Source organism: Salvelinus alpinus, chromosome 23, assembly GCF_045679555.1.
Source record: "Salvelinus alpinus chromosome 23, SLU_Salpinus.1, whole genome shotgun sequence".
NCBI lineage: Eukaryota > Metazoa > Chordata > Actinopteri > Salmoniformes > Salmonidae > Salvelinus > Salvelinus alpinus.
In genome coordinates this window covers 25,419,726-25,491,814 of record NC_092108.1, presented here as the reverse complement: position 1 = coordinate 25,491,814, position 72,089 = coordinate 25,419,726, and the positions used below count along the sequence as shown (strand labels likewise).

Below are 72,089 nucleotides of genomic sequence, written 5' to 3'. Positions count from 1 at the left end.
ATGGCAACCTAAATAGGATCCCCAATCAGAGACAACGATAAACAGCTGTCTCTGATTGGGAACCAATTCAGGCCACCATAGACCTACAATATGCCTAGACTAACAAAAAACCCTAGACAATACAAAAACTAAACAAACCACCCTTGTCACACCCTGACCTAACCAAATAATAAAGAAAACAAAGATAACTAAGGTCAGGGCGTGACAGTACCCCACCCAAAAGGTGCGGACTCCCGGCCGCAAACTTCAACCTATATGGGAGGGTCTGGGTGGGCATCTAACTTCGGTGGCGGCTTTGGTTCTGGACGCCGCCCCCCTTCTTTACACTGAGTCCGCTCTCGTAGCACTGACCCGTGGATCATCGCCGGAGGCTCTGGACTGCGGATCCTCGCCATAGGCCCCGGGCTGGGGACCCTCGCTGCGTGGATCATCGCCGGATGTTCTGGACTGGAGACCATCGCTGGAGACCCCGGACTGGGGACAGTCGCTGGAGAACCCGGGCTGAGGACAGTCGCTGAAGACCCCGGGCTGGGGACCGTCGCTGGAGGCTCCGGACTGGAGATCGTCTCTGGAAGCTCCGGACTGTGGCCCGCCGTTGGAGGTTCCGGACTGTGAACTGTCGCCGGACGCTCTGGACCGGGTACTGTCGCCGGACGCTCTGGACTGGGTACTGTCGCCGGACGCTCTGGATTGGGTACTGTCGCCGGACGCTCTGGACTGGGTACTGTCGCCGGACGCTCTGGACTGCCGAGGCGCACTGTAGGCCTGGAGCGTGGTGCCGGAACTGGTGGTACCGGGCTGAGGACACGCACCTCAGGGCGAGTGCGAGGAGCAGGAACAGGGTGTACTGGACCCTGGAGGCGCACTGGAGGCCAGGTGCGTGGTGCCGGAACTGGTGGTACCGGGCTGGGGACACACACCTCAGGGCGAGTGTGAGGAGCAGGAACAGGGCGTACTGGACCCTGGAGGCGCACTGGAGGCCAGGTGCGTGGTGCCGGAACTGGTGGTACCGGGCTGGGGACACGCACCTCAGGGCGAGTGCGAGGAGCAGGAACAGGGCATACTGGACCCTGGAGGCGCACTGGAGGCCTGGTGTGTGGTGCCGGAACTGGTGGTACCGGGCTGGGGACACGCACCTCAGGGTGAGTGCGGGGAGGAGGAACAGGACGTACTGGACTCTGGAGCCGCACTGGAAGCCTGGTACGTGGTGTCGGCACTGGTGGTACTGGGCTGGTGACACACACTTCAGGGCGAGTGCGGGAAACATGCACAGGACGTATGGACTGTGGAGGTGTACTGGAGGTCTGGAGTGTAGAGCTGACACAACCCGTCCTGGCTGGATGCCCATTCTAGCCCGGCCAATGCGAGGAGCTGGAATAGAGCGCACCAGGCTAGAATAGCGCACTGGAGACACTGTGCGCTCCACCGCATAACACGGTGCATGACCAGTAACACGCTCCCCACGGTAAGCACGAGGAGTTGGCTCAGGTCTCCACCCTAACTCAGCCAATCTCCTCGTGTGCCCCCCCCCAAAATAAATTATTGGGGCTGCCTCTCGGGCTTCCGTGCTAGCCGTGTACCCTCATATCCTCGCCGTTCCTCAATTCTCCGGTATTTCTCCTTGTAGTATCGCCGTTCCGCTTTAGCTGCCTCTATCTCCTCCTTAGGACGGCGATACTCCCCCGGCTGCGTCCAGGGTCTTGCGCCATCCAGTATTTCCTCCCAGGTCCATTTCCCCATTAAGCGCTGTTCCTCCTTATCACGCTACTTGGTCCTTGTTTGGTGGGTTATTCTGTCACGTTCGTCATACGAATGAGACCAAGGCGCAGCGTGATTATAATACATTCTTCTTTTATATACGAAGAACACGAAGAACACTAAACAAACCATCAAAATAACAAAATGAACGTGAAGCTATAAATATTGAGTGCTGACATGCAACTACACATAGACAATAACCCACAAAACCTAAATGGAAAATGGCAACCTAAATAGGATCCCCAATCAGAGACAACGATAAACAGCTGTCTCTGATTGGGAACCAATTCAGGCCACCATAGACCTACAATATGCCTAGACTAACAAAAACCCCATGACATACAAAAACCCCTAGACAATAGAAAAACTAAACAAACCACCCTTGTCACACCCTGACATAACCAAATAATAAAGAAAACAAAGATAACTAAGGTCAGGGCGTGACACCCTTATGTTTCTGCCTTTTACCAAACACAAATGACAGAAATGGAGAGCGAAAGACATTCCAAGCCTAATTGAAAGTCCGTACATAACAGAGTTTATGTGAATGCAGCATCACAATACAGCGTTGAAGGTCAAAACTTTCGCTTTTAGAAATGATAGCAAGAATGTCTGTCTTCATCAAAGTTCCCATTTAATGAGTCGTGGCTAGGCATCCATACTTAAGAACTTTTGAATTGGCAAGGCCAGTCAGTCAATGCTGTAGCTTTTACATGCAGCTACCGCTTTCATAATGTACAGATTATACACAGGTACATTCTAAGTACATCAGAATAATCAGCCAACGTGATTGTCAATCAAGGTCAACAGCTACCCGTAAGCTGGTTTACTGGGCTGGTTTACTAAAAGGAGCTGTTTTTTTTAGCACAAACAGTCATCATAACGAAGAAACGATGTGTACTTTTTAATTTCCCAACCAAACATTTAGGTGCCCTCAAAAATGTGTTAACGCCTGACCTTTGCTCATTCACGTTAATGAATGTGTAATATTGGGTGTTACTATGTAAGACCACAACATATTGGAATGAGATTATGCAAATGTATGTTTTACAAAGTGCCTCATGAGATTTATCAGTGCTGAACAAAATTGCAGAGAAGAACGTGTCTAGTATTTCACATAGTACTGAAAATATTACACATAGTACAGAAAATTTGCTTTTTTTAGACTCACTCAAAAGGTGTAGCTATTTCAGAGGGAACAAGCACCAACCCCTCTCACAGCTATTCTAATCAAAAATATTTGTGAGGTTTTGAGAACTATGTGTCTGAGCATTACTCTTCCTAGTTCCTAACTTTATTACGAGTCAGGGGACACGATCAAAGAGACCTCATGAGGAGCCGAGCCCAATCATGGCACTCACAGGTGGGAAAACAACCTGCCGGCTAAGCCCCTCCTTCTCCCCTCGCCCCTCGCCCCTCCACCCTTCCCTTCATCACCATCCTCTTGATGCCTGTAATGTAATGACCACAAAGGGCTGAAACATGCACATGCATCGGTGGGGTGAGTCAGTCACTGAGCTGAGGGTCAATAAGATGAGAGTGGGTACAGGGAGATACTCATAGCAGGTGGAGGAGGGGACAACTCTGATAAACTTGTGTTGTTTAACTGCTGCTGCTCAGACTTCAAGCTGTACAGCTCCAGCCTTTTTTGGAAGACCGGGAGGAATGTCAAGTGGTGCGGTTCCAAGTGTTTTCAGATTAAGGAGATGGGAGGCAAGCGAGAATGGAGAGGTAGGAAACATTGCACTGAATAGGAAGGAATAAAGCAGCAGATGAAGAAAACAAATCATTTCTGAGTTCCATTGAGAAACAACAGGGCAATGAACTTGGCATTAGATAGATGCTAAGCATTCAATACCCCTCCAGAGCAGAGATCTCTCTTTTTCGCTCCTTCTCTCCCTCCCTCCCTCTCTCACACACTCACATGCATACACACCCACGTACACACTTGCTCATCCCAATTCTTCTCCTAGACTAATTACTTTAGGTGGAAAAAGCTCTCCTTAGGGAGGCAAATTTCACTGTGTCTGACGAGAAGAAATTAGATGTCTAATGGAATGGAATAGTTGTGCAAATTGAATAAATGAGACATACTTTTTTTTATCTAGGTGCCCACCTAAATTAGATTTTAATTTAGACCGCATTCACAGGTAATGGAGTGCAGTCGACTTCGTTTGGCGCCTCTATCTCTCCCCGTTGCTCGTGGCTTTTTGATTTATGCAGGTCGCCTATGGTATCCATTATCAACTCCACTGCCCACCATTTTGAGCTCACTAGCTGTAATACGGTGATGGCATGACAGCTGAGTGTCGCTTCTGAATGTGAATATAACTACAGGAGCTGGATAACAGATGATGTCTGACAAAGAAAAAGCATTAGCATCTGTCTATTATTCTAACCCAAGCTTGGGGGTTGTGACAAAGTGGTCACAGAAAGATAGTTATGGTCACAGAATATGTAAAGGAATTTAGCTTTAGCTTGACATTGAGATTGAGCTTTGCATGTCATCTCTATCATTGCTCAAATGTCCCCTGAGGAACACTCTTGGTGCACTCTGTAATGTATGGCAGTGAGACAGAGACAGTTTAGCTGTGAGCATGTCTTCTTTCTTTATATTTTTGGGGAGGATTCAACTGGAGAATGTCTGATGTTGACTCCTTTTGTCTGATGCTTAAAGTTGTCTGTGATGTGATTCGAACACGCAACTTAGGCGTTCGAGTTATATGCCCACCCATCCTCCCCGACCAACCTCCCTCCTCTCGTTTTTTGGCTTAAGTTATCTGAATTATACCATTGCCAAACGTCACATATAGTATAATACTAATTTGAGTGTCACATATTTAGGTTTACTATGTTCCGTCTAGTCTTTGAGGGCAGGCTGGTCCAAGACACTGCCACCATAGCCCCAATATTGGTTAGTGGTTCTTGAGAGTTTAGAGTTGTACTGTAGCTCTGGTCCTTTTTGTTGGAGTGTGTGAGTGGGGGGTTCGAAGGAAAGACAGATGTCAAAAGTTTGAGAGAATCCCAAATGACCAAGCTGAACTTTGTTAGGCTCTCACAAAATCCTCCCCAAGTCTAAATAAAGGCCATCCATTACATCCAGTACAATAATGTACTATGTGCTAATTTATTGTAATTCAACACAAAAGTGACAATGTATAAACCCTTCAGAGATCGAAAAAACACAACAGAAAACTAGAGAAAACTGACTGAAAAAAGCCTTGATATGGTCTGATTAGGATGCTGGTGGTGTGGTGTACAGCGTTCTGATGTAAAACAGAAATGAAGCTTTCATATCATCCATATGGGAATTCTCTCTCTGGGCTGTCAGGAGCTTCCTCTGGCGATCTAAGCCAGCCAGAGAGAAAAAGCAGAGATGTGTTGAAAGGCTTGCAACAAGAATAGTAACTTATCACCCACCCCAGGCCCCCTGGCACTTGGCTACAGCCAGGGCTTAGGCACAGCCAGTCAGTCTTTCCCCTCCCGGCCCATCTTCCCCTCTGTCTCCCGCTTTACTTCTCCCAACTTCAGCTGCCACAATAAGACTTACTTTATCTGGACTTCCGTGGAAATACATATTTAGTGCATGTGTGCACAGAATTTCATCACTACCTAGCAATTCCACATCAGCTACACATGCCGAAGTGATAAGACTCCAATGCTTGACATACTGTATGTGTATGACTGTCTATGGTGCAGTTGTGGTAGGCTTACTCCATGGCCTTGAAGCGCATTCTAGAATGTGTTATGACCTTGGACTTGGCCGCGGGAGGAATTTTTTGTTTTCCATTTAAGCTTGCCGTTAAAACGATTCTGATTCAAAAGAGTCTGAGGTGTTATAAGTGTGGATGATTATGATTTGGGTGTTTCATTTGACTGGTTTAACTGCAAATTATTCAGATGTGTGTTTAATTGGGGTTCCTGCACATTTTCCCTCTTTATAGGAATCTAAGCTACAATAGAGAATGTGGTGGGCGGCTAGCTGGTGAGAGAAGGAGAATGTTAAACAGCAAGACAGGTTAGAACTATGTGCAGCTGCATCAATATCACTGCTGATCAGATGCTTGCCATACTGTATAAACGTTGGCGTTAGGCCGTGAGTGGCAGAATGGGAGTATATTAGAGAAAAGGGGTAATGTGTTGTATTATATGCTTACGTTTACCTTGAATAATTCACAGCACATAGTTTATCTCTAAACCACGATTAATAGAGTGGTACAGTATGTGGGAGATAATATTTAAAGATGAATCCTGCAGAAATAATTTGTTTATATGAATTCAACTCGTAAATATAGACCATCTGTCATAGTCTGATTCTCTAAAAAGTTTTGCTTCCTGTTGAAAAGTAGTTGACAGTACACAGTGTTGGAGGCTGGAGTTGGGGGTTTGAAAACGAAGAGACAACAATTACTTTTTACTTTCACAGTTCATTTCAAACCCATACAATTTGCTGAGATGAAGGACATTCGATAAGCTGACATTTTCTGAGCCACAATGGTTACACAATAAATTCTATGCTAATCTGAGAATAGATGGACAAAGGACAAAATAAAAATTGCATTACAAACACTGATACAGCATGGAGTGTGTTGAATGGCGAATTACCTGCAATAAACAAAAGCGTCAGAGAGTCTGAGGAGGGAGGGAGAGATAAAGCGAGAGAGAGGGAAAAATGTAAATGTGCCAGCAGCCTGCAGATTTGTTGTGTGAAATAGCCATTATCTGAACAGGCAGCAAGGTTTTACAGCTAGCGTGTGGTGAGGAATGCTAACGTGTGGCCTGGCGTGTAATTAACAGATAAAACTGTTGGTTCATTAAATGCATATGCAGTGTAGTGTTCTCAGTGAAAGTATCGATTGGCAGGCAGGCGGGCCACCTCCACGTCCTCCCCGCTACACAGGACTGTGTGACACTACATCCATCACAACATCCTACCTCCACCATATTTATAGAATTTTAATTAGCTCAGCACTCAAGCCAACAACATCATTAGCTTTTCTCATTTTTTATTGCCAGCAAACAGCCAGCCACGCATGGTAATAACAGTTTGCAGTGAGAGAAGCAGTGGGAGACCTTACATGGGGAAGGGAGGGGGAGAGATAGCAGGAGAAATAGATGAACGTTTAAAATGACAAAGAAAAATGAAGCAGTTGAAGAAAATAAGTCTAACATGTGGCAGTAGACACACAGACAGTAATGTCACCTTGGAATACTTTTCAAAATGATTAACTAAGCAGAACTTATCGTTCTTCAGAGATTAAAATGTCTGATAATGGTCAATATTTTGAGCGCTGTGTGAATCACCATGTGGGAGGACATACTGACTAGACAAGATAACCTACTGAGACTCAAACCACGTGAACTAAAGCCCAGCACAGCTGGACAAAAACAAGGCTGACATCCGGCTGGCCCCAAAGAGGAATATGACCTAATGTGACACCACCATGTTAAAAACAATATTCAGACCATTTGCCTTGATCTGCAACATAGCCCACACTGACCTTTTAGGTTTCTCCAGCAATGCACAAGTTTTAATTCAATAACAAAAATAACAAATCACTTTCAATGAATGTGAATTGACCAAAGTCCAGTTTTTCAAAGGTACTCAAAAGTATGAGCCCGTCAGACCAGACCAATGACAGATCCACGGTTATGAATAGGAGTGCTCAGCTCAGATACCATTATGTTCGTGTTGCTTTGTTACATATTTTCTCTCCTTTTAATCAGACCTGAACAGAATTGAGAGGTCGATGAAGAGAGTGCACATCCCTATTCATCCCCTCACAAAGTTGTCATTTGTCTGGTGTTGTGGACTGGAGGGCCTAAAAGGCAATTCTGACCTTGCCTTTCCTCTCTGTCTGCCCAACCAGCCCTGTTCTAGCCAGGAGGTTGCAGGGAGGACAAAACCACTGTATTGGACCAATAGAAACTGAATGCAGACTATCATCCTACATTATACCAATAAACACTATATCGGACCAACAGAAACTGTATTAGACCAATAAAACATGTATTAGACCAATCAAAACTGTATTAGACCAATAGAAACTGTATTAGACCAATAGAAACTGTATTAGACCAATATAAACTGTATTAGACCAATATAAACTGTATTTGACCAATATAAACTGTATTAGACCAATATAAACTGTATGCAGACTATCATCCTGCATTATACTAGTACACTCTATATAGACCACCAGCAAGAGGTCTCAAAGGTCGAGGAAACAAGCAGCTGCTGTAGAAATCTACTGAATACTTCAAAAAGAAAGGAGGACCAAGGCACTCTTCATATAATTAATTAAAATGCCTTTATTAGTATGGCATGTTCAATAGAAACAAAGTTGTTTAAAAACCGACGCGTTTCGGCTGCATGGCCTTCGTCAGGGAGTACAGAAAAAGGAGAATACAATGTCCTCTTTTGAAAGGCTTTTCCAATTAGCCCTAATTAGAAGAGGGAGTGGTTACCAAATTGGACACACCTAGTAAGCAATAATATACACATGAAAAGGTGAAATACTGTAGCTATGTTATCATGAGCATACAACTCCAAGCTAGAAGCATCAGAACACCCAGAGAGGCAGTTCCAACCCTAACCATGACTGGGAGAAGTGTCCAGAACAAGAAAGCAATATATTCCACAGTACTCCAGACCACAGCAAAACATGAACAACAGTCCAAACATAGCTAGAGGGCAATTGAGCAAAATGTCCACTAGATGACAGCAAATGGACCCATCACGACCCTACAGGAAGGGTGAGAAATCCATATCTTCATTTAAACCAGGGTACTTAGTGGCCTGTAGTTTGTAAATCCAAAAACTTTCCCTTTGGTTTAACTGTTTAAGACGGTCCCCTTTTCTAATAGAGGCCGGAACATGATCAATACCCATAGCTTGTAGGGAGGCAGGGTTACCATGGTGTAAGGACTTGTAGTGCCTTGCCATGGGGTAGTCTTCATTGCCTACCCGTATGGCGTACTTGTGTTCCGCCAAGCGATCTTGAAGGCGTCTCTTTGTCCGTCCAATGTAGAACACCTTGCACTGTGGACATTCCAGTCTATAGATGTTAAATAAATGTTACCAGTGCAACCATTGCAGTAATATTGCACAGAAAAAGTATTTTGTTGACACAGCTTCTAAAATGGAGTATTACCTCAAGCATTTTATTAACTGCAAAACCACTCATGTCATCTATAGACTGGAATGTCCACAGTGCAAGGTGTTCTACATTGGACGGACAAAGAGACGCCTTCAAGATCGCTTGGCGGAACACAAGTACGCCATACGGGTAGGCAATGAAGACTACCCCATGGCAAGGCACTACAAGTCCTTACACCATGGTAACCCTGCCTCCCTACAAGCTATGGGTATTGATCATGTTCCAGCCTCTATTAGAAAAGGGGACCGTCTTAAACAGTTAAACCAAAGGGAAAGTTTTTGGATTTACAAACTACAGGCCACTAAGTACCCTGGTTTAAATGAAGATATGGATTTCTCACCCTTCCTGTAGGGTCGTGATGGGTCCATTTGCTGTCATCTAGTGGACATTTTGCTCAATTGCCCTCTAGCTATGTTTGGACTGTTGTTCATGTTTTGCTGTGGTCTGGAGTACTGTGGAATATATTGCTTTCTTGTTCTGGACACTTCTCCCAGTCATGGTTAGGGTTGGAACTGCCTCTCTGGGTGTTCTGATGCTTGGAGTTGTATGCTCATGATAACATAGCTACAGTATTTCACCTTTTCATGTGTATATTATTGCTTACTAGGTGTGTCCAATTTGGTAACCACTCCCTCTTCTAATTAGGGCTAATTGGAAAAGCCTTTCAAAAGAGGACATTGTATTCTCCTTTTTCTGTACTCCCTGACGAAGGCCATGCAGCCGAAACGCGTCGGTTTTTAAACAACTTTGTTTCTATTGAACATGCCATACTAATAAAGGCATTTTAATTAATTATATGAAGAGTGCCTTGGTCCTCCTTTCTTTTTGATGACCAATTTACACCTTTTACCAAAGAGCACCTTCTATCTACCAAAATATACTATAGTGTACCTTAGTAGCGCTTCCCTTCCTCCTCTTTCTACTGAATACTTGTTCCTTTTGAGGCTAGACAACACTTTTGTCAAAGTATTGTACAAACATACTCTTTCAGATATTTTTAATTGCATGCCAATGTTTGAGACTTATACAGTAGCAACATCATAATGGGTATCAGAGACACTTTGTTAAGTGTTTAAATTGTTACCATGATGTATTGTAATTAAGATTCCAATTAAGATTATTGGACTTTAAATAGGTAAAGATGTATAATTTCCCCATCTTTTAAGTAGACACACTGTACTCAGCGTTTGGTGCAATGCTGATCTTGAATGAGTCATTTGAAGATGAAGGGCTCTTTATCTGGAGAACAACAAAATCTGTTCTGGCCACTTGATACTGACAGGGGCCATGATGACTTCTCAGGTGACACGGTATAGAGACATGAAAGACATTATAGAGAAGCTCCTAAATGTGCGTCATGGAGACAGCAGTCTTCAATTACACAATGTACAATCACAACATTTTCCTTTTGTCAACCCACATACATGTTCACGCGCACACGGACACGCACACGCACACACAGTAATTTGAGAGTGACCTGGTCCCTATTAATGTGGATGCTCTACTGGCTGCCTGTGGACTCAAACCCATTTGGCCTGTTCTGCTGTTGCTTGGAGACTGAATGATTTAACCCATTAGTTATAACAAACCTTTTTTTAAAGCAATACCATAACCAAGCATTCAGAAAGCTCTGTACAACTACATAGTCGGTGAGGGGCTACTCCTTCAATGTATGTTTGATTTTTAAGTGTTGGTACAGCTTTTGGTGTACGTAATTTAGGATGGGATTATTTTCTTCCAGATAGCTCTTTCAGAAGTGCATCTGATTTGCACAGCAGCATGTGTGCCATTTGACATTTGAGTAATGATCGGTCTGACAAGTCATTCAAGAATCCTGACCTCACTTTTGTTATTTTAAGCTACTTTTGTCATACTGCAATCTGTTTCGTTAAACCACCTATAGGAACCTTAATAGAGTTGCTAGCACTGGGAGAATGTCCAGAGGTGGGCATGGGGTGTTACTACTACTAGTCATGTTAGATGTTAGAGGTGATTGGGGTCGACGACAAAGAATCTTATCAGCGGGGCCGCCATGTGTGTCAGACGGGAGGCAGTTTGTGCTGCGGGGCCCTGTAAGTAATTAATGCATTCCTTCGTTCAGAGCGTCAGGGAATCATTTCTCTGGACAGTGGCCCATGAAAGGTCATCCACACCGCCCGCCACTGGCCGGTCGTTGGTCATTCCGGGATGGAGGGCCAGAGTCGCTCAAGTGGCACGATGCTCATCCAGTCAATACAACTCAATCATTGATGCACATATTAAATGAGGCACGGGCACATCACGGCCGACGTGGTTAGGAATTATAGTGTTGTTGGAGCGTGTCATCAGCTCCAGGAATAACTGGGCTACAAGTAAGTAATGCTTTGTTTCCACAAAGTGAAGGTCTCGGAACAGGTCCTTACTGTGATACTGGGTAGAATGTTGAGATGCAATGATATCTTGGCGAGTTTGTGGATTCAACTCACATGGTCATCTCATTTCCAAGGCACTCTGTATGTTTTCATGTCTAGAGAGATGATTAGATCAGTAAAGTGTAAAGTGGCCTCACATTGTCTGAAAGCTTCCTTCGCTGCTTCCTAGGAATTAATGAAAAATAGAACAATCTAAGTATTGAGAACAATGAAAATCATTGATGGTGCTGCTTGCGCTGACCTCTGGGTAAAAAGAATGAAAGGTTAGCGAGATGGTATGACCGCCAACTGTACCTCCATCGATTTCCTCTCCAGCATCATCTCTCTTCCTGCCACTCACTAGAGATGGAGTGATTGCTAGAGTTGTCGGGAGATCAATCAATAGAAGGAGAAGAGAGCAGACTGAAGGAGGTGGAGTTGGTTTGGGTGGGTGGGAGGGTGGGTGGGAGTCAGAGAGAAGCTGAGCGGTGGAGCAGCATCAATTCAAGAGTGGAGATAATGTGTAGTTCTTAGCCATTGCTATTAGTGAAATGCTGTCTACATATGCATTACAGGTTCTCTGGAATATAGTTACATTTGACATTTTAGTCATTTAGCAGACACTTATCCTGAGCGACTTATAGTTAGTGCATTCATCTTAAAATAGCTAGGTGGGACTACCACATATCACAATCATAGCTACTTTGATAAAAAATATACTTGCTATCAGCAAAGTCAGAGCTAGTAAGGGGGGGGAAGTCAAGTGCGAGTGTTTGTTCACGCAAGTGTTGGTTCAACTTGTGCCAGGGCTTCAGGTGCAGACAGTGTGACTGGAAATATAGAGTGCAAAAAAAGAAGAAAATGGCTATGTCCGAATACCCATACTTGGTTCTGTTTTTTTTGTGTTGTTTCCCTGGGTTACCGCTGGAGGGCACCCGTACCTTGTTGCCTAGTTTCTAGGTTACCCTGATTATTTCTTATTGGTTTCACCTGTGTCTAATTATCTCCTCTGTTCACCTGGTTGCCTGGTTATTTAGGTTCCTCAGTTGGCCTGTATCGTTGCTTTGGTCTCATGTTTTGTTAGTATGTTCTTGCCCTGTTTCTTTTGAGACGCTAAGTGAAAGTTCTGGATTCACCCCTACCTCTGCTTGCTGTGTTTCTCTGCGACTGGGTTCGAGTTCGTACTAGCATTATTGTCACAGTAGACCAAAGCCAACAATGGACTCAGCAGAGATCTCTCAGTCGTCCGAGGAACATTCCGAACTCCTCCATTTACGGTCGGCTCTCACCCACCATGGAAAGGTGATTGGTCGCCATGAGGCGCTGCTGCAGACATTGTCGGAGGATTTAAGAACTCTTGTGTCTGCTCTGCAGACGGGAGCAACGGCTGCTGCACCTGTGACTAATACTCTACTCCCTACCAGCTCAGTGTCTTCCTCCCTTCAGGAGCCTCATCTCCCGGCACCGGAGCACAATGAGGGGCATCCTGGGGGGTGTCGTGGGTTCCTGCTCCAATGCTCGCTGGTCTTCGAGCTGCAGGCATCAACGTTTCCCACTGAGCGTTCCAGAGTGGCATATGTCATCTCCTTGCCCTCAAGACGGGCCTTGGCCTGGGACACGGCCATATGGGAGCAGCAATCAGACATCTGTTTTAATTGGCAAAGCTTCACCCAGGAGATGAAGAGGGTTTTGATCACCCCATTGTGGCAGGAACGCTGCTCAAAGACTCATTGCGCTTCGGCAGGGCAGCTGGAGCATAGCTGATTACGCCATTGACTTTCGGACACTCGCAGCTGAGAACAGTTGGAATACAGAGGCACTTCACTCAGTCTTTCTGAAAGGACTCAGTGAGGTTCTCAAGGATGAACTGGCTTCCCGGGACAACCCTGACACTCTGGAGGAGCTTATCGTTCTGGCCATCCGGATTGACAACCGGCTTCGGGAACGTCGTCGTGAGAGGACGGAGGGGTTCCGAGTTGTTTCCAGTGTTTCGGGCTCCGCTGACGGAGTGCTTGTTCTGTACCCCGTCAGAGTTCTCAATTCGGCTCTGGTTCTCCTTCATATCCTTCAGAAGAGTTGATGCAATTGGGTGGCACCAGACTTTCCCGCTCTGGAGAGTAGGCGCAGGATTAACGAGCAACGTTTTCTTTACTGTGGACAGTCTGGACATCTCCTGCCCCGAGCTGATGGGAAACGGGATGACTCGTCAGTAGACGGTAGAATACTGGCAAGTCAGATACAGTCTCCAACTGCCGACACGGTACGCACCTTGCTTCCGGCCAACCTGCAGTGGGACAATGGGCAGTTGGACATTCCTGCTTTCATAGACTCTGGGGCTACTGGCTGTTTTCTGGATCACACACTAGCTCACCAACAGGGGCTGCCCCTCACTAAGCTGGTCATTCCGTTGTCGGTCACAGCGCTGGATGGTCAACCCCTAGGTTCTGGGAAGGTGAAGCAACTCACCATCCCTATTCAGCTACGAGTTCTGGATTATCATTTGGAGTTTATCCAGTTTATCCAGTGCGCATCAGACAGGGAGATGAGTGGAAGACAGTGTTCAACAGCCCAAATAGACATATGAGTACCGTGTCATGCCGTTTGGACTTACAAATGCCCCAGCCGTTTTCCAGGCACTGGTTAACTTATTTGTGATAGGGGGCAGCATTTTCACTTTTGGATGAATTGCATGCCCATAGTGAACTGCCTCCTACTCTGTCCCAGATGCTAATATATGCATATTATTATTACTATTGGATATAAAACACTCTGAAGTTTCTAAAACTGTTTGAATGGTGTATGTGAGTATAACAGAACTCATATGGCAGGCAAAAACCTGAGAAAAAATCTAAACAGGAAGTGAGAATTCTGAGGCTGGTCGATGTTCAACTAATCGCCTATTCAATTCCCTGTAAGATATGGATCTGTTTGCACTTCCTACGCCTTCCATTAGATGTCAACAGTCTGTAGAACGTGGAATGAAGCCTCTACTGTGATGTTGAGCCGGATGGGAGGTGTTTCAGTCATTGGTCTGGCAGAATGGCAGTTCCTGGTCATGCGCATTCCAAACGATATCGACTTGCTTTCCATAACTTCTAGAGACACAAAGGAATTCTCCGGTTGGAACGTTATTGGATAGTTATGATAACAACATCCTGAAGATTGATTCTCTACTTAGTTTGACCAGTTTATTCAACCTGTTATATAACTTTTTGAAGTTTTCGTCCGAGTTCGCCTGCATCTGCGCGAGCGTTTGGACATGTGCACTAAACATGCTAGCAAAAGTAGCTACTTAGACATAAGTAATGGACATTATCGAACAAAACAACGATTTATTGTGGAATTAGGATTCCTGGGAGTGCATTCTGATGAAGATCATCAAAGGTAAGGGAATATTTAGGATGTAATTTCGTATTTCTGTTGACTCCAACATGGAGGAGAAATGTTGTTATTTTTGAGCGCCGTCTCAGATTATTGCATGGTGTGCTTTTTACGTAAAGTTTTTTTTTAAATCTGACACAGCGGTTGCATTAAGAACAAGTGTATCTTTAATTCTATGTAAAACATGTATCTTTCATCAAAGTTTATGATGAGTATTTCTGTTATTTGACGTGGCTCTCTGCAATTTCTCCGGATATTTTGTAGGCATTTCTGAACATGGCGCCAATGTAAACCGAGATTTGTGAATATAAATATGCAAATTATCGAACAAAACATAAATGTATTGTGTAACGTGATGTCCTATGAGTGTCATCTGATGAAGATCATCAAAGGTTAGTGATTAATTTTATCTCTATTTCTGCTTTTTGTGACTACTATCTTTTGCTGGGAAAATGGCTGTGTTCTTCTGTGGCTATGTACTGAGCTAACATAATTGTTTGGTGTGCTTTCCCCGTAAATCCTTTTTGAAATCAGACATGTTGGCTGGATTCACAACATGTGTAGCTTTAATTTGGTGTCTTTCATGTGTGATTTCATGAAATATAGATTTTTATAGTAATATATTTGAATTTGGTGAACTACATTTTTTCTGGCTTTTGGCCAAGTGGGACGCTACCGTCCCACATATCCCAGAGAAGTTAATGATGTGCTGCGCAACTTCCTTCACCAGTTCGTGTTTGTGTACCTGAATAACATCCTCATCTTCTCCAGGTCCATGGTTGAACACATCCAACAAGTTCTCCAGGTTCTTCAAAGACTCCTCTCTCACCACTTGTTCGTGAAGGCCGAGAAGTGTGAGTTTGACGTTCCTCAGATCTCCTTCCTGGGGTACATCGTATCTCAGGGCTGTGTGCGTAGAAGCGGTGGTCAACTGGCCGCGGCCCAGCACAGTCAAAAAAGTTCAGCGTTTTTGGGGTTTTGCTAATATCTAGTGGAGATTTGTGAGACTTTAGTTCTGTGGCAGCGCCATTCACAGCGCACACCAAAGGCTTGGCTGGGCATGCAAGCTGGACCCCTGCTGTTGAGAAGGCGTTCCAGGACCAGAAACGTTGGTTTCCTTCTGCACCCATTCTAGTGAATGCGGATCCTTCTCTTCCCTTCGTGGTAGAGGTGGATGCCTCTGACATTGGCGTGGGTGCGGTTCTGTCTCAGCGCTCGGCTAAAGACCAAAAGATTCAACCCTGTGCCTTCTTCTCCAGGCATCTCACTCCAGCAGAGAGGAACTATGATGTCGGCAATTGGAAGCTTCTTGCGGTCAAACTGGCTTTGGAGGAGTGGCGGCACAAGAAAGTGGCCTATATCCAGGAGGCTAAACGCCTCAGTCCCCGACAGGCTCGTTGGGCTCTTTCTTCACTCGGTTCAGATTCACGTTATCTTATCATCTGAAGTCTAAGAAGGTGAAGCCGGATGCCCTTTCTCGCCAGTTCCCCAGCTCCAGTGAGGATCGGAAACTTGGATCCATCATCCCCAGGTCGCACCGGTGTCCTGGGGTATAGAGACTGTAGTGAGGGAGTAGGGTAGGGAGGCAGTTCCTGACGGCTGCCCATCTAACTTTTTGTTCCTCTTGGAGCGCGGTCCAAGATACTTCAGTGGTCTCACTCATCACATCTCACCTCTCATCCAGGAGGGCAGCGAATGCTAGAGTTTCTGAGGAGGAGGTTTTGGTGGAGGCGGACACTCTGACCTTTGTGGCTGCCTTTCCGACATGCGCCCGGAACAAGACTACTCGTCAGCAGCCTCTGGGGCTTCTTCCTACGCAGCCTACACCTTCTCGACCCTGGTCTCATCTCTCTATGGATTTCATCACGGGTCTTCCATCTTCAGAGGGCCACAATGTCATCCTGGACTGCTTTTTCAAGGCGGCACATTTCATTCCGCTGCCTAAGCTTCCATCTGCCCGTGAGACTGCCCATCATGTTTTCCGCCTTCATGGACTTCCTCTGGACATTGTCTCTGACCAGGGTCCACAGTTTTCCTCCAGAGACTGGAGGGTGTTCTGTACTCTTCTGGGGTCATCAGCCAGTTTGTCCTCGGGCTATCACCCTCAGTCCAACGGTCAAACGGAATGGGTGAACCAGGATCTGGAGACCACGTTACAGTGCTGTATGTCCGCCAACCCTGCCACTTGGAGTCAGCATCTTCCCTGGGTGGAGTACACACACAACACTCTCCAGTGTTCCTCCACCAGCCTGTCACCATTCCAGGTTTTGTACAGTTACCAGCCTCCTCTGTTTCCAGATCAGGAGATTGAAGTGGTGGTTCCGTCCGCTCAACGTCTCATCTCTCGTTGCTGTCGGACCTGGAAGAAGGCTTGGTCAGCGCTCCTGAGGTCCTCAGCTCGGGTTCAACGACAGGCCAACTGTCATTGCTATTCGAGTTCCTTCCTGCATCCAGGCCAGATTGTCTGGTTGTCTACTAGGGATCTGCCTCTGCATGTGGAATCAAGGAAGTTTGCACCCCGGCATGTTTGGCCATTCAAGGTTCTACGGCGCATTAATCCATTGGCCTATCGCCTTCGTCTTCCCCGGTCCATGAGGGTTCATCCCACCTTCCACATCTCCAGACTCCAAGCCTGTGGTGTTCAAGCCTGTGGTGTTCAGTCCTCTTGTTCCGGCAACTCGGCCTCCACCTCCGCCTCACATGATAGCGGGACAGCCAGCCTACACTGTGCGACGAATCCTCTCCAGTTGCCAGTTCCGGCGTGGGACTCAGTATCTTGTGGACTGGGAAGGCTACAGTCCTGAGGAGCGAGCCTGGGTTCCGGCTCGAGACAATCTGAATCTCGGACTCATTCAGGATTTCCGTTGCCGTTCAGCTACCCCTGGTGGGGGGGGGAGGGGGGGGGAGGGGGGTCTTAGGTTAGGTTACCACTGGAGGGCACCCTTAACTTGTTTTCTAGATTCCAGGTTACCCTGATTATTTCTTATTGGTTTCACCTGTGTCACAATACTTGCGTCCTAAATAGTAGGATGTTTGAGTCTGCGTAAAAATAAAGTTTAATACTATGCAACATAAAAAAAATCTAGTATACTTTAAATGCCCGGATGTCATACTATTTTCGGCTTTGACAACAGCTGATCAATTAGATATGGGGATGCACTACCAAATCGACGAATAGCGGGAAAGAACATCATCGCGTATTACGCATTCTCAGTATGTGAAAATATGTTTTATAGTATGTGAATTTTCAAAAATCGAGTATGCTTTAAATGCAATGATGTATAGTCATTTCGGCTTTCATCTAGTAGAATTCGATTCACACTATTCCACAATGCATTGGAAGAGGTGGGCTGCAAGTGATTGGCTACTTGAAGAAAACCAGGGCCTAACAACAAAACTAGGCTACTTAATTGGGAAGAGCCGAATAGCGACGCTTCTGTGGTGGTATTCAAATGTAGACTAGTTTTTGTTACATCGTTGAAAACAGAAGTGTTTTCTTTATTTTGGGATAAGGGGATTTCAGTTCTCTCATTGAAACATGTTGTCTTGCCCTTCATCAGAGCTTTTAAACTAAATACTAAGCCATCTTTTGAGTTCTGAATGTTTCGGCATAGGGGACTTGAGGTGTGGTTGCGTTATTGATGTCATGTTAATAAGGACTTTTGATTTGAACATATGGATTGTTTTAGTTTTGTAGGCTAGGCTAACTGTTGAATTATTTAATTTATGGATCAAGCCTTAGCAGTCAATCTGATCTTGTTCCCAATGATCAGTGCTTTAGTTTATTATGCTACTCTCCAGTGGTTCTGAATTTTCGATGTACCCGAATGTCCACGTTTTTCTGTGCAATAGCCTTTTGATTTGAACATTTTGGTGTGTGTACTAGGCAATTTGATTTAATTTATATACACTACATGGCCAAAAGTATATGGACACTTGCTCGTCGAATATCTAATTCTAAAATCATGGACATTAATATGGAGTTGGTCCCCTCCTTTGCTGCTATAACAGCCTCCACTCTTCTGGGAAGGCTTTCCACTAGATGTCGGAACATTGCTGCGGGGACTTACTTCCATTCAGCCACGAGCATTAGTGAGGTTGGGCACTGATGTTGGGCGATTAGGCCTGGATCGCAGTCGGCGTTCCAATTCATCCCAATGTGTTCGATGGGGTTGAGATCAGGGCTCTGTGCAGGCCAGTCAAGTTCTTCCACACCTCTCTCAACAAACCATTTCTGTATGGACCTAGCTTTGTGCATGGGGGCATTATCATGCTGAAACAGGAAAGGGCCTTCTCCAAACTTTTCCCCCAAAGTTGAAAGCACAGAATCATCTAGAACGTAATTGTATGCTGTAGCGTTAACATTTCCCTTCACTGGAACTAAAGGGCCTAGCCCGAACCATAAAAAACAGCCCCAGAACCTTATACCTCCTCCACCAAACTTTACAATTGGCACTACGCATTCAGGCAGGTAGCGTTCTCCTGACATCTGCCAAACCCAGATTTGTCCGTCGGACTGCCAGATGGTGAAGCGTGATTCATCACTCCAGAAAATGTGTTTTCACTGCTCCAGAGTCCAATGGCGGCAAGCTTTACACCACTCCAGACGGCGCTTGGCAGTGTGCATGGTGATCTTAGGCTTGTGTGTGGCTGCTCGGCCATGGAAATCCTCCTGATGAACAGTTCTTGTGCTGACGACGTAGCTTCGAAAGGGAGTTTGGAACTCGGTAGTGAGTGTTGCAACTGAGGACAGACGATTTTTACATGATACTCGCTTCAGCACTCAGCGGTCCGTTCTGTGAGCTTGCGTGCCCTACCATTTCGCGGCTGAGCCGTTGTTGCGCCCAGGCGTTTCCACTTCACAATACCAGCACTTACAGTTGACCGGGGCAGCTCTAGCAGGGCTAAAATTTGACAAACTAGAAAGGTGGCATCCTATGACGGTGCCACATTGAAAGTCACTGAGCTCTTCAGTACCGACCATTGTACTGACAATGTTTGTCTGTGGAGATTGCATGGCTGTGTGCTCGATTTTATACACCTGTCAGCAACCCACTCATTTAAAGGGGTGTCCACATACTTTGGTTTCACTAATAAATATGTTGAAATGGAACCAAATTATCTGTTTTTGTCTTCAGTACTTTTGAAATAGGAAACATGAGCTACATGGGCTACGATATACAGTTGAAGTCAAAAGTTTACATACACCTTAGCCAAATACATTTGAACTCAGTTTTTCACAATTCCTGACATTTAATCCTATTAAAAATTCCCTGTCTTAGGTCAGTTAAGATCACCACTTCATTTTAAGAATGTGGAATGTCAGAATAATAGCTGAGAGAATGATTTATTTCAGCTCTTATTTCTTTCATCACATTCCCAGTGGGTCAGAAGTTTACATACACTCAATTAGTACTTGGTAGCATTGTCTTTAAATTGTTTAACTTGGGTCAAACGTTTCGGGAAGCCTTCCCCAAGCTTCCCACAATAAGTTGGGTGAATTTTGGCCAATTCCTCTTGACAGAGCTGGTGTAACTGAGTCAGGTTTGTAGGCCTCCTTGCTCGCACATGCTTTTTCAGTTCTGCCCACATATTTTCTATAGGATTGAGGTCAGGGAATTGTGATGGCCACTCCAATACCTTGACTTTGTTGTCCTTAAGTAATTTTGCAAGTATGCTTGGGGTCATTGTCCATTTGGAAGACCCATTTGCGACCAAGCTTTAACTCCTGACTGAGGTCTTGAGATGTTGCTTCAATACATCCACATAATTTTCCTCTTCATGATGCCATCTATTTTGTGAAGTGCACCAAACCCTCCTGCAGCAAAGCAACCCTACCAAATGATGCTGCCACCCCCGTGCTTCACGGTTGGGATGGTGTTCTTTGGCTTGCAGCAAGCCTCCCCCATTTTCCTCCAACATCATTATGGACAAACAGTTCTATTTTTGTTTCATCAGACCAGAGAACATTTCTTCAAAAAGTACGATCTTTGTCCCCATGTGCAGTTGCAAACCGTAGTCTGGCTTTTTATGGCGGTTTTGGAGCAGTGGCTTCTTCCTTGCTGAGGGGCCTCTCAGGTTATGTCGATATAGGACTCGCTTTACTGTGGATATAGATACTTTTGTACCTGTTTCCTCCAGCATTTTCACAAGGTCCTTTGCTGTTGTTCTGGGATTGATTTGCACTTTTCGCACCAAAGTACGTTCATCTCTAGGAGACAGAACGTGTCTCCTTCCTGGGCAGTATGACGGCTGCGTGGTCCCATGGTATTTATACTTGAATACTATTGTTTGTACAGATGAACGTGGTACCTTCAGGCGTTTGGAAATTGCTCCCAAGGATGAACCAGACTTATGGAGGTCTACAATTTTTTTTCTGAGGTCTTGGCTGATTTCTTTTGATTTTCCCATGATGTCAAGCAAAGAGGCACTGAGTTTGAAGGTAGGCCATGAAATACATCCATAGGTACACCTTGAATTGACTCAAATTATGTCAATTAGCCTATCAGAAGCTTCTAAAGCCATGACATAATTTTTGGGAGAAAAAAAAATCCAAGCTGTTTAAAACTTCTTATGGCTGCAATCCCGTTAACGGGATCGATATGATAACGGCCAGTGAAAGTGCATGGCGCCAAATTCAAACAACATAAATCTCATAATTAAAATTCCTCAAACATAGATGTATTTAATACCATTTTAAAGGTAATATTGTTGTTAATCCCATCAAAGTGTCCGATTTCAAATAGGCTTTTCAGCGAAAGCACCACAAACGATTATGTTAGGTCACCACCAACTCACAGAAAAATTCTGCCATTTTTCCAGCCAAAGAGAGGAGTCACAAAAAGCACAAATAGAGATAAAATGAAACACTAACCTTTGATGATCTTCATCAGATGACACTCATAGGACTTCATGTTACACAATACATATATGTTTTGTTCGATTAAGTTCATATTTATATCCAAAAATCTCCGTTTACATTGGCGCCATGTTCAGAAATGCCTCGAAAATATCCAGAGAAATTGCAGAGAGCCACGTCAAATAACAGAAATACTCATCATAAACTTTGATGAAAGATACATGTTTTACATAGAATTAAAGATACACTTGTTCTTAATGCAACCGCTGTGTCAGATTTCAAAAACTTTACGGCAAAACACAATATTCAATCATCTGAAAACAGCGTTCAGCCACAAAAGCAAGCCATACAGTTACCCGCCAAATTGTGCAGTCAACAAAACTCATAAAAAGCATTATAAATCTTCACTTACCTTTGCTGATCTTCGTCGGAATGCACTCCCAGGACTCCCACTTCCACAAGAAATGTTCGTTTTTTCGGTAATGTCCATAATTTAAGTCCAAATAGCTATTTTTGTAGCGTGTTTGGTAAACAAATCAAATGTCAGGGAAGCGCGTTCACTAAAACCTGACGAAATGTCCAATAGTTCCGTAACAGTCCGTAGAAACATGTCAAACGATGTATTGAATCAATCTTTAGAATGTTTTTAACATAAATATTGAATAACGTTCCAACCGGAGAATTACATTGACTTCAGATGAGCGATGGAACAGAGCTCCCTCTCATGTGAACGTGCATGGTCAAATAATGGTCAGGTCATGGCAGACCTGACTAATTCCCCTCTCATTCGGCCCCCCTTCACAGTAGAGCCATCAGACAAGGTTCTACAGACTGTTGACATCTAGTGGAAGCCGTAGGAAGTGCAAACTCATCCATATCTCGCTGTGATTTCAATGGGATCTTGGTTGAAAATTGACAAGCCTCAGAATTTCCACTTCCTGTTTGGATTTTTTCTCAGGTTTTTGCCTGCCATATGAGTTTTGTTATACTCACAGACATAATTCAAACAGTTTTAGAAACTTCAGAGTGTTTTCTATCCAATACTAATAATAATATGCATATATTAGCAACTATGACTGAGGAGCAGGCCGTTTACTCTGGGCACCTTTCATCCAAGCTACTCAATACTGCCCCTGCAGCCATAAGAAGTTAAAGGCACAGTCAACTTAGTATATGTAAACTTCTGACCCACTGGAATTGTGAAGCAGTGAATTATATGTGAAATAATCTGTCTGTAAACAATTGTTGGAAAAATTACTTGTGTCATGCACAAAATAAACTTGCCAAAACTATAGTTTGTTAACTAGAAATTTGTGGAGTGTTTGAAGAACGAGTTGACTCCAACCTAAGTGTATGTAAACTTCCGACTTCAACTGTAGATTGAATGTGACAGTCTGCCTATAACCAGCTTGAGTAGGTATATAGCTCCATGCCTATTCTATTCAGAGTTCAGAGATATTAATCGATTTGTAAATGAGCTACTATCAGGCTGGTTAAGGTCATGCAATTTGGAAAAATCCACCCATACTCTGCCCCGCCCCACCTACTCAGCCAGTTTGGCCGTGGCATACTGCATGCTTTTTACTAAACGGTACGTGTTAATAGTATGCGATGGTGAGTACATAGTATGTAGTTTGCAGATTAAGTATGTAGTACGCTTGTATGGGTATTCGGACACGGCCTATGTTTCACTTCGAGGCATTTAATTTCTTATTGATCAAATGTGATCATGTTGATCCATTAGCGAGATCCTGATTGTCTGTGAAACCCATCCAAGCCAACTCACAGTACGGAGAACATTAAAGGCTGCTGCAAAACACACTGACCTCAAACACATTTGACATGGGTTCAATCCACCGAATTGGTGCTCTTCCACAACATGCATCACCATTCTCTGGTCTATCTGCACTACTTACTGTCCACACTCTATGTTGCTGCATACCTGGCCTCCCGATAGACCTGTGTTTATACCGGTCTGACAGTAAATCAATAAAATGCATTCCCTCGGCCTCAGTGCCAGTAGATATAAAACATGTATTTTGAGCTCAATCTCAGGAACATGAAAGGGATCGACATGTAAGGGCGTCGGCGAGGTTTACGTTCGCCAGTCTTTGGTATAAATAAACAATAAAGCAGTCACTGAGCTTACTGCTCTGCTGTATTGAGTTTTTCACAACCATCTGGGATACATTTTATTCTACCAAAATGAAGTTGTGCGCTTCTGTCGCCTGTTGGATATATAGATGCTCTGTACTCAAGCTCCCAGGTGCATCCTGTAGAGAATGGTCTCGGTAGACATAGACTGAGTGTACAAAACACTAGGAACACCTTCCAAATATTAAGTTGCACCCCCTTTTGCCCTCAAAACAGTCTCCAATGCTTCTCACAATTGTGTCAAGTTGGCTGGATGTCCTTTGGGTGGTGGACCCTTCTTGATATACACAGGAAACTATTGAGCGTAAAGAAAAAGAACCGTTGCAGTTCTTGGCACCTACTACCATTACCCTGTTCAAAGGTACTTAAATCTTTCGTCTTGCCCATTCACCATCTGAATGGCACACATACACAATTGTCTCAAGCCTTAAAAATCATTCTTTAACCTGTCTCCCCCCCTTCATCTACACTGATTAAAGTTGATTTAACAAGTGACATCAATAAGGGATCATATCTTTCACCTGGAGTCACCTGATCAGTATATGTCATGGTAAGAGCAGGTGTTCCTAATGTTATACACTCAGAGAGAGGAAGAGGCTTCAAACACTGCATAACATAATAGAGTTTGCAAGGAATCTGTGGCTTACTTTGAAAACACAAATAGTCTGAAAAGTAAAGCCTATGCTACAACTATACACTACACAGTTTGGCAAACATGGCATGAGTGTAAGGTTCTGTATTTATTTTCTTAGTCAACCTTGTGTTCTGTTTTGTTGTGTCCTTGAACATAGCCCTGTTTCTTTGTGTTCTTGAGTGTAGCCCTGTCTTTCATTTTTGTTCATTGATTTCATCTGTGTTAGTTACTCACCTGGTCTCATCAGCTCCTTATTTAGTTCAGTTCATTCTGTCTGTGCCTTTGTGAGGTATTGTTCGTTTTGACTCTACTAAGCCTGTTCCTAGCTCGTTTGTGAGAACCAGTTATAGCCTTCAGTTCTAGTTTTGAGTCGCCTGCCTGTTTGCATACCTGTGTATGACCATTGCCTGCCTGTGACCACGATTCTTGCCTTCTGCGAAGGTGACATAAACACCTGCCGTGCTCTGCGCTTGAATCTACACCTTTTTCTCCCTGAGTATTCATTACAATGAGATGTCGAATGTTTTACGGATGCCATGTTCCAAGGTTATTACAATCTTGTTAAAATGCTTTTTTTTGTCACAGAACATTGGGTTCAAAATGGTGTATAGTTGACCAGACTCCTTTTTCTAACGCTCTGGCTTTTCCTCACATCAAAATATTTCACTACCCGCACAAGCGTTTCAGACCAACGGGACCTAAAACCCACACACAGCGATTATCAAGGGCCTTAGCTCTCTGGTACTGTTAACGCTGTTGTGATGTTGCCTTCTGTTCTGGCAGATATAGAGCCGCCCCTCCTTCCCTTATTACCTCCCTCTCTCTGTGAAGGAGAGGAGACGACCTCTGTCAGTAGCACAACCCAGTGAGTATAGAAGTGCAGTACAGTGCAGCGTTGCTGGTGGTCCCCTCGGCAGGTGGTCTGATCCCTGATACAGATCTGTACTAAAGGGATTACACACACAGAGCTCTGCTGTGAGGAGTCAGGTCCCTCAGGCAGTCCCCCCAATCAGCTCACAAACAGCCACTTCAAAGTAGCTAGTCTCTCTCTCACACACACACAAACCACCTTTTTCTTTCTCTCCTTCTCTCTCTTTTCCACTTTCTGTCTATGTATCTGTTTATCTCCCACTCTGCCTCTCTCTCAGCCTCTCCCTCTCTCTGCATCTACTAGATCTTTCTCCCTTGTCTCTTCCACCCTCTCTCTGTGATTGTGAGTAGATTCACTTATAGCTAACTCACTCTTCCCATCCCGGGGCATCGACTGCTGACTGATCAGCTGTGAAATTCCAGGGGTTGGGAAACACGGGAGAGAGAGAGAGAGATCGGCGGATAGGGCTTCATTTTGATTATGATTACTAGACAGAAAAACACTCCACCTGTTCCCTGTCCTATCCACGTTTTTATTAATGACAGATTCAGATGACACCGCCTGGTAATGGAGGAGACTAATGTTTGCCGTGTTCGTCGAAAGAGTGCGGTGTCACACTGAGTGTCTAAGTGGGACAGAGAGTTCTTTCATCTCTACCAGGCTTTACAGAGACTAACAGCATCTTCCTTTAGATCCCACCACGTGGTCTGTAATAAGGAACCATCATGTACATCTCTCTCTGAGTGTGTTGTGTACTAATTAAACAGATTGTAACTGTGTTTTGACACAGTCAGTTGAATTGATCTCACTTTCAGCCCCGTGCCTGGAAATGAGAGGAGCAGAGGATTCTGTTTTAGAAGTTTCTTCTTCAAAGAATTCCCAAAAGTTTGATGAGACTCTCAGCAGGTCCAAAATAATGAACATAGAAGTACAAACATTTTGTTATTCCATAAACTATATACACCGACTTAGCAGTTTTATGTGGCCCAGACCAGATGCGTTGAATAATCACCCAATGGAACACTGGGTTCCAACTTCCTGTTTTGGGCTCCCGAGTGGCGCAGCGGTCTTAGGCACTGCATCTCAGTGCTAGAGGCGTCACTATAGACCCTGGTTCGATGTCAGGCTGTATCACAACCGGCCGTGATTGGGAGTCCCATAGGGTGTTGCACAATTGGCCCAGCGTCGTCCGGGTTAGGGTTTGGCCGGGGAAGGCCTTCATTGTAAATAAGAATTTGTTCTTAACTGACTTGCCTAGTTAAATAAAGGTTAAATAAAAAATGTGTATATATACAGTGGGGAGAACAAGTATTTGATACACTGCCGATTTTGCAGGTTTTCCTACTTACAAAGCATGTAGAGGTCTGTAATTTTTATCATAGGTACACTTCAACTGTGAGAGACGGAATCTAAAACAAAAATCCAGAAAATCACATTGTATGATTTTTAAGTAATTAATTTGCATTTTATTGCATGACATAAGTATTTGATCACCTACCAACCAGTAAGAATTCCGGCTCTCACAGACCTGTTAGTTTTTCTTTAAGAAGCCCTCCTGTTCTCCACTCATTACCTGTATTAACTGCACCTGTTTGAACTCGTTACCTGTATAAAAGACACCTGTCCACACACTCAATCAAACAGACTCCAACCTCTCCACAATGGCCAAGACCAGAGAGCTGTGTAAGGACATCAAGGATAAAATTGTAGACCTGCACAAGGCTGGGATGGGCTACAGGACAATAGGCAAGCAGCTTGGTGAGAAGGCAACAACTGTTGGCGCAATTATTAGAAAATAGAAGAAAATAGAAGAAGTTCAAGATGATGGTCAATCACCCTCGGTCTGGGGCTCCATGCAAGATCTCACCTCGTGGGGCATCAATGATCATGAGGAAGGTGAGGGATCAGCCCAGAACTACACGGCAGGACCTGGTCAATGACTTGAAGAGAGCTGGGACCACAGTCTCAAAGAAAACCATTAGTAACACACTACGCCGTCATGGATTAAAATCCTGCAGCGCACACAAGGTCCCCCTGCTCAAGCAGGCGCATGTCCAGGCCCGTCTGAAGTTTGCCAATGACCATCTGGATGATCCAGAGGAGGAATGGGAGAAGGTCATGTGGTCTGATGATTCAAAAATAGAGCTTTTTGGTCTAAACTCCACTCGCCGTGTTTGGAGGAAGAAGAAGGATGAGTACAACCCCAAGAACACCATCCCAACCGTGAAGCATGGAGGTGGAAACATCATTCTTTGGGGATGCTTTTCTGCAAAGGGGACAGGACGACTGCACCGTATTGAGGGGAGGATGGATGGGGCCATGTATTGCGAGATCTTAGCCAACAACCTCCTTCCCTCAGTAAGAGCATTGAAGATGGGTCGTGGCTGGGTCTTCCAGCATGACAACGACCCGAAACACACAGCCAGGGCAACTAAGGAGTGGCTCCGTAAGAAGCATCTCAAGGTCCTGGAGTGGCCTAGCCAGTCTCCAGACCTGAACCCAATAGAAAATCTTTGGAGGGAGCCGAAAGTCCGTATAGCCCAGCGACAGCCCCGAAACCTGAAGGATCTGGAGAAGGTCTGTATGGAGGAGTGGGCCAAAATCCCTGCTGCGGTGTGTGCAAACCTGGTCAAGAACTACAGGAAACGTATGATCTCTGTAATTGCAAACTAAGGTTTCTGTACCAAATATTCAGTTCTGCTTTTCTGATGTATCAAATACTTATGTCATGCAATAAAATGCAAATTAATTACTTAAAAATCATACAATGTGATTTTCTGGATTTTTGTTTTAGATTCCTTCTCTCACAGTTGAAGTGTACCTATGATAAAAATTACAGACCTCTACATGCTTTGTAAGTAGGAAAACCTGCAAAATCGGCAGTGTATCAAATACTTGTTCTCCCCACTGTATATATATAAAAACTCAGCAAAAAAAGAAACGTCCTCTCACTGTCAACTGCGATTATTTTCAGCAAACTTAACATGTGTAAATAGTTTTATGAACATAAGATTCAACAACTGAGACATAAACTGAACAAGTTCCACAGACATGTGACTAACAGAAATTGAATAATGTGTCCCTGAACAAAGGGGGGGTCAAAATCAAAAGTAACAGTCAGTATCTGCATTAAGTACTGCAGTGCATCTCCTCCTCATGGACTGCACCAGATTTGCCAGTTCTTGCTGTGAGATGTTACCCTACTCTCCCACCAAGGCACCTGCAAGTTCCCTGGGGGGAATAGCCCTAGCCCTCACCCTCCGATCCAACAGGTCCCAGACGTGCTCAATGGGATTGCGATCCAGGCTCTTCGCTGGCCATGGCAGAACACTGACATTCCTGTCTTGCAGGTAATCATGCACAGAACAAGCAGTATGGCTGGTGGCATTGTGATGCTGGAGGGTCATTTCAGGATAAGCCTGCAGGAAGGGTGCCACATGAGGGAGGTGGATGTCTTCCCGGTAACGCACAGCGTTGAGATTGCCTGCAATGACAACAAGCTCAGTCCGATGATGCTGTGACACATCGCCCCAGACCATGACGGACCCTCCACCTCCAATTCGATCCAGCTCCAGAGTACAGGCCTCGGTGTAACCTTCGACGATAAACACGAATCCGACCATCACCCCCGGTGAGACAAAACAGCGACTCGTCAGTGAGGAGCACTTTTTGCCAGTCCTGTCTGGTCCAGCGATGGTGGGTCTGTGCCCATAGGCGATGTTGTTGCCAGTGATGTCTGGTGAGGACCTGCCTTACAACAGGCCTACAAGCCCTCAGTCCAGCCTCTCTCAGCCTATTGCGGACAGTCTGAGCACTGATGGAAGGATTGTGCGTTCCTGGTGTAACTCGGGCAGTTGTTGTTGCCATCCTGTACCTGTCCCGCAGGTGTGATGTTCGGATGTACCGATCCTGTGCAGGTGTTGTTACACGTGGTCTGCCACTCCGATGACGATCAGCTGTCCATCCTGTCTCCCTGTAGTGCTGTCTTAGGCGTCTCACAGTACGGACATTGCAATTTATTGCCCTGGCCACATCTGCAGTCCTAATGCCTCCTTGCAGTATGCCTAAGGCATGTTCACGCAGGTGAGCAGGGACCCTGGGCATCTTTCTTTTGGTGTTTTTCAGAGTCAGTAGAAAGGCCTCTTTAGTGTCCTAAGTTTTCATAACTGTGACCTTAATTGCCTACCGTCTGGTAAGCTGTTAGTGTCTTAACGACCGTTCCACAGGTGCATGTTCATTAATTGTTTATGGTTCATTGAACAAGCATGGGAAACAGTGTTTAAACCCTTTACAATGAAGATCTGTGAAGTTATTAGGATTTTTACGAATTATCTTTGAAAGACAGGGTCCTGAAAAAGGGACGTTTCTTTTTTTTTGCTGAGTTTAGTTGGTATAAACAAAGATGATCTATTATATTGACAAGATAGTCGAGCGACCGCTCTAAGAATGGAAATACATGTCCTCAAAGCTAGATGAAGGTGACAAAGGTTAAGTTAACTTATCTGCGCTACGGATACCGAATACGGGATCACTTTCCTAAACAACCGCTGAATTGCAGGGCGCCAAATTCCAAAATATTACTAAAAATATTTAAAATCATGCAATCACAAGTGAAATATACCAAAACACAGCTTAGCTTGTTGTTAATCCACCTATCATGTCAGATTTTGAAAATATATTTTACAGCGAAAGAAATCCAAGCTTTTGTGAGTGTAGCTTTCAATGCTACATCAGCTAGCCCCAAATTAGCATGGTCACGAAAGTCAGAAAAGCAATAAAATTAATCGCTTACCTTTGAAAATCTTCGGGTGTTTCCACTCACGAGACTCCCAGTTACACAACAAATGTTATTTTTGTTCGATAAATATTACTTTTATCACAAAAAAACGCCATTTGGGTTGCGCATTATTTTGAGAAAACAAAAGACGCGTTCCGTTCGACAAATCTCAAAAAGTATCCGAAATGGTCGTAGAAACATTTCAAATGTTTTTTATAATCAAACCTCAGGTTGTCTTTAACAAACATAATCGATAATATTTCAACCGGAGCATAACCTATTCATTAAGAGAGAAAAGGAAAATGGTGAGCTCCTCCCGCGCGCGCAGGAAATATTCCGAGGACACCTTAGTTTTTATTTATTTTTTTACATGTATTTATCTCCTTATCTTAGGCACTAAACTATCTCCATATATACTTCCATTCGTTTTATAAAACTGGTACCAGGACCTTCAGATGAGGCTTGTGATGCTTGTTGGCCTCCTAGAGCAAAACGGAGAAAACCATCGTGTTCTTGAGAGTCCCATCTTTCAATAGAGTGGTTAAGCAAAACTGTTAAGTTAACTGTTAACTACAGACATTTTCGTGAGAAGACTGATTTTCAGCATGTCTCATGGTCTGACAAACACCACTCTAGCACTTCCACCTTTCACCACAGATGCAGAAGTGTAACGGCTGTCTATCTCTTCCTCCTCATCTGACGAGGAGAGGCGAGAAGGATCGGAGGACCAATACGCAGAGTGGTAAGTTTCCATGTTTTAATATAATCCACGAAAACAAGACACAATACAAAATAACAAAATAACTAACCGAAACAGTCCCGTGTGGCAACAAACACTGACACGGAAGACAAACACCCACAAACCAACAGTGAAAACAGGCAACCTAAATATGGCTCCCAATCAGAGACAATGCAAAACACCTGCCTCTGATTGAGAACCATATCAGGCTAAATGAACAAACCTAAACATAGAAACAAATAACATAGACTGCCCACCCCAACTCACGCCCTGACCATACTAAATAAAGACAAAACAAGGGAAAATAAAGGTCAGAACGTGACAGTACCCCCCCCCCCCCCCCAAAGGTGCGGACTCCGGCCGCAAAACCTAAACCTATAGGGGAGGGTCTGGGTGGGCGTCTGTCCGCGGTGGCGGCTCTGGCGCGGGACGTGGACCCCACTTCACCATTGTTTTTGTCCGCCTCCTTAATCGCCCCCGTGGCCTCTTATGAGCGGCGATCCTCGCCGCCGACCTTGGCCTGGGAACCCTAGCCATGGGTCCCGAATGGACGGGAGATTCCGGCAGCACCGGAGTGAAGGACAACTCCGGCAGCTCCGGACAGGCGGGGGACTCCGGCAGCTCCGGAATGAAGGACGATTCTGTCAGGTCCTGGCTGACTGACGACTCTGGCAGGTCCTGGCTGACTGACGACTCTGGCAGGTCCTGGCTGACTGACGACTCTGGCAGGTCCTGGCTGACTGGCGGCTCTGGCAGGTCCTGGCTGACTGACGGCTCTGGCAGGTCCTGGCTGACTGACGGCTCTGGCAGGTCCTGGCTGACTGACGGCTCTGGCAGCTCCTGGCTTGCTAGCGGCTCTGGCAGCTCCTGGCTGACTGACGGCTCTGGCAGCTCCTGGCTTGCTAGCGGCTCTGGCAGGTCCTGGCTGACTGACGGCTCTGGCGGCTCCTGACTGACGGACGGCACTAGTGGCTCGGGACAGACGGGCGGCTCTGACGGCTCGGGACAGATGGACAGCTCAGATGGCGCTGGACAGACGGGCAGCTCAGACGGCGCTGGGCAGACGGGCAGCTCAGACGGCGCTGGGCAGACGGGCAGCTCAGACGGCGCTGGGCAGACGGGCAGCTCAGACGGCGCTGGGCAGACGGGCAGCTCAGACGGCGCTGGGCAGACGGGCAGCTCAGACGGTGCTGGGCAGACGGGCAGCTCAGACGGCGCTGGGCAGACGGGCAGCTCAAACGGCGCTGGACAGACGGGAGACTCTGGCGGCTCAGGACAGACGGGAGACTCTGGCTGCGCTGGAGAAGAGGAAGGCTCTGGCAGCGCTGGACAGGCGGGAGCAACTGTAGAGAGAAACCGGAGAGACAGCCTGGTGCGGGGGGCTGCCACCGGAGGACTGGTACGTGGAGGTGGCACCGGATATACCGGACCGTGAAGGAGTACAGGAGCTCTTGAGCACCGAGCCTGCCCAACCTTACCTGGTTGAATGTTCCCCCGTAGCCCTGCCAGTGCGGCGAGGTGGAATAGCCCGCACTGGGCTATGTTGGCGAACCGGGGACACCATGCGTAAGGCTGGTGCCATGTACGCCGGCCCGAGAAGACGCACTGGAGACCAGATGCGTTGAGCCGGCTTCATGGCACCCGGCTCGATGCCCAACCTAGCCCGGCCAGTGCGGCGAGGTGGAATAGCCCGCACTGGGCTAAGCACGCGTACTGGGGACACCGTGCGCTCCACCGCATAACACGGTGCCTGACCAGTACGACGCCCTCTCACTCCACGGTAAGCACGGGGAGTTGGCTCAGGTCTCCTACCTGGCTTAGCCACACACCCCGTGTGCCCCCCCCCCAATAAATTTTTGGGGCTGACTCTCGGGCTTCCAACCGCGTCGCCGCACTGCCTCCTCATTCCAGCGCCTCTCTGCCTTCGCTGCCTCCAACTCTGCTTTGGGACGGCGATATTGCCCTGGCTGAGCCCAGGGTCCCTTGCCGTCCAGATTCTCCTCCCAAGTCCATGAGTCCTGTGTCTTCTGCCACTGCTGCTGCTGTCCTTTACCACTCTGCTTGGTCCTTTGGTGGTGGGTGTTTCTGTAACGGCTGTCTATCTCTTCCTCCTCATCTGACGAGGAGAGGCGAGAAGGATCGGAGGACCAATACGCAGAGTGGTAAGTTTCCATGTTTTAATATAATCCACGAAAACAAGACACAATACAAAATAACTAACCGAAACAGTCCCGTGTGGCAACAAACACTGACATGGAAGACAAACACCCACAAACCAACAGTGAAAACAGGCAACCTAAATATGGCTCCCAATCAGAGACAATGCAAAACACCTGCCTCTGATTGAGAACCATATCAGGCTAAATGAACAAACCTAAACATAGAAACAAATAACAGACTGCCCACCCCAACTCATGCCCTGACCATACTAAATAAAGACAAAACAAGGGAAAATAAAGGTCAGAACGTGACAGGAAGGGCGATATCGATGGATGTGGTGGATTTGGATGCAGCCCATGCAAAAAAAACACATCTCTAAACAAACAGATTTTGATAGGGATTTTTTTCTGGTGTTAATTAGATTTACGTGTGGCCACAAATCTGTGGGTCGCAAATCTGGGACCAGTGCTGTTGCTAACTACCAGCGTCGTTGCAAACTAGCATAGCTGGTCCCGTTGTTGCAAAGAGTTATGGAATATTAGAATCCCATTAAGGGGTCTTACATTTAAAGATCCAACAGCTAAATGACAGGGCTAAAACACGGCTTAGACTCTAGAGGGTTAATCTGTATATCTTCGATTTAGCATCAAAGTTGGAGGCAGGTGGGAGGAGGTGAGATCAGGTTGAACCATTCTAGCCACTGACAGGGAAAGGGGGTTACCTAGTCAGTTGTACAACTGAATGCATTCATCTGAAATGTGTCTTCCGCTTTTAACCCAACCCCTCTGAATCAGAGATGTGCGGAGGGCTGCCAAAATCGATATTCACATCTTCGGCGCCCGGGGAACTGTGGGTCAACTGCCTTACTCAGCGGCAGAACGACTATCACGCCCTGACCGTAGATTGCTTTGTATGTTTCTATTTTTAGTTTGGTCAGGGTGTGATGTGGGTGGGTATTCTATGTCTGGGTATTCTATGTTGTAGGTCTAGGTTTTCTGTTTCTGTGTGTTTGGCCTGGTGTGATTCCCAATCAGAGGCAGCTGTCTATCGTTGTCTCTGATTGGGATCCATATTTAGGTAGCCTGTTTTCCCACTTTTGTTTGTGGGTGATGGTTTTCTGTTTAGTGTATGTTCACCTGGCAGAACTGTTCGTTTATCGTTTTTGTTGTTTTGTTAGTATTCATTAAAAGTAATTATGAGTACTTACCACGCTGCACCTTGGTCTTTTCCTTCTCCTCGATACGACGATCGTTACAACGACTGATTTTTTACCGTGTCAGCTCAGGGTTTCGATCCAACAACCTTTCGGTTACTGACCCAACGCTCTAACCACTAGGCTACCTGCAATGAGAGGGCAGATACACGTGTGAACAACAGGCATAACTACGATATAAAGTTGTTGTTTTTCAAATTTACATTTATATCAGTGCATTTGTAAGAACCTAACCATTATGACACTTCTATTCGGTCAAATAAGCATCATGTAACAAATTAGCAAATACATTTTTTGTTGACCAAACTCAACACTCTAATTGATCTCTATACAAAAATTTCTCACTTCGTGGTCTTATTTTCATGGACAGATTGTGGGCGGTGCGGTGTAATCCCTTTTGCTTCACCTTTTCCTTTCTGGTAGAAAGTAAGGCACAATTGGAATTATGTTCCAATTAGAAAAAAATGGAAGTAATATGCTAGAAATGTTCTATGAGATATGAATCTCTCGTGGACAGAAGCAAGTAACAAACATGTACAGTTGAAGTCAAAAGTTTACATACACCTTAGCCAAATACATTTCAATTTTTTTTTCACAATTCCTGACATTTAATCAGGTCAGTTAGGATCACCACTTCATTTTAAGAATGTGGAATGTCAGAATAATAGTAGAGAGAATGATTTATTTCAGCTTCTTTTTATTTCATCACATTCCCAGTGGGTCAGAAGTTTACATACACTCAAATAGTATTTGGTAGCATTGCCCTTAAATTGTTTAACTTGGGTCAAACGTTTCGGGTAGCCTTCCACAAGCTTCCTACAATAAGTTGGGTGAATTTTGGCCCATTCCTCCTGACAGAGCTGGTGTAACTGAGTCAGGTTTGTAGGCCTCCTTGCTCGGACACACATTTTCAGTTCTGCCCACACATTTTCAATGGGATTGAGGTCAGGGTGTAGTGATGCCCACTCCAATACCTTGACTTTGTTGTCCTTAAGCCTTTTTGCCACAACTTTGGAAATTTGCTTGGGGTCATTCTCCATTTGGAAGACCAAGGTTTAACTTCCTGACTGATGTCTTGAGGTTTTGCTTCAATATATCCACATAATTTTCCTGCCTCATGATGCCATCTATTTTGCGAAGTGCACCAGACCCTCCTGCAGCAAAGCACCCCCACAACATGATGCATGCCACTCTCGTGCTTCACAGTTGGGATGGTGTTCTTCAGCTTGGAAGCTTCCACCTTTTTCCTCCAAACATAATGATGGTAATTATGGCCAAACAGTTCCATTTTTGATTCATCAGACCAGAGGACATTTCTCCAAAAAGTACGATCTTTGTCCCCATGTGCAGTTGCAAACCGTAGTCTGGCTTTTTTATGGCGGTTTTGGAGCGGTGGCTTCTTCCTTGCTGAGCGGCCTTTCAGGTTATGTCGATATAGGACTAATTTTACTGTGGTTATAGATACTTTTGTACCTGTTTCCTCCAGGATCTTCACTTTGCTGTTGTTCTGGGATTGATTTGCACTTTTCGCACCAAAGTACGTTCATCTCTAGGAGACAGAACGCGTTTCCTTCCTGAGGGGTATCACGGATGCGTGGTCCCATGGTGTTTATACTTGCGTACTATTGTTTGTACAGATGAACGTGGTACTTTCAGGCACTTGGAAATTGCTCCCAAGGATGAACCAGACTTGTGGAGGTCAACAAAAAAACATTCTGAGGTCTTGGCTGATTTATTTAGATTTTCCCATGATGTCAAGCAAAGAGGCACTGCGTTTGAAGGTAGGCCTTGAAATACATCCACAGGTACACCTCCAATTGACTCAAATGATGTCAATTAGCCTATCATAAGCTTCTAAAGCCATGATGTCATTTTCTGGAATTTTCCAAGCTGTTTAAAGGCACAGTCAACTTAGTGTATGCTAACTTCTGACCCACTGGAATTGTGATACAGTGAATTAATCTGTCTGTAAACAATTGTTGGAAAAATTACTTGTGTCATGCACAAAGTAGATGTCCTAACCGACTTGCCAAAACTATAGTTTATTAACAAGAAATTTGTGGAGTGGTTGAAAAATGAGTTTTAATGACTCCAACCTAAGTGTATGTAAACTTCCCGACTTCAATTGTAAATGGTAGTAGCATCTGTCAAAATCTGGAATACTGATTTTTGGTTACTGATCATTTGAACAAATCAAGATTTCGCAGGAGCTTGCATCTTTTCCTGAATTTCCTGAATCGTGTTTGTTGTTGTTGAGAGTTAATACAGTAGGCCTACATGTTTTAATGTGTTCACTGTATTTCCTGTATCATGTTGACTAATTAAGACACAGATTCCTCTCTGGGGCTTTTAGCTGCTAAATTGATTTATCTAATTAACTTGTCAGCTGCATGTATAAAATGATTGTGGTTGATAGTGACTGTAACCCTGGAAGAAACACAATGGCCCAAACAAATCATTAAACAGGGAAATTATACTCTTGCATAATTAATGTGCAAATAATTAAGGTTATATTTTCCAAAATGGTGAGGATAGATCCGATGATGAGATTATTGTATTATGCTTAGGCATATCACATTAGTCATACTCTTGCTCTATCATATTAAATCTCCCATACAAATTGATTAGCTACATCATATACAATGGCTGAGAAAAATGTCTTAATAAGATAATGAGTGGTGAGTACCTAGTATGTTTTTTCTCGTTCTACCCTACAATTCTCTTCAAAACAATGTCATTCTTCAATCATGACTATATGACATATCTAGTGTCCTTATTTATTTTTAAGAAATGCCATTCCATTACACTGACTTCCAGAAGCAAACCATACTGTACATACAGTACATATTTCTGCTACATAGGCACTACAATCACGACTGCTGTGGGAAGAAAACGAACACATACAGTATGCTCCTTCCTCCTTCACCTATTCATTCATCTCTGGAGAAATAAGAGAAAGAAGATGAAAAAGGACTATTGTTGTGATTTCTTTGTTCCCTCTACCTTCCATTGCGTTGCTTCTTTAATTATTGCCAGGGTTAAATGCTCATAAATCATCCCTATTACTCTCCCATGTACATTAACAGCTCAGCATCGCCATATGAATAAGACCTATGAATTTTTCTTCTCCAACACCTCTCTCTAACGAAAGGATATATACTGAACATAAATACAAACGCAAAATGCAACAATTTCAAACATTTTACTGAGTTACAGTTTATATAAGGAAATCAGTCAATTGAAAAAATGCATTAGGCCCTAATCTATGGATTTCACATGACTGGGAATACAGATATGCATCTGTTGGTCACGGAAACCTTAAAAAAAAGGTAGAGATGTAACTGATGTGAAATGGCTAGCTAGTTAGCGGTGGTGCGCGCTAATAGCGTTTCAATCAGGTGACGTCACTCACTCTGAGACCTGAAGTAGTTGATCCCCTTGCTCTGCAATGGCCACGGCTTTTGTGGCGCGATGGGTAACGATGCTTCGTGGGTGACTGTTGTTGATGTGTGCAGAGGGTCCCTGGTTCGAGCCCAGGTTGGGACGAGGAGAGGGACGGAAGCTATACTGTTAGAGGCGTGGATCAGAAAACCAGTCAGTATCTTGTGTGACCACCATTTACTTCATGCAGTGCGACACAGCTTCTTCACATAAGAATTGATCAGGCTGTTGATTGTAACTTATTCCTCTTCAGTGGCTGTGCTGCCATCCTGTTAGAAGGTAACAGATTATTTTATTGCAATGGTTAAGATGGATTTTCATTGTGTTCCATGGTGTTATTTGCCCCCTAGTGGAGCTTTCTGGTACTTAGACTGTACGCAAACAGGAAGTAGAGAATTCGTTCTGCACGCATAGAAGCAGCTAAAAACAACGCTACGGTGCAGGTCTTTCAGTGTAGTTATTTCTTGTCACGCTTCAGCCTTGGAAAATATTTGTTTGTAAGTTCGATTCAAGCATTTAGCTAATGATGATAATCTTGTTATTGATAGAGTTGCTTACATATCAATGTTGATTGGTTGCATTTACTCACACAAATTGCAATGCCTTTCATGTATGCCGTTAGCTGTATTACTTTGCTCGTGCGTCATGCAAACGAATTGTAATATTTACAATACTGTAGTTTTGTTACTGTTTCTAGTGTAATATGCTTTGTTATTCTACATAGATGGTTGTACATTATTAGAGTAATGAAAGGAGTTAGTCAATTACCATATGAGTAACAATTAGCTATATGGTTTGGCATCATGCCAGATGCATGGTACCTTAGCACGTGCTTTGTATTCATGCAACTTCAAATGTATAATGTACAGCTACAGTATGTCGGTGTGAATTGAATACTAAAGTATATTATTTTCTGTATTTTGCAGTTTTACAACATAAACGTTTTCAATATATTCATTCAAGAAAAGTCACGCCTTGGGAGTTTTATTGAAGACTTAGTTGTTAGCTATCTGTCTAGTTTTGCATGTGTGGAGTGGCTGTATATTGGTGGGAACTGGAACACGCTGTTGTACATGTCAATGTAGAGCATCCAAAACATGCTCAACGGGTGACATGTCTGGTGACTACACAGGCCATTGAAGAACTGGGACATTTTCAGCTTCCAGGAATTGTGTACAGATCCTTGCGACATGGGGCTGTGCATTATCATGCTGAAACATGAGGTGATGGCGTCAGATGAATGGCACGACAATGGGCTGCAGGATCTCGTCACGGTATCTCTGTGCATTCAAATGGCCATTGATAAAATGCTATTGTGTTCTTTCTCCGAGGCTTATGACTACCCATACCATAACCCTACCGCCATCATGGGGAACTCTGTTCACAATGTTGACATCAGCAAACCGCTCGCCCACCCGATGCCATACACGTTGTCTGCGGTTGTGAGGCCAAGTCGATGTACTGCCAAATTTTCTAAAACGACACGGCTTATGGTAGAGAAATTAACATTTTATTATCTGGCAACAGGTCTGGTGGACATTCCTGCAGTCAGCATGCCAATTGCACACTCCCTAAAAACTTGAGACATCTGTACCATTGTGTTAGGTGACAAAACTTCACATTTTAGAGTGGCCTTTTACTGTCCCCAGCACATGGTGCACCTGTGTAATGATCATGCTGTTTAATGAGCTTCTTGATATGCCACACCCGTCAGGTCGATGGATTGTCTTGGCAAAGGAGAAATGCTCACTAACAGAGATGTAAACAAATTTGAGCGAAATAAGCTTTTTGTGCATCTGGAAAATGTCTGTGATTTTTTGTTTCAGATCATGAAACATGGGACCAACACTACAGTACATGTTGCGTTTATATTTTTGCTCAGTGTACATTATGACTATGTAGGTGGATGTAACCAATCAGCCTATCAGTGGTATGGCAGTGACACTGAACAACAAACAGCGAGGAACACATGAAGCCTACATACTGTTAGGTCTACACTGGCATGTCATAAATATAATGTGACACCTGTCATAACTAGTTGTGTCAGATTGTATTATTTATATGACATCACACTGTTGTGATTCTGGCATCAGCCTAATTGAATGGATTCCAGGTGTTCTGTTAGCTTCCATTCTGACAGCAAGTACCAGCAAGACTGTTGACTGGAATCATCAGCTACCTTCCAGATAGGCCTCTAACCATCCACATAGAGCAGAATGAACAACACATAAAAAGGTAAGAGTGCCACCTAGTGGTTGTGAAAATTAAATGTGAAATTGCAACGTAATGAGACATTTCCAATGGCCTCATGGTCAGGTGCGTCATTTATAAGCATTGCGCAAATGTTTAATTAAATATCTGCGTGTGGCATTTCTAAAAAGACTTAACACACACAAAAACATTGAGATTTATAAACTTGGCACACGCCATACATACGCATGTTTCCCTTATAAATCAGACCTGACATAAAACTGCGCATGTGAACGAGCATTATAACTCCGCCTGAATAACGCCCATCATTTACCTTTTATGCCTACAATAACGCCCTTATTTACTGTTTTGGAAAGTATTAGAATTAGGCCAAGACAGTAGGCTAGCTAAAGGAAATAGCCATTTTAAACTTGATCAAATGTATTTGGATGTGTTGGCAGAATGTTTCCTTGTGACCTGCTGTGTCTGACGTCTTTGAATGTCAAAAACTATTTCAAATTGTTGTGGGCCTGTAAACAGATAGTTTGAATTCAAATGTTTTGCATTTACTTTTTCCGAACCTAAATATGCTGCACTGCCCACGAATTCTGAAACAATATTGTCTACTCGTACAGGCGCAGGCATGTTTTAAACGTTGCATATGCTCAAAATATTCCCCCAAAACATGCGTGCATAATTTTTCAAGCAAAGGTTGCCATTTATAAAGACTGAACTTGACCTGAGAATGTGCTTATCCTCCTGCAAACTTTAGATCATGCTGCAGTCTAAACACTTAAAAGACACAACCCTATCCCCTCAGCCCTCAAATGAAGTGGACACTTCTGATGACGTATCATGACGTCTGATAAGTATACACTTGCAGGGCAAGGAGCAATGGGTGAGGGAGGAAGGAATTATTTTAAATGGACCACCCTTGGCCGGAAATGCGCCACTCGTTCATCCCGCGATGATTGTGTTTTCAGCCACCTGTCGCTTGTGGGTGCTTTATATGCACTACAGTCAATTATGAGTGCATGTCTACTTATATTAAATATATAATTATGAATATACGCCTACTGTATGACAGCTAGCAAATGGATTAGCTAACTAACGTTAGGCTGCCTAGCTGGAACATCTGAAGAAGGAAAATATTTTACTTCTACAATTTTCAAAAGAACCAAACAAAAACATATTTACTTTTTACGAGACGTTTGTGCCGTCATGTGCATTAGTAGCACAATTTCTAACTTGTTTGCATTCGTTTTTACTTACACTTGTATTCTATTCTGTTGATTACTGATGCCCTCTAAGAATGGAGCACCCTTGGTCATGGCAGTGTTGTTCTATGTTATTCTTGTACTAACTCTGTTTAGTAAATGTGAAGCTTCAGTTCACTTCCTTGTATTCGGAGTCTTTCTGATGATATAAATAAGTAATAAGAGCTAAGACACTGCAATGGCGATGGGGATGATTACCTGCAGTTTGCATCACGAATGCAGATGGAGCTCGTAGGAAGAGAGGACGATTTTGACCCTGTATCACAACAGCAAGCAAGCAGTGACGACGAGGGGAGAGCTGACGAGACCGAGGCGGCAGATCAAAGACCCGTGGAGCCGGAGGTAAAGAGAATGGCTAGCATCGGGAAAATAGATGTGTTTGATGACACGCAAGAAAACTGGGCAACTTACATAGAACGACTGGAACAGTACTTCATTGCAAACAACATTGCTGATAACAAGAGAGAACCAGCATTGTTGTGTTTAATTGGCCCAAAAACGTAGTTTGCTAAGATATGACTGCCCCTCTGAAGCCCTCCAATAAAACATTCACAGATTGTGGAGATATTGCAAAATCACCTAAACCACTCCTCATCGCGGAACGTTTTCGTCTCCACAAGAGAGATCAGAATGAGGGGGAGGGTGTTAGTACATATGTAGCCGAGTTGAAGAAACTTTCTGAGCATTGCCCGTTTGGAGAGAACCTAAATGACACATTATACAAATCATTAAAATCCAGACGGAAAATATTTACACAAGAAGCAACCTAATATCACACAGTCAAACTCTCAGTCATTTAGTAAGTTCACCATTCTAGATTTGTTTGTGGACTGAAACATGAACACATTCAAAAACGTTTGCTCACAGAATCAGATCTCACTTTTGCAAAGGCTGTTGAAATCTCGACCAAATATGCAATTGAGTTGCAAAGTAAAATAAATAGTGACCTATCACAAACTACCCTGCACAAGTTTTCACGCAGCCGACAGTGCCCCCGTGTGGCCGAAGAATTTAACAGGCGTGACAGAGATGGTCACAGAGCAGAGGACTGTCGTTTCAAAGAGCATGAGAGCAAAATTCAGTCACAATAGGAAAACTGAGAAAATGAAAGGGTCTCTGAATGCACTAGCAGAGAACAGTGGAAGTGATTCAGATGAACAATTAATTGGTACAATGGAGGTAAACACAGTGACATCTCCCAGCAGTAGCATAATATGGGTGACAGCAGAAAACGAAGGCAAACCCCTCAAAGTGGAGCTGGACACAGGATCTGCAGTGTCTATAATTTCCACGACTGTTTACAATGAGAACTTCAAGGCTATCAAGCTGAAGAATACAAATGTGTTGCTGAAGACCTACTCAGGAGAGAGATTGAGCCCAATGGGTGCATTGCAGGTCAGAGTGAGAAAGTGGACAGAAGCGAATGGGCCACACCCATTGTCCTTATTGTAAAGAAAGACAGGTCTGTTAGAATGTGTGCATGTGTACCAATACCCCATGCCACATCTGGATGACATCTTTACTGCACTAGCTGGTGGAAACACTTCAGTAAAATCAACCTGAAACCAACTTACCTGCAGCTATTGGTTGAAGAGAGCTCCAAACAGTACCTGACAATAAAAACACAAAGGTCTATACAGGTATAACCACCTGGTTTTTGGCATTGCATCGGCCCCAGCCGTTTAGCAATGAACTATTGACCAGATTTTGCAAGGAATCCCAGGAACCCAGTGTATCCTGGATGACATAATCATAACAGGACGCACAGACAAAGAGCACCTGGCTAACCTGGAAAAGGTCCTGAGAAGACTGAAAGAGTATGGGCTACAGGCAAACTTACAGAAGTGTGAGTTCTTTAAAGACAAGATTGTCTTCTGTGGACATGAAATCGAGCGCAATGGATTGCACAAAAGACAGAACAAAATTGATGCAGCACCACGACCGCAAAATATCACAGAAGTGAGATCTTTCAAAGGACTGATCAATTACAGCAGAAGACTCCTCCCAAACCATTCAGTATTTCTCCAGCCTCTCAATCATCTCCTGGAAAAGAATAAGACATGGCAGTGGACAGAATAGTGTGAAAATGCGTTTCTTGAGGCAAAACGGCTCATCACATCTGAACAGGTCCTGATGCATTACGACCCCGAACTGCCAGTGAAGTTGGCTTGTTATGCGTCCCCTTATGGCTCAGGGGCTATCCTTTCACATACACTGAAAGATGGGTCAGAGAGGCCAGTGGCATTTGTGTCACGAACATTGAATGATGCAGAGAATAACTACTCACAAATCGACAAAGAAGCACTGGTACTTGTGTGGGGCGTCAAGAAATTCCACGCATACCTATATGGCAAGCGTTTCACACTGGTTACGGATCACCAGCCATTGCTTTCCATTTTCTGTCCAAAGAAAGGCATTCCGGCAATGACATCGGCCAGGTTACAGTGATACGCCTTGTTCCTTGTCAGTCATATGTATGACATTGAGTTTAAGCCATTGTCCCTCCACACAAATGCAGATGAATTATCCATACTGCCCTGTACAAGAGAAAGACAAAGGAGTGTGGATGCAGTGGACATTTTCCATACCTCTCAGCTCGAGGCACTACCGGTCACAAGCACAGTTATCAAACAGGAGACAAGGAAAGATGTGACCTTGTCAAAAGTATACACCTACACCATATCAGGATGGCCAGCTACTGGCAGAAAGGAGCTGACTCCGTATTTCCAGCGGAGAAACAAAATTACAACGTACCAAGGATGTTTGATGTGGGGAATGAGAGTCATGATACCCCAGAAATTCCAACATCAAGTTTTGCAGGAACTTCATGAAGGTCATGTTGGAATTGTCAAAATGAAGCTGCTCGCAAGGAGACACTTTTGGTAGCCTGGTTTGGATCAACAGATAGAAAACATGGCAAAGAACTGTAGCGGATGTTTGGAAATCCATCACAGGCCTGCTCCTGTCCCAGTCATTTTTGTTCAGTAAAATAAATATACACTGCTCAAAAAAATAAAGGGAACACTTAAACAACACAATGTAACTCCAAGTCAATCACACTTCTGTGAAATCAAACTGTCCACTTAGGAAGCAACACTGATTGACAATAAACTTCACATGCTGTTGTGCAAATGGAATAGACAACAGGTGGAAATTATAGGCAATTAGCAAGACACCCCCAATAAAGGAGTGGTTTTGCAGGTGGTGACCACAGACCACTTCTCAGTTCCTATGCTTCCTGGCTGATGTTTTGGTCACTTTTGAATGCTGGCGGTGCTTTCACTCTAGTGGTAGTATGAGACGGAGTCTACAACCCACACAAGTGGCTCAGGTAGTGCAGCTCATCCAGGATGGCACATCAATGCGAGCTGTGGCAAGAAGGTTTGCTGTGTCTGTCAGCGTAGTGTCCAGAGACAGGCCAGTACATCAGGAGACGTGGAGGAGGCCGTAGGAGGGCAACAACCCAGCAGCAGGACCGCTACCTCCGCCTTTGTACAAGGAGGAGCACTACCAGAACCCTGCAAAATGACCTCCAGCAGGCCACAAATGTGCATGTGTCTGCTCAATCGGTCAGAAACAGACTCCATGAGGGTGGTATGAGGGCCCGACGTCCACAGGTGGGGGTTGTGCTTACAGCCCAGCACCGTGCAGGACGTTTGGCATTTGCCAGAGAACACCAAGATTGGCAAATTCGCCACTGCCGCTCTGTGCTCTTCACAGATGAAAGCAGGTTCACACTGAGCACATGAGCACATGTGACAGACGTGACAGAGTCTGGAGACGCCGTGGAGAACGTTCTGCTGCCTGCAACATCCTCCAGCATGGCCGGTTTGGCGGTGGGACAGTCATGGTGTGGGGTGGCATTTCTTTGGGGGGCCGCACAGCCCTCCATGTGCTCGCCAGAGGTAGCCTGACTGCCATTAGGTACCGAGATGAGATCCTCAGACCCCTTGTGAGACCATATGCTGGTGCGGTTGGCCCTGGGTTCCTCCTAATGCAAGACAATACTAGACCTCATGTGGCTGGAGTGTGTCAGCAGTTCCTGCAAGAGGAAGGCATTGATGCTATGGACTGGCCCGCCCATTCCCCAGACCTGAATCCAATTGAGCACATCTGGGACATCATGTCTCGCTCCATCCACCAACGCCACGTTGCACCACAGACTGTCCAGGAGTTGGTAGATGCTTTAGTCCAGGTCTGGGAGGAGATCCCTCAGGAGACCATCCACCACCTCATCAGGAGCATGCCCAGGCGTTGTAGGGAGGTCATACAGGCACGTGGAGGCCACACACACTACTGAGCCTCATTTTGACTTGTTTTAAGGACATTACATCAAAGTTGGATCAGCCTGTAGTGTGGTTTTCCACTTTAATTTTGAGTGTGACTCCAAATCCAGACCTCCATGGGTTGATACATTTGATTTCCATTGATCATTTTTGTGTGATTTTGTTGTCAGCACATTCAACTATGTAAAGAAAAAAGTATTTAATAAGAATATTTCATTCATTCAGATCTAGGATGTGTTATTTTAGTGTTCCCTTTATTTTTTTGAGCAGTGTATAATGTCTTGACCTAATTACAATACCTTTAAAGTATTCAGCAAATATTGTCACCATAAAAGGTGAATGATGGGCGTTTTTCAGGCGGAGTTATAATGCTCGTTCACGTGTGCACGACAGGTCTGATTTATAACGGGAAACATGTACAACAGGTCTGATTTATAACGGGAAACATGTACAACAGGTCTGATTCATAACGGGAAACATGTACAACAGGTCTGATTTATAACGGGAAACATGTACAACAGGTCTGATTCATAACGGGAAACATGCAAATGTATGGCGTGCGCCAAGTTTATGAATCCCAATATTTCTTTGTGTACAGTCTTTTCAGAAATAGTGCATGTAGATATTTAGTGTAAAATGTACACAAAGATTATAAATGAGGCCCCAGGTCCTTCATATTATGTCCTTACGGTGAACTAAAAATAATTTTTAAGTGCATCATTCAGGTCAGGCAAGTTGCAACATGGGACTTTTCTTCTGAAATCCTCTCAAGTCAAAGCATATACTAATGTGGATACTGAGTAAAAAGTTATGCTCATGAATCATGAATAAAATGTCAATAGTGTCTAATTCACTTTGATATTTGGATACTTTAGATTTGATACATTGATTTGGCCACAACTTGTACAAGTAATGCTGTATTTCAAAAAACCCTACTTCACAGACAACAAAAACAGCAATACTGAAGCGTATGGTACTGTAGGCCTATCTTTCAATACATTCAGGGCCGTCTGATTAGTTCAGAAACCGATGAGTTGGGCCAGAGCAAGAACACACATGAGTAATGCGGCGGTTTGAAAATGTGTCATTGGCTTTGACACTCTGATTGGTTAGAGACGATCCAATCGCTGATGACTTTATTTTATACAACACACCTCATTTTGACTTCACCACAAATCACTTCAAAGATGGTAGTCTCAGACTAAAGTACGTAGCAACAGAGATCTGTACACAATGACGAAATGTCTCCACCCTAACAATGGGAGTTATTGTCCCAAAGGTGGGAAGGCAGGCCACAGGTTTAGGTCCAAAATAAGCCCATAGAAACGCATTGGGTTTATTTTGGACAGATTTTGGCCAGAGTGAAACCTCTCACCTCTCCCTCTCTGGTAGGGAACGACAGAGCAGCGGAATAATTTAGTGTGAGTCGTCAGGCTAGGTCAAAGCCACCAGATGTTTAAGAGGTCACAGAGAGAGCTCCTGCAGTGCATTGTGGGAGATTCTCAATTGCATACTCCTCGTTCCTCGCCTCCTTTTCAAAATTCATGGGAGGAGAAGGTCAAAGGGGAGAGACCTCTGGCTTTCTCATCTAATGTTTTTTGAGAAGGAATGCAATTGAGATTCTCCTCCTGTAAGTTGAAAGCAGTCACTCCATGGTGGACTGAGATGCAGTGGCGTGTATTCATGGATGCCAAGGGAAGCCAGGCTCCACAAACAATTGACCAAAACATAAAAAATACATCTTTCTTCTCTGTGTTTTCATAATATTCCTTCAATTCGCAAGAGGCTGATTGTATCTCACCGGAGAAAGCATCCGAGAGAACAAAACAGCGCCCCTCTGTCTCTGTCTGTGTAGGCCATCTACTGTATCTACTGTCTGGTCATAAAGGTCATAAAGAGTATGACATTGTTGCCGCCCATAGCATTGAATGCAAGGGAAGCCAGTGAGAATTTGGCCTCCCTTGATAATAAAAAAAAAATGGTATATCCAATCAGCTAAACTGAGTGAGCTCAACTGTGAATGGTCCTGGCACATGTCAAGCCAGTTTGGATTTGGCTTCACTACCATCACATCGCATAAAGAGAAATACGTAATTGACAGAAACAACTTGAATTGTTGCATCTCGTTGTGTTGTTGTCCTTTGGTGGCTAGTTAACGGGCTAAAATTGTCCCTTTCCTAAATTAGCCATGGATGGAGATAGGGATTTGGTTTAACTTCATTCTCCATACTGGCCAATGATTATAACGGTGATTCTGATCCAATCATACATTTATACATTGTGCCCCTGGACTGAAAGGATGGAAGTTCAATATGTAGCTAGATGTGGAAGGCTAATGTTAACTTGCTAACGTTGCCCATGAAAGGAAATTAGGCTAGAGAGCAAGCATTTTAGCCAGGTAGCCTAGGACAACAAAAAATATAAGTGTGTACTGTATGACAGACTCATAGACCGTTTCGTCAACATGAAAGAGAGGAGGATGGCATTGGCATTTCTCTACAAGTAGGATGAGTCATGTTTTTTCTACTTGAACAAACACACGCACACACACACACACACACACAAACACAAATCGCAACCATTGTCAGCCACATCCTATTTATCTCACGTTGACTGTAATAAATTGTTTTAGGTATATTTTAGTTGTCACTGTGTTAGACTAACCATAGATGATTTGAAATAGTGCTGGAATAGTGGAGGCAGCTACTGTTTTCTTTGCGACTTGCGGTAACTCTCCGTGGTTCTAAATCAGTAGTTGTTTAGTAGTTCAAAAATGACAGAAACATTGACTTGCTTGACCATGCTGTAGGTCATGTAACTGTTTGATACATGCAATATGCTTTGTGGACTTCACCGGATAGAGGTTGCTCTCCTATTTTGTGATGAAACAAAGGTGAGGTTGAATTTATTCTGCCACATTGTCTTCTAATTGTCTCGGCCTTAGGCCTATATATCACGGTTGCAAGGCATATGAACTAACAGGTTATAAAGCAAACAACGCAATTATCACAACACATAGGTTGTAATATTGCTTTTTTCCTGGCTTCCCCAGTGATTTTACCCACGCACCACTGCTGCTGAGATGCAGCAGCCAAGTGCCCTCAGAGTCTCTCTTGGAGGACGACAACGAACACCCTAGATTGTTTTCAGAGTATGCAGAAAACTAATTACAAGCAATAAATTAATTTCACGCTGTCACTTTAGAGTTAATTGCGTCTTTACAGAACTGACTGGAAGCGATGGTTCATGCGGTGATAAGAGTGGACAACGTGTTATATTAATTTATGCATCAATGGCATTGCCTTCGCTGAAGGTTGCACTTCATGCTCCTTAAAGGAACGCCCTAAACCTATTTTAATTGCTGCTTAAGTATTTCAGTCATACATCTTATGTGGCCTCTCTATAGCCTATAAATAGCCATATGTGTTCTTAAATGTTTAGATTGCCTCAGCCATAAGGAAAGTTTGCCACCCACTGTGTTCTAAAGGTTGTAGTCTAATAAAACGCTGCAGGGAAAGATCAACTGAAGCATCTCTTAATCATCCTGACAGAGTCTGCTTGCCTCGCTTCAACCTCTCACCTATGAGGCAGCCATTTTGACCTGAGGTGGTACATTTTACACAAGCCGGGTGTATATAACTGTTGTTACCAGGTAACCCTGACAATAAGGCTTCCAGAGGTACACATGATGTTGGGGTCATTGGAAATTAATGTATCCACTTCAGTCACTGGTGTCAGTTATGCAAAGCGGACAAAAACAAAAACAACGCACATTTTGACAGTTGTGTCATGCACAAAAAAAGTTTTGAGGAGGCACATATGGCCCCTCAGTTTCAGTGTGCAATGGCCCTTCAGTTTGGCCCCTCAGTTTCAGTGTGCAATGGCCCTTCAGTTTGGCCCCTCAGTTTCAGTGTGCAATGGCCCTTCAGTTTGGCCCCTCAGTTTCAGTGTACAATGGCCCTTCAATTTGGCCCCTCAGTTTCAGTGAGCAACAAAGTGGTGTACGAAGTGGTTCTGTGTACAAATAGGAAGGGAATGCTTACTTGGACAATGCTTGCCAAGCACGTAATTTGAAGAAGAAAACACGTATTTAAAATAAATACAATAAGAATTGATTATGGTATTTAATAATAAAATGTTTTCGGTCAATCATTGTCTTATCTAAGCACAGTTTTAATATAACTAGGGAGCATAAAAACATTCTGCTGTGGATATTTGGCTTCAAGTTATTTGTAAGTCTGTACTTAGAATGCTTTCTTATAACATTTTGGTCAACTGCTCATTTATATTATTTCTAAACGCAGAAGAACTTGTGAAGTCATTTTTGTGGATAAAAAAAAGAAAAAGAGTCAAGTAACTTTTCAAGATACAACTAATTGGCTCCTGTGGGAATTTAAGCAGAAATCATTGATGTGACTGCTCTTCTCACAACTCTCTAGCAAGGCTCTTTCACATGAAAGAAAGACTCCTTTTTATTTCATAATCCTCTTATAATTATGACAGTAATTGTAATCTTACCAGATAACACAGTTGTATTTTTAACACATTTCACTGTTTGATCATTGTAAGGAACTTGTTCATAGTTTTTCCATTAATTTCCATTCCCTTTTTACTGTCCACTGCCATCTTTGATATTCATCCCCCAATATGACTTGACAGATGTTCCAATCTGGACCTTCTAATTATATATCTCAAAGACATCCTCAGAGTAATTCGAATCAAATTGAGAATTGATAACTTAATATTTCCTATGCTGAAACACATCATTCAAACATAGTACTACTTTCTTCAAATATGCCTAGGCTGTATAATGATTTGAATCACTGTTAAATTGAAACCTCCCATTAAAAATGGGCCTTTGTCAAAACAGTTATGGTAAGGGAACCACTTTCTATTAGTAGGGTTGACTATATTTGTGTTACACTTTCAGATCATCTTATGTACACTATCGTTCAAAAGTTTGGGGTCACTGAGAAATGTCCTTGTTTTTGAAAGAAAAGCACATTTTTGTCCATTAAAATAACATAAAATTGATCAGAAATACAGTGTAGATATTGTTAATGTTGTAAATGACTATTGCAGCTGGAAACGGCAGATTTTTTATGGAATATCTACATAGGCATACAGAGGCCCATTATCAGCAACCATCATTCCTGTGTTCCAATGGCACGTTGTGTTAGCTAATCCAAGTTTATAATTTTAAAAGGCTAATTGATCATTAGAAAACCCCTTTGCAATTATGTTAGCATAGCTGAAAACTGTTGTTCTGATTAAAGAAGCAATAAAACTGTCCTTCTTTAAACTAGTTGAGTATCTGGAGCATCAGCGTTTGTGGGTTCGATTACAGGCTTAAAATGGCCAGAAACAAAATACTTTCTTCTAACAAAGCTTGTACAACGCTGTGTACTACTCCCTTCACTGAACAGCGCAAACTGATTCGAACCAGAATAGAAATAGAATAGAAAGAATGCAGTCGTCAATGATTGAGACGGTAACCTTTGACAGACACATACTAATCATTGTCAGATATGCAATATCACTCTGTTGCCAGATGGTGGAGCTCAATATTTGTTCAAGGGTGAATAAAGAATCCTTAGTTACCTCATGATGTCACAGTTATTGTGCAAGACTTGGCTTATTTGTACTCTACTGTACAATGTACCAAACCCTTTTAATAATTTACTAGGCGTATCCAGGCATGATAAACAATAGTTACAAGCTAATCATCTTTCTCTCTCTACAAAAAATGAAGGGTTTACAGTAAAACAGCATGACCAAAGTGCATGACACAACAGGTGTATTTTATATTATTTATGTTAAAAGTCATATTAGCAAAAATTGACAAAATAGGCAACACGATTAGTTAAAAAATGGGTCAGTTTGGAAACCCAATTCCAAATGAATAAGAACACATGTGCATACATTTCCCATTTGAGTCTCATGTACCATTTCCAAAATTGTTTTTTAGTACATTATATAAAAGTACAGACTCATAACTTTAAAATTGTATTTCATACACTGCAGTTGTGGGAAACATGGGAAAGTTATGCTTATTTGAAACATGATAAACGTGTTATTCCACCTTGTAGACAAGTACCAGAAAATCCCCATGAAAGTATTTCACACTTGCTCAAGAGCTCTTTTTTTTCTGTGCCCATTCAGCATTGTTCACACCCTCTTAAGCCTAAGCCCCACCCATCTACTTAAGTAGTCATATGAGGCCATGTGCCTGAGTGAAAGAATGATTTAATGAGTGATTTAAGGTAGTGTAGTAGACAGGTAGTGAAAGAAGTAGCCTACAATAAGGAAAACCTCCAGGTAAAAATGCACTTTATCTAGTCCTTGGCATATATCCTAACGGGTTGTTCTTCACATTGTCTCTGGTAAACACACTATATTTAAAATAAGATCAAAGTTTATTATGACACTTCTGTTGAATCAATCAATCACACGTCGTTATGACTACACATACACTCACAGGCTGTCCGTCTGGTTCTATCCTAGGAAGATAAGGTTCTGGGTGCTTCTGTTTAGAATATATGTTTCTGATGAGACAGATGCTGATAGACATGGAATTATAGAGGTTGTTGATGATATGTGTCTGACAGTGAGTCAGTCATACTGTGGAATTAAGCCTGAGGCTGAGTGTATGAACAGGGAGGGGTTAACCTAGGAACATACAGAGATGTATCATGTATGTTTCTAAGTTCCAACCCCTCCCTGTTGCATCTTTGCTCAAATGCATGTAATGCCTGACAATATTCCAGAAATGCATGGCTATGACATTCTACAGGGTGGCCAAAATGGTTCCTAATTTGGCTTCTTAAAGTACTCTTTACATATTGATCAATGGAGATATTTTGGGGGGGGCCATCAAGCCAAAACTTGGCAGTGATATCATTGAAATTGTGATTGTGAGTAAAAGAAAACCTTTTGATTTCACCTCATTTTACCATTCTGTGGTAAAGAGCACATGTTCAACTTCATACAAAACACGTTTCCCATCTCAAGAGGGAAAAAAAGACTATTGTAAGTGCCTCTCTTCAGCTTAATTAAATAATGAAAAATAATAACGATCGGGTGGCACTAGGCTATTTTTATTATTTTTAACTCTCGTTTTTATCGATTTAAACAAAAACTATACATCATACAACACTCCAAAATATGTCAATTGTAGGTCTTGTTCTTGTGCTTCCAATTCCAATGAGTGGTATTACACAGCTCTACAGCGGATGGTTAAAGGTGTTATGGTGTGTTCACAACCAAGTGGGAAGTGGGAATTTATCACATCTGGGGAAAATCCACTTGAACGGTCTTCCAACTGGTAATTACTAGTTAAATCAGCCATGAACTATACCATGTTCACGTGCTAGTCGAAACCAGAAAACTCTAACTGGTTGAAAGTGGCGAGTGTATAGCTACAACCAATTAGCAAGCCGGAAATGTCAGAGTTTCCTTGTTCCGACTAAAATGTGAATGCGTCATCAATCCCCTTGTGACAGGGGGATGGAAGTTTGTTGTGTGCAACAAGGAGGGGCAATTGAATGCAAGATTCACAAAATGTTTTAAATTGTTAAAACATGTCTAGCATGTCTGCCTATGGGTAACAGGTTTGACGTTTTATTCTTAACCCATTAAATGTTGTAACATGTAAATTTAAAAAGGAATAGTTTCACCATATTAAATCGAGAATTAATAGACATATTAAAGTGTCACGCCCTGACCATAGTAAGCTGTTTTTTCTCTGTGTTGGTTGGGGCGTGATAGTGACTTGGGTGGGTCATCTAGGTGATATTGTATTTCTATGGTGGCCTGATATGGTTCCCAATCAGAGGCCGCTGTTTATCGTTGTCTCTGATTGGGGATCATATTTAGGTAGCCATTTACTCATTTGTGTTTGTGGGATCTTGTCTATGTTTAGTTGCCTGTCAGCGCTAGTTGTATAGCTTCACGTTTCGTTTGGTTGTTCGTTTTGTTGTTTTTGTTCGACATTCATTTATTAAAGAATAATGTACGCCTACCACGCTGCACCATGGTCCATTCCTTACGACGATCGTGACATAAAGGGCACTTCATTTCATATAACGCTTTTAAATTCAATATGGGTGGTATTATACAAGGAGTCACTACAGTACATTTATTGCAACCCCTTTTACAATCAGAATAGCCTCAATTTGTCGAGGCATGGACTCTACAAGGTGTCAAAAGCATTCCACAGGGATGCTGGCCCATGTTGACTCCAATGTTCCCACAGCTGTTTCAAGTTGACTGGATGACCATTCTTGATACATACAGTTGAAGTCGGAAGTTTACATACACTTAGGTTGGAGTCATTAAAACTCATTTTTCAACCACTCCACAAATTTCTTGTTAACAAACTAGAGTTTTGGCAAGTCGGTTAGGACATCTACTTTGTGCATGACACAAGTAATTTTCCCAACAGTTGTTTACGTACAGATTATTTCACTTATAATTCACTGTATCACAATTCCAGTGGGTTAGAAGTTTACATACACTAAGTTGACTGTGCCTTTAACAGACTGGAAAATTCCCGAAAATGACGTCATGGCTTTAGAAGCTTCTGATTGACTCAAATGATGTCAATTAGCCTATTGGAGGAGTACCTTTGGATGTATTTCAAGGCCTACCTTCAAACTCAGTACCTCTTTGCCTGACATCATGGGAAAATCAAAAGAAATCAGCCAAGAGCTCAGAAAAAATGTGTAGACCTCCACAAGTCTGGTTCATCCTGTCTCCTCCCGTTTGTCTACACTGATTGAAGTGGATTTAATAAGTGACACCAATAAGGGATCACCTGGTCAGTCTACAGTATGTCATAGAAATAGCAGACGTTCCTAATGTTTTGTACACCCAGTGTACATTTTAAATACATTCCGTAATATATGTTGAAACGTATTTAACAACTTCTTTGTGATAGGGGGCAGCATTTTCACTTTTGGATGAATTGCGTGCCCATAGTGAACTGCCTCCTACTCTGTCCCAGATGCTAATGTATGCATATTATTATTACTATTGGATTCTAAAACTGTTTGAATGATGCCTGTGAGTATAACAGAACTCATATGGCAGGCAAAAACCTGAGAGAAAATCCAAACAGGAAGTGACAATTCTGAGACTAGTCAATGTTCAACTCATCGCCGATTCAATTCCCTGTAATATGGATCTGTTTGCACTTCCTACGCCTTCCACTAGATGTCAACAGTCTGTAGAACGTGGAATGAAGCTTATGCTGTGTTGTGGGGCCGGATGGGAGGGGAATGAGTCAGTGGTCTGGCAGATTGCCAGTTCCTGGTCAGGCGCTTTCCTCATGATATCGCCTTGCGTTCCATAACTTCTACAGACATGAAGGAATGCTCCGGTTGGAACGTTATTGGATAGTTATGATAACAACATCCTGAAGATTGATTCTCTACTTAGTTTGACCAGTTTATTCGACCTGTTATATAACTTTTTGAAGTTTTCGTCCGAGTTCGCCTGCATTTGCGCGAGCGTTTGGACATGTGCACTAAACATGCTAGCAAAAGTAGCTACTTAGACATAAGTAATGGACATTATCGAACAAAACAACGATTTATTGTGGAACTAGGATTACTGGGAGTGATGATCTTCATCAGAATGCAAAGGTAAGGGAATATTGGGAGAGCGTGTCATCTGATGAAGATCATCAAAGGTTAGTGATTAATTTTATCTCTATTTCTGCTTTTTGTGACTACTATCTTTCGCTGGGAAAATGGCTGTGTTTTTCTGTGGCTATGTACTAAGCTAACATAATCGTTTGGTGTGCTTTCGCCGTGAATCATTTTTGAAATCAAACATGTTGGCTGGATTCACAACATGTGTAGCTTTAATTTGGTGTCTTTCATGTGTGATTTCATGAAAGATTGATTTTTATAGTAATATATTTGAATTTGGCGCGCTACATTTTTTCTAGCTTTTGGCCAAGTGGGACGCTACCGTCCCACATATCTCAGAGAAGTTAAGAAAATATATATATACAGTACCAGTCAAAAATTTGGACACACCTACTGATTCAAGGGTTTTTCTTTATTTTTACTATTTCCTACATTGTATAAGAACATCAAAACTATGAAGTAACACATATGGAATCATGTAGTATATGTAAAATATGTTAAACAAATCTCAAATCCCAAAATATTTCATATTTGAGATTCTTAAAAATAACCACCCTTTGCCTTCAGCTTCATGAGGTAGTCACCTGGAATGCATTTCAATTAACAGGTGTGCCTTGTTAAAAGTTAATTTGGGGAATTTATTTTCTTTGTGAGACACAGAGTAGCTGAACGGATGATCTCCACATGTGTGATTCCCACTGTGAGGGCATGGAGGAGGAGGTGTGATGGTGTGGGGGTGCTTTTCTGGTGACACTGTCAGTAATCTATTTAGAATTCAAGGCACAGTTTTGGGTCATTGTCTTGCATGGCTACCACAGCATTCTGCAGTGATACGGCATCCCATCTGGTTTGCGCTTAGTGGGACTATCATTTGTTTTTCAACAGGAAAATGACCCAAAACACACCTCCAGGCTGTTTAAGGGCTATTTGACCAAGGAGAGTGATGGAGTGCTGCATCAGTTGACTTGGCCTCCACAATCACCTGACCTCAGACCAATTGAGATGGTTTGGGATGAGTTGGACCGCAGAGTGAAGGAAAAGCAGTCAACAAGTGCTCAGCATATGTGGGAACTCAATCAAAACTGTTGGAAAAGCAATCCTCATGAAGCTGGTTGAGAGAATGCTAAGAGTGTGAAAAGCTGTCAAGGCAAAAGGGTGGCTACTTTGAAGAATTTGTTTAACACTTTATTGGTTACTACATGATTACATATGTGATATTTCATAGTTTTGATATCTTCACTATTAATCTACAATGTAGAAAATAGTAAAAATAAAGAAAAAATAACCTTGAATGAGTAGGTGTGTCCAAACTTTTGACTGGTACTGTTATATTTGGCCAATTTTAAATATTTCACATGCATCCTAAAAATAATTATATTTTAACCTTCTATTCTAAACAGAAGCACCAATAACTTCCTATTCTAAACAGAAGCACCTTCTATTGTAAACAGAAGTACCCAGAACATTCTATTCTAGTCTAAACACAAGGCTTTTTCTGCCACCAATCAACCATAAGAATAAAATGAATTGGACAGACAATAGAATTTTGTGACAAATTCAACGTGGAAGCCCCAATGTAGCCTAATCGACAAGGCAGTTTTACTCTGATGGCTAAAAAGTGATGAGAAATGCCATTTAGAATCTCACACAAACAGTCTTTTAAAAATGATTGGATTACATACAGTCTGCTTTAGATGGTCACATTCACTCTACTTATTTCATTATCATGTGTTGACTTGTACATAATGTACAATGGGACAATAAGTGCAAGGCGTAATTATTCAGGTCATCCAACATTGAAAGAAAAATATAGAACTTATTTAGTCATGTTTGTACCCCATTCAGTTCATAGGTAATTAGAAAAATCTCATCTAATCTAACATTCAAGTACTGTTTTTACAGCATCTCATAAAAAAAACACTGAAACTGCATCAGCATCTCATAAAAAAAACACTGAAACTTTTACCACAATTTACAAATTTGAAAAAATCTTATCTTTGGCACTTAAATCACTAAATGTACACTATTTACAATACATAGTACTTTCCAGTGCAAAAAGGCTCCAACCAACAAACAGTTTGAGCAATTCAGTGTGATGACTGACTCAATGTTTTGTATCACCCTTGATAATAAAAGCATGCCAACCCTCTGATAATTCATAATAATTAACAAAAAACATACATGAGAGAACACTTTCTGTAGTAAAAACAATATTGCAATAGATCTTCCTGGTTCATTTGTTATTGCAGACCTCAGCTAACACCTTGAACTTTGGCCCCAGTGTGTTCAGGAAGTCCAGGTCTTCCTGGTTGACTTGGTCACTGCAGCAGCCCACCGAGCCAGCTGGAGACCCCACCCCCTCGAAGCCGTACGCGTGGATGATGTCATCGGCGTACCGTCCCTCCTCTTCCGTCCCTAGGTAAGCCAACTTCTGCAAAGAAAAGGTAGACCAGGTAAACATGATACGAGACAGGATGGACATGGTAGCAGACAAGGTAAAAGACGAGGTGGAGAGAGGAGAATGCATGTTGTTATTAGTCCATAGGGAGCAGACAAGGACTAGCCCGAAGGGGGGAGGAAGATATTACAGTAGGTGATATTACATCCTTCCACAGGATATTACACTGAGAACAGACAAACCTTTCACCAACCAGACCATACATGAAAGCTGACAAAGAAGCCAAGGGTTTAGCCAATAAGTAAGCCAACATTACACATCGGAATTGTCTAGGCTTTCACCAATAGTAAGAATTATATTAAACCTTAGAGAAAAGGCAGAAAATGTGATCCTGACAATATTATCCATTTACGGTGTTTACTCAGACTAAAGTAAAACACATTGACATGGTTTGAGTTGTTTTACCTTTTGTAGAAACAGCCCGTTGGTTTGCCAGTTGAACTTCATGAAACGTGTGTTGTCAAAAGTCATATTGCCACTGGCATATTGTCCGCCACCATATTGATCTACACCATATTGTCCACCGCCATTTTGTGCACCGTATTGACTGCCGTTGTATTGGTCGGAGAAGCCATTCTGCATATCGGTCACAATGACGCTGCTGCCGGACTGCTGTTGAGTGCCCAGGCCTCCTCCCATCTTACCCAAGTTCTTTGCTCCAGCCCACCCCATGTCAATCATTGATCCCTTCACGGAACGGTCAATCCCAGACTTTGGAACAATGATGAGATTTGAATCCTAAAGAGGAGACATATAAAAAAACAGATGAATACAAATGAGGATGTAACACTGAAATCTGCTCTGATTTCATGACCATGAGAAATGTGTTCGTAATACTTTCATTATGACAGCCTTACCACTGCATCCCCTAAGGCCTCAATGTTAGACGTCAGCAGGATACCACCACTGTCTCCCACATCCTCCAGCTCCATTTTCTCATTCTTCGTCACACACACGAGTGCACAAAGGATACCTGCGATAAAGAACCAACAAGAAAGTGTGTGAGTGGCACTGCAACAACAAGGCTGTCAGATGGACAAGACGCACAAGTAATTTGTTAAGGAATACAGCTATACTAGCTGATGTCAGCTATTTAAGACTTCACCATTCAATTTCTAATATCTCATCAGTTTTATATGTTGTCCTATCTTATTATTTGCTTTGACACCAACCTGTCAGGCCTACATAAGTAATATGAATGTCCATAATAGCCCAGTGGAGACTCACAGAGTAGAAGTAGCAAAGCCAGACCGAGCAACATGGCCAGGATGGCCCACACCCCCAAAGATGTGGAGTTCTGTTGGGCCAGACACGCTCCGTTCCTGCAGCTGCAGATCCGGACCGTCACAGTCTGGGTACTTCCAAAGCCCTGCAGGTCCTCCACCATCAGGGGGACAGTATATAGGCCGGTAGGGAGCTCCTTAGTTTGCTCCAACATCACTGCAGTGCCTGAGGAGGAAATACACTGTTGTTAGGAACAGGAGTTTTTGTACTAGATTTCCAGGTGAGATGACACTATAAGGACTAAAACTCCTGGCTCTAAAAAAATGTCACTAAAGAATGTCAGTTAACAGGTGCTGTGCAAGGTGGCTCTGTTGAGGTTGCATCTCTAGAGAGCATTTCGGCTTTAAAGTTGTATTCAAGAATGTATGACACTTATAATTATAAGATACAAGTTGTACATTTATGGACTTCTTCCCATTAAATAACTGCATCCCTTTTTCAATCACATTTGCAAGACATCAATTAATATAGAGATGCAATGGAGTCAGGAGGTAGGAATCATTTTCATACTGTTAAGTGGCTTCACAGCCCAATTGTCATCATGCTTCTCTCCCAGTTTGAAGCTGAAGGGGGCGGAGAAGGGAGCTTGGTCCTTGTCTTCTGCTACCACCAGCACAGAGCCCATCTCTCCCCTATCCTTCTCACACAACACCAGGTCTTTAGAGAGGATGTCTGGGACGTGGTCGTTCATGTCTTCCACTTGAATAATCACCGTCCCTGTTCCTGTCTTCCGACCTAGGAGAAAGGAGACATATGTAAGAAACAAGATAACACAATGCCTTCTTGCTGATTTTTATTGTGAGAAAGGTTTCTGGATCAAATCCCCGAGCCGACAAGGTAAAACTCTGTCGTTCTGCCCCTGAGCAAGGCAGTTAACTCCACTGTTCCCCGGGCGCTGATGATGTGGATTAAGGCAGCTCCCCACACCTCTGATTCAGAGGGGTTGTGTTAAATGCAGAAGACATATTTCAGTTGAATGCATTCAGTTGCATTCTATCTCCCCTTTCCCTCCGAACCATAGGCTACTGACGTTACAAGCGTTTTTCAGAAATTAGGGAGAGATGTTTAATTAGAGAAGAATGGATTAACTTTTTCAATGCTAGTTGAGGATACTATAGTGATCACGTTTAACATTGAATTTATTAACTACAAAAAGGTAAGACGTGTTTTAATTTGAATTCTGGTGCTGCTCTCCACACACACACACGCTTTGACCAACGTAAAGCCAACTCTCGGAAGATGAAAGACATTCAAAGTTCCATTCTGTGGGCCTAATTCAGATAATGCATGTCATAAGATGCCCAGCGCTTCAAGCCAAGCCTCCTCCACCCTCTCTCGATCTTCAGTCACATCTCACACCCTACACGTGTCTGTCCAATGTATGTAAACAACTAGGCTACAGCTTGTCAGCTAGCTGCTCTGCATGCACTATTCTATCTCAAGGCCATCAGACTGTTAAACAGCCATCACTAACATAGAGAGGCTGCTGTCAACATACATACTCAAATCTCTGGCCACTTAAATAAATGGACTTAAAAGGTATCACTAGTCACTTTAAATAACGCCACTTTAATAATGTCTACATATCCTACATTACTCATCTCATATGTACATACTGTATTCAACACCATCTACTGCATCTTGCCTATGCCGCACGCCATCGCTCATCCATATATTTGTATGTACATATTAATTCCTTTACATTTGTGTATAAGGTAGTTGTTGTGAATTTGTTAGATATTACTGCATAATCGGAACTAGAAGCACAAGCATTTCGCTAAACTCCCATTAACATCTGCTAACCATGTGTATGTGACCAATAAAATTTGATTGGTTAAGTAATTTAATGTTGAGCTAAATGTAAAAAAAATATATATTTCAGTGGTTTTAAAAGGAACGATATAAACCATTACTTTTTGGGGGGTTAGAACCAGAACAATACTATTGGAAAATAATTTCAGTTCCAACTCCTGCTTTCCTCTGCCCTGGAAGCAGAAAAAACATCAACCAGCTAGCTAGGTATACATCTAGCTAGCTAATTACATTGCCTTCAGAAAGTATTCACACCCCTTGACTTTTTCCAGATTTTGTTGTGTTACAGCCTGAAATTGAGATTGTGTGTTACTGGCCTACACACAATACCCCATAAGGTCAAAGTGGAATTATGTTTTTAGAAATTTGTACAAATTAATTAAAAATGAGAAGCTGAAATGTCCTGAGTCAGTAAGTATTCAACCCCTTTGTTATGGCAAGCCTACATAAATTCAGGAGTAAACATTTGCTTAACAAGTCATAATAAGTTGCATGGACTTACTCTGCGTGCAATAAGAGTGTTTAACATGATTTTTTAAATGATTACCTCATCTCTGTACCCCACACATACAATTATCTGTAAGGTCCCTCAGTCGAGCAGTGCATTTTAAACACAGATTCAACCACAAAGCTGCCTTGCAAAGAAGGGCACCGATTGATAGATGGGTAAACATGAAACAAGCAGACATTGAATATCCCTTTGAGCATGGCGAAGTTATTAATTACACTTTGGATGGTGTATCAATACACCCAGTCACTACAAAGATACAGGTGTCCTTCCTAACTCAGTTGCCGAAGAGGAAGGAAACCGCTCAGGGATTTCACAACGAGGCCAATGGTGACTTTAAAACTGTTACAGAGTTTAATGGCTGTGATAGGAGAAAACTTAGGGTGGATCAACAACAATGTATTTACTCCACAATACTAACCTAAATTGCAGAGTGAAAAGACAGCCTGTACAGAATAAAAAAAATATTCCAAACTTACATCCTGACTTAAATCAGCAGGAAAATCTATGGCAAGACTTGAACATGTCTGTCTAACAATAACCAACTTGACAGAACTTGAAGAATTAAAAAAAAGAAAATGTGCAAATATTGTACAATCCAGGTGTGCAAAGCTCTTAGAGACTTACCCAGAAAGACTCACAGCTGTAATCGCTGCCAAAGGTGATTCTAACCTGTATTGACTCATGGGTGTGAATACTTATGTAAATTAGAGATTTCATTTTCTATAAATTAGCAAATATTTCCAAAACATGTTTTCACTTTGTCATTATGCGGTATTGTGTGTAGATGGGTGAGCATTTTTTTTAAATACATTTTTTAAATCAGTCTAACACAACAAAATGTGGAATAAGTCAAGGGGTATGAATAATTTCTGAAGGCACTGTAGCCAGCTACGTACTCTGTAAGTTAGCTTGACATGCTAGAAAGTAATAGAAACAACTTGAGAAAAAAATCTACAAGAAACATGTTTTATTATCTTCTGAATCAATTTGTTTCTCCTGTCTTGAATGTAGTTCTATTTTGCGATCTCGTAAAATAAATGTGATCTCTTTGACGAGACAGTCAGCCAGTGATGGTCGTCTCCATGGTAACCATATACTTATTCTGCCATACATGCTTTCAAACTACTGTAAAACTAGAAATCCCCGATCACACATGTAGGCGATGTAATGGTGACGTTGGCTATTTAACCTCATGCCCAGAAACAAATCTTCGGGTCTAACGGTTGTCCCGCACCGAACTGCGCATGTGCAGGCAGTCAAAGCAAAGGCACTCCTTCGATATAAAGTTGTTTTTGACTCAAATGAAAGCGTGTCAGTTTTCCCCTCATGAGGTTGGAGTAATAACATGTTCAACTACTTACGACATTGGCTCAAATCTAGATTGTGCCTTTAGATAGAGAAAACTAACAACTAAGGAAGAATTTTTCATTTCACTCATTGACATCTCAAAGCCCAATCTCCAGCCTGGTCTGTTTAGTCTGTTTTGCAAGCGTTCCCGGAAGTCTCGTGATGTTGCGCCTCTGGGTTTAGAAACTCTGGGGTAAAATCCCTTAAGTATGCCCTTACTAAAGGAAAACATTTGAGGGGCTCTATGCAACGCCTTTAAACAATTCCCTCAGGTAAGGGTAAATCCTTAAAGGAAACACTTAAGATGTTTTATGCTACCAGGCCCAAAGTTTTTCAAAGCAATAGATGAGTTAAGATCATCCAAATAGTGGTGCATATCTGACTACACAGAAATGTAATAAAGACACATGCGAGACAATGTGTAACAACATCTACTTACTGGCATCCACAGCTTTCATAGTGACGTTGTAAACACCATCCACTACAAAGTGGGATTCCCTGTCGATTGTGTTGGCGATCTTCAGCTGTCCAGTGCTTTCATCGACATTGATCCATGAAGCCGGGTCTGAGACCTTGTAATACCTGAGAGGGAACAGAGAGAGAGAAGACGGCATTAAAGCATTCATGAGCATCATGGTGCAATTCTGCCATCAAGTGCTGGAGAGAGAAAAAAAACATGGCATACCATATTTCACAGTACCTCTATTTTCTATTGAAACACATTCTGACCTTACTTGCTATAACATCATATTATTACTATGACCATTATCAATATGGTCAGACAATATGCCATCTCCTATGGTCATATGGCAAGACTGCACAAACAGATCTGGGACCAGGCTAATAAAGTATGACATTGAGGTAAACTAAGATCTTACTTGATGCCAGCGCTGCTCTTGGTCTCTGGGTCTACGGCAGTGTATGTTCCGATCAGGGTGTCGTTTGGAGTATTTTCCTGGACAGTAAATCGTACGGTGGGGGCAGTGAACTCTGGTCCCTCGTCCACGTCCCCCACTGTGACATCCACAGGGATGGACACCCACTTGGCATTGGTCCCACTCAGCTCAGCCTGGTTACGGGCCAACACCTCCAGCTTTAGGTTCTTGGTCTTCTCGTAGTCTAGAGGCTGGTGACACAGCGAAGAGAAGGAGTGTCATTTTATTGCATTATTATTGTACTATCTGCCATCAATGACGATGTCATTGTACAAGAGTAAATAAGTATTTTGGTTCAATATTTTGACTGTCTTTATGTTATGGGATAGTTTGCCGAAATTATGTTTGCCTTATTTTAAAAATAAATATGAAAGTCAAGATCAGATCAAAAATATAGTTTCATTGTGAGTACCAACTCACCTTTGTTAGGTAAATTAGTCCTTCATTTGTTTTGGGGTCTCTTTCAATCCTGAAGTTCCCATTTTCGTTCCCCTTGGTGATGATGAACTCAGAGTTCCAGTTTGGTGTGTTTATTAAGTCCTTGTCTTCAATAGGGATTCTGAGGATGAGGCCTTTCTCTTGGTTCTCCATAACACTCACATTATACTGCAAGAGGAAAGCAGCATGTTCAATTATCTGACTGAGGTATATTGAATATCCATACTCTATAGCAAACAAAATATAGCACGTTTTCACCATTACTATTGTTTTGCTGCCAAATAAACGGCGATACAAAAATGTCATTACTGAAGAAAAAAAATGTTCAAGATTATAATTTTTTACTTACAGATGTCTTTGTAAAAGTGGGAGGGTTGTCGTTGATATCTCCCAACACTATTGTGGCTGTAGCCGTGTTGGATAGACCATTCATGGCGCCATTCATGTCTCTGATCTCCACTGTCACTAAATGCTTGTCTTTCACCTGAAAAACAAAATACCAAAATATACATTTAGTTCAAATATTACATTGAGTGCACAACACACCTTCCCAATATTGAGTTGCACCTATTTTGCCTTCAGAACAGCCTCAATTTGTTGGGGCATGGACTCTACAAGGTGTTGAAAGCGTTCCACAGGGATTCTGGCCCATGTTGACTCCAAAGCTTCCCACATTTGTGTCAAGTCGGCTGGATGTCCTTTGGTGGTGGAACATTCTTGATACACACGGGAAACTGTTGAAAAATCCAACCTCGTTGCTGTTCTTGACACACTCAAACGGGTGCACCTGGCACCTACTACCATACCCTGTTCAAAGGCACTGAAATCTTTTGTCTTGCTCATTCACCCTTTGAATGGCACACACACGCAATCCATGTCTCAATTGTCTCAAGGCTTAACAATTATTCTTTAACCTGTCTCTTCCCCTTCATCTACACTGATTGAAGTAGATTTAACAGGTGACATCAACAAGGGATCGTAGCTTTCACCTGGATTCACCTGGTCAGTCTATGTCAGGGAAAGAGCAAATGTTCCTAATGTTCTGTGCACTCAGTGTATATTAAAACATGAATAATTCAAACAATGATAGCAGTGTGGAACCCTGGAAAACTAAGTGAGATAATTTGAAAGTACGAAGAGGTGACTAACTCTCACCTCTCTGTCAAGAGTGTCTGTTTTGGTGCTGATGACTCCTGTCTCTGGGTTGATGAAGAACAGGTTGGTCCCAGAGAGGAGGGAGTACCTGATCTTAGTGTGGTCTGTACCAGGCTCGTCTTTGTCTGTGGCATTCACCTTCCCCACAATGGTACCTGCAATGGAATACGTCACAACACACAGGCTATTAGTTCATATCCACAAGTTCCTGTTTCAAATGAATGTCTGGATGTGTGACAAATGTATCTGTAAATGTACTAATTTGTGAAACATATGGCACTTTTTCTATGTACTGTATTACAGAGGCTAAAGGCACTCTGGTATGTATTACTTCAGCTGTATGTTTCTCACCTGTGCTGCTGTGTTCCAGCACAGTAAACTGCAGTTGGCCAGTGAAAGTTGGTGCATTGTCATTCACATCTTCTACATTCACTGTGATGGGTAATGGTAAGTCTGTCTCCTGGTTGGTGTATCTGTCAAACACTCTGGCTTGAAACTGAAAAAAGAGATGTCATGTTTTATCATCATAGATAATCAATTAATCAATTATTAAATAATAAAGCAATAATTGTTGTCTACTACTCACTATAAACTGAGGGGTAATCTCACGGTCGACAGCTTTGTGGACCTTCAGCATCCCAGTTTCCCTTACCACACTAAACACACCCACAGGGTTCTCTGTCACACCAGGCCCACTGAGGGTGTAGTACACATTGTATGCGGCAGAAGAATCAGATGCAACCTAGACCAGAAAACAATCAAATATTATCTGGGGTCAAGCTTCAACAACCAGTGGGATAATCATATCATTCGGGTTAGAAAATTGTACAGTAATGATATGTTTTTGGTTGGATATGTTTCCCAATTTCTTTCTTTGGTTTTTGCAATCTTTATCAAACCATTTGCCATTATTGTTAGTCATATTGTTTGGCCTCAGACCAGTAAGTGTGAGCAGAGCCTGCTGAGCATCTGGTACATGTCATTGGCTTGGGCTAGTGTAAGAGTGGGGGGTTGGGCCTGTTTGCCTGATCACAGCCTGGGCATATGTGTGACTTCCATGTTGAGGCCCTTTTGGCGGGAGTGGGGGGTATGGGGTGGGCAGGAGGGGCATAGGTCTGATCTTCCTACCTCCCATCTCACACACATTGACCGAAGCCCTTCCCACGCCCTGCTGCAGCTCTCCCGAATCGCGCAGCAAACAAGTGCTGTTTAGAATAACTTTACTCAAAGGTTTCACAGAAAGCACACATGTATTTCGATATCCTCTCCAAAAATCATGATATTATTTGAATAGTGAAAATATTTCTAATACCCATCCCTAGTGTTTACACAGGCAGCCCAATTCTGATATTTTGCCAGTAATTGGTCTTTTGACACAGCCTTAGTAACACTTAGTCAACAATTATAATGCTTTAGACCTTTTACTTGCTAGGCGTGTATGACCATTTCTGTTTTGCAAAATGTAGAGAAAACCTGAGTCTACACCTTCACTATGGTGAATCACTAAAACAATACAGAAATACACTACAGGAAAAGAAGGAACAGCACGTCAGAAATCAGCTCAATGTAATTGAAGAATCCATAGACTCTAACCACTTCTGGAAAAAAAGGAAAACACTAAACAAACAACAACACGAAGAGTTATCTATCCAAAACGGAGATGTATGGGTAAACCACATCTCCAATCTTTTTGTCCCTATAACAAATAACAGCAAAAATATTTACATGATCAAATACAAATCTTAGAATCAACTATTAAAGACTACCAGAACCCATTGAATTCTCCAATTACATTAAATGAACTACAGGACTAAATACAAACCCTCCAATCCAAAAGGCCTGTGGTGTTGATGATATCCTCAATGAAATGATAAAATATCCAGACAACAAATGTTTTATTTTATTTAACTAGGCAAGTCAGTTAAAAACAAATTCTTACTTACAATGACAGCCTAATTGGCTATACTTAAACTCTTTAACATCATTTTTAGCTTTGGCATCTTCCCCAATATTTGGAACCAAGGACTGATCACCCCAATCCACAAAAGTGGAGACAAATTTGACCCCAATAACCACCGTGGGATATGCGTCAACGGGAACTTTGGGAAAATCCTCTGCATTATCATTAATGGCAGACTCGTACATTTCCTCAGTGAAAACAATGTACTGAGCAAATGTCAAATTGGCTTTTAACCAAATGACTGTACGACAGACACGTTAATTGACAAACAAACAAACCAAAACAAAGGCAAAGTCTTCTCATGCTTTGTTGATTTAAAAAATGTCAATTTGGCATAAGGGTCTGATTCCATCTAGACACCGTTGCCCTAGAGCACACAAAAAAAAGACATACCTTGGCCTAAACATCAGCGCCACAGGTAACTTCAACAAAGCTGTGAACGAGCTGAGGGACAAGGCAAGAAGGGCCTTGCCATCAAAACTAACATAAAATTCGACATACCAATTAGGATCTGGTTAAAAATACTTGAATCCAGTTATAGAACACATTGCCCTTTATGGTTGTGAGGTCTGGGGTCCGCTCACCAACCAAGAATTCACAAAATGAGATAAACACTAAATTGAGACTCTGCATGCAGAATTCTGCAAAAATATCCTCTGTGTACAACATAAAACACCAAATAATGCATGCAGAGCAGAATTAGGCCGATACCCGCTAATTATCAAAATCCAGAAAAGAGACGTTAAATTCTACAACCACCTAAAAGGAAGCGATTCCCAAACCTTCCATAAATAATCCATCACCTACAGAGAGATGAACCTGGAGAGGAGTCCCTTAAGCAAGCTGGTCCTGGGGCTATTTTCACAAACACAAACAGACCCCACAGAGCCCCAGGACAGCAACACATTTTCATCCAACCATATCATGAGAAAACAAAAAGATAATTACTTGACACATTGGAAAGAATTAACAAAAAACTAAGCAAACTAGAATTCTATTTGGCCCTAAACAGAGAGTACATAGTGGCAGAATACTTGACCACTGTGACTGACCCAAATTTAAGGAAAGCTTTGACTATGTACAGACTCAGTGAGCATAGCCTTGCTATTGAGAAAGGCCGCCATAGGCAGACCTGGCTCTCAAGAGAAGACAGGCTATTTGCACACTGCCCACAAAATGAGGTGGAAACTGAGCTGCACTTCCTAAGCACCTGCCAAATGTATGACAATATTAGAGACCCATGTTTCCCTCAGATTACACAGATCCACACAGAATTTGAAAACAAACCCAATATTGATGCACTCCCATATCTACTGGGTGAAATACCACAGTGACTCATCACAGCAGCAATATTTGTGACCTGTTGCCACAAGAAAAGGGCAACCAGTGAAGAACAAACACCATTGAAAATACAACCCATATTTATGTTTATTTATTTTCCATTTTGTAATTTAACTATTTGCACATTGTTACAAAACTGTATATAGACATAATTTGACATTTGAAATGTCTTTATTATTTTGGAACTTCTGTGAGTGTAATGTTAACTGTTCATTTTTATTGTTTATTTCACTTTTGTTTATTATCTTCTTCACTTGCTTTGGAAATGTTAACATATGTTTCCCATGCCAATAAAGCACTTAAATTGAATTGAGAGAAAGTAGCCATATTTGTGCTAGTTAAACTAACTCAACACACTATCACATCTTATTGTGAAATAGACACAAATTACTTATTTGAAATTCATAACAGGCACACGAAAAGTGTCTGTCACGAATTTCCAATAAACAATTTGTGTCTATTTCACAATAACCTGTGATACTGGGTTGACAAAGGTTATCGATTATACCATCTGGTAGTGCCCGTCTTGACTGCATCAAAGCGATGTAAAGAAGCTAGTCGCTAGCAACGGTACCCATGAGTTAGCCAACTAGCAAGGCTAATTGAGGCTATAATTTTGCTGTGCGCTTTGTCCTTGGACTAGTGTAACAGTTTCTCTGGAACTCCGCAAGGTCGGACTTAATAAATGTTTGATGTAACAGCATACTGTAAGAAATGTTATTATATCTATACATTACAATTCTACCTGTGATTATACTCCGGGTTGCAATCCGGCTTGCAATCCTTATTAAACAAACTAACCTCTGATCAAAGAAGTTTCCTGTGGTCTCTTGTATAACATAGTGCAGAATTCCCTTACAGTACTAATCAGATACCAATGGATTTTTAGAATATACAACTGTCCTGTATAGGCTACCTGAACCTGCATGACATGAGCCACCCTCAATCCCAGCTTTGATAGGAAGTTGTGCGTCTATTAATGCCAGATAATAGGCTTACATACAGTCATTCCACCCTCAGAACACTAGCTTACTATATTTTCATTATGCAGTGTACTATCTATAGCTATATACTGTATTTAGCTGCTATTTAGAACTTTAAAAAAATACACATCAAATAGCCAAACAATGAGGAAAAAAGTAGTCGACTTGAGGATAAATTCAGCCACTATTTAATGTTGAATTTAGTGGGTTTGTCTGGCTAACAGCCTACACAAATGGGCTGCAATAAACAAATTAAACTAAATAAAAATAAATGCAACTTGAGAGACTCCCCTGGTGTCATAATATATTTTGATATTGCAACCACATAATTCAATCGCCAGTTCACCAGTATGAACGAAATCACAAACAGATTTTTTTGTTCAAGCCCTCAAGAACTGTTGTCTGCTAATGGTGATAATCTGTTTGCATCTGCCTATGTATTGTCTTTCCAGTATCCAGACAACCTGTCCCAGAGCATCCTATACAGTAATTGAATCTATCTCCGTAACGTGTTGAGGCCGGCAATTAAGTAGAATGAGAGGCTCAATTAAAGATGTTTCAGAACTGCTATATTTGAAGCACAACTCCCTTCTGCACAGTTTATTGTCTACAACAACTCCCTTCTGATTAAACTGTCTAGCTGTTGGTTGCTCATTGTAGTCTACTTCTTCTCATTAAGGTTACTTCATTCAGACATTTTAATTCCATTTTGCATTGATTAGAAATATCCCACTTCACCTGCTAGGCTTACATGGAGCCTCTGCCCCTTTAATTGCGGGACAATAACAGCAAGCTACATGTGTGAAGCGTGTGTAGACTACCGGTATGTCTTTGTTATGGGGCGCAAGTCATAAAAACTACATTCAAAAGTGTGTTGTTTTATTAAATGAAGAATATCAAATGTCATGTTATATACTTGTGTGTAGCAATGTCACATGGCTCATTTTAATTAATTCATACTTTTTATTGTTTTAAAAGGCCTATATTATTTTCTTCTAAAAAGTGAATACTCACACAATTAATCCAATACCAACATCCATTGGGATATTAGATTAATAGATTAACCGTGCCCACTAATCCTGTGTATACATGTATGTGGTTGGGTGTGTATGGGTGTGTACCATCTGGTGAGGGCGTGGAGCATACAGGTACAGAATGTGCCTTAGCCACAAGTGAGAAAGATTGTTGAAATAAAGTGGAACATGGGTAAGGAGAATTGAAAGCACAGGTAGAGGATAATTTGGCTGTTGCCCATGTAGGAGTGTGTTATGACTACATTACATGAAATATGGACAAGGCTTAGGTTTATTGTCCATATTCAAATAGACAGAATGTGATGCAAGTTGTAACTTATTTTAAGGACATTACCAGATCAACTTCCTTTGGAAATGGAGGGACGTCGTTTTCTATGATGTTGAAGGGCAGAGGGCTCCAACGTCTTTTGGAGCGCTTTAGTAGACCGTCTTTCAATACCTGAAACATGCAGGGGGGAATCACAAAAAAGTCACGACACTACAAACATAATACAGTACCTATTTAAAAAGTATGGGACTAGCATCTTCAACATATTTTACTCTAAGCCAATGTGGAATCCACCTTACTTTTCTAGAGTTCTGGACAAGGTAAACATCCATGTTTTTCTTCTGACCATTGGGGTCCTGAAACTGCACTGAGAATGTCCTGCCGTTGGCTGGTACCATAGTGATGTGGACTGTTACTATAGTTCCATCTGCCTGTACAGTGAAGTCCGGGTCACAAGAGGTAAAGTGCAAGGTCTTGGTGTCACAGTTGTCGACATCAACTGAACAATGAGAAAGAAATGTTATGAACTATAAAATTACTAAAAACAACATGATTTATCCAAAGCAAGATAACGTGATTATGATTAAGAATGATAAAGGATGTCAACTGGTTATAAAAAGTTTATGACTATATTGATTGTTTCATTCAGTATCAATTACATACAACGTTTGACAGGACTGGAGTATTTGTGAATGTTTAGCTACCTTTTGAAATAACATGCCCAACTGGTACTGTCTGAGGTACTGCTGCTCGTATGGAGCCGGGGATAAAGCAGGAGTCCACACATGAGATAATCTGGAGTTAACACATGAGAGTGATATTGTTCATTCTAACAACGTGCATATCATACAATAGCTGTGTTACAAATATCGTACTGTAATTATTTGTATTGTCTATTATTGGAACCAAAATAATGAGACATTTACATTTTCAAGAACATAGTCTGCATAGGTAGATGTATCAACAAGCCGCACCTTGCCAGTGATATACAGTCTAATATTACAAAACTGCACAAAATAAAAGTTACGTTTGCCAATTCAATTACATTCATAGACTCGAAGGTAGTTGACATATCGAAATCAAATGTGACAATTACAGAAAAACTTTCATTTCATATGTACTTACCAAAAAGATGCATAAATTGACATTTAAGTACCGTGCCATTTTTGTTACTACCATTCCAAACATCAAGACTATAGTGACGACGCCACACGCAGGAACAAGAAGTATAAGTGTTTCTGTCAAGGGCGAGGAATAGAGGGTGGAATATCCTTACACCAATCAAAATACAGTAACCTAATTGTGTCCGTATGCGTCTTCCATTGCAGGTATCGGAATGACGGTTTCATTTATGAGCTATGCCCATAGTAAGTACCCCGCCCGCGATTACTCAATTGTCTACCTCGACGCCGGGACGCATTCCTCGTCTAGTCGTCTGTGAAAATAACAGTACAGACGTGTGATTTATGCTTTATTAACATGTGATCAGCTGCGTGATGTGATCATGTGATCAAAGCTTGTGGTTTGGTGTGAGGCATGCACGCTAAGCAAATGGGTTACTTCGAAAGAAAGCACAGGGAACAAATGTTACCAATAGGGGGAAACATTGTATCGGTAATG

General features: G+C 42.6%; 1 protein-coding gene across 1 annotated transcript; it reads right to left on the bottom strand.

Annotated features, from left to right (window-relative positions):
- Window positions 1-56,115: 56,115 nt before the first annotated feature.
- Window positions 56,116-71,798, bottom strand: LOC139550663 (desmocollin 2-like protein). Its single transcript, XM_071361689.1, has 16 exons — window positions 71,595-71,798; window positions 71,174-71,264; window positions 70,769-70,968; window positions 70,536-70,640; window positions 65,470-65,625; window positions 65,235-65,379; window positions 64,884-65,038; window positions 64,078-64,212; window positions 63,711-63,896; window positions 63,234-63,481; window positions 62,795-62,937; window positions 59,196-59,420; window positions 58,629-58,850; window positions 58,259-58,374; window positions 57,807-58,139; window positions 56,116-57,374 (listed from the first exon to the last, which is right to left on the bottom strand). Exons 1-16 carry the CDS (start codon window positions 71,655-71,657, stop codon window positions 57,177-57,179), a joined length of 2,721 nt encoding a protein of 906 aa, XP_071217790.1. The 5' UTR covers window positions 71,658-71,798; the 3' UTR covers window positions 56,116-57,176.
- Window positions 71,799-72,089: the final 291 nt, after the last annotated feature.

What these genes read in the sequence shown, in the direction of transcription:
- LOC139550663 (XM_071361689.1), bottom strand. Translation starts at nt 71,657, where the DNA reads ATGTTTGGAATGGTAGTAACAAAAATGGCACGGTACTTAAATGTCAAT. An exon ending in TTCCAAAGGAAGTTGATCTG is followed by an intron (nt 65,626 to 70,535) that starts GTAATGTCCTTA and finishes TTTCTGGTCTAG; the next exon opens with GTTGCATCTGATTCTTCTGC. An exon ending in GGCTTTGCTACTTCTACTCT is followed by an intron (nt 58,375 to 58,628) that starts GTGAGTCTCCAC and finishes TCTTTATCGCAG; the next exon opens with GTATCCTTTGTGCACTCGTG.